The 70,484-nt window shown below is 54.3% G+C and overlaps 1 protein-coding gene across 1 annotated transcript; it reads right to left on the bottom strand.

The window, feature by feature from the left end:
• Positions 1–16,137: 16,137 nt before the first annotated feature.
• On the bottom strand, positions 16,138–58,384 carry HS6ST1 (heparan sulfate 6-O-sulfotransferase 1). Its single transcript, XM_003133399.7, has 2 exons — positions 57,708–58,384; positions 16,138–19,565 (listed from the first exon to the last, which is right to left on the bottom strand). Exons 1-2 carry the CDS (start codon positions 58,232–58,234, stop codon positions 18,857–18,859), a joined length of 1,236 nt encoding a protein of 411 aa, XP_003133447.4. The 5' UTR covers positions 58,235–58,384; the 3' UTR covers positions 16,138–18,856.
• Between the last annotated feature and the right edge of the window lie 12,100 nt (positions 58,385–70,484).

The raw sequence follows: 70,484 nt of genomic DNA, 5'->3' as shown, positions 1-70,484 counted from the left end.
CAAACTAGGACTGTCATGGTGCTTATTCAAATCAGCGGAAGAGCGGTCCTTAAACTCCTGCACTTGGTCAGAAAGGGTAATGACCTGAAAGGCATATCTCCTGCTTTTATTTGTGGTAAGCCTACTTCGATCCGATGGCTTTCTTAAGTGATTATTAACTCACAGTGATCTCCCAAAGTTCCCTAGGTTTCCCTCTCTATCTATGGTACCCTTTTGGGACTTCTACAAACTACCGGAGTAACTATCCTACTCCATCCCTATTAGGGTTGGAGGTCCAAGCTCCTCTTGTCCTCTGGACCACTAATAGGCAGCGTTTCTTCTCTGAGAGCAAAACTCTACAGGGGAATTTGGCTGTGATTTTTTTTTTTATCTACACCCAGCAGTGTTGATCAGCTGATGAAGTTTAGTTGGGCCTGAGAAAAGTCAGAGAAACAATGGGACGTGGTTTTGAGGGAGGCTTTGCACAGATCTATGTGGAACATGTGGGGAGCTGGAGCAAACTGGTCCCTGTGCAGCTGTGAAAGCCCTGCATAAGGGGGACCTCTGTCCACTGCAGAAAAAGAGCACAGTTCTTCCTGGGTTTGGACATTAGGGAAGCAGTTGGGTAGCATCTGTTAAAATACATCAGCCCTCCCCCAACCCCAACCAAAAAACCATCAGGCCCAGCAGATACAACTTGGTTGATTGATTAATCCACTTTAAAACACACACACACACACACACACACACACACGCCTCAATAGCACTTGGCCTTGTGTGGCTGTCCTGAAGCTGGAGTGGGGGTGTGGGGGGGCTTACGACCATGAAGCTGGGGGTGGAGGACAGGGACAAAGGTTGAGTTGGCTGCACTGAAGTGTGACAGGGCAGCTGTGGCTGGAGATGCAATGAGCATCTCCCTCAGGATTGGAGGACAATTCTACCCAAGAGGGAGGTCGGGTGTTTGAGTTGGGAGGAGGGGGCCAGGGGCTAGGCTGCCTGAGCACTGGCCTCCCAGGAAGCTGTCTGCAGCTGCCTGTCAAATGTGTGTACCTAGGAAGTAGGGCTGCCACTTCTGCAAGGACTGGCGGTCAGTGGCCTCCTGAAGGACAGTGGCAGGGCTGTTCAGCTTGGATAGGCCACAACTGGCTGAACCCTGACCCCTGGGTACTGTTGTGTGAAAAAAAAAATGTGGAGACACGTAAATAAAAATGAAGTTGTGGGATTTTTTAATTCAAGCTAGTGATTCATGTTCTGCAATTTGTCGGTCAACATTATGTTTTAAAAAACTGCAGTGCCAGCATTTTTCCCAACTTCTTCTGAAATTTTTCTAACAGTCAAGGAGTTCCCACTGTGATGCAATGGGATCAGCATGTCTCTGGAGTTCTGAGATGTGGTTTGACCCATAGCCTGGCACAGTGGGTTAAGGATCCAGCGTTGCCACAGCTGTGGCATAGGTTGAAACTGTAGCTCGAATCTGATGCCTGGCCTGGGAATTCCATATGCTGCAGGGCGACCAAAAAAGAAAAAATAAATAAATTGAAAAACCAGTTAGAATAACACCCATACACCTACTACCTAGATTCAACACTTAACTTCTGCTCCATTCAAGGCACACCTGAACCTGCCATTCTTTTTTGCAATAAACCTCTCTGACTCCTCTGTCTGCCTTTGAATCTTTACCAAAATGCACATGATGGTGGCTAATTCCACTGGTACACAACCTCTGAATAACTGATCTTTGCTGGTTCTCATTTGGATGGTCTTAATTTCCACTATGAGATTGTGATTTCTTTCTGAGTGAAATTTACTAGGTAAATCTAACTTTCACAACCAGAGAAAAAATGGTGGTCCCTAAAGTGGACCAAGGGGTCTGGAAGACAAGCAGATGTTGTTGGTGGGGGCCTTGATTTGGGCCTGGCAGTGCTGGAGGGACCCGCTCTGCCAGGCCAGCAGGCAGGAGGGCCGGCTTCCCTGGGAGGACTGTGTAGGGTGTGAAAAAGGCTGTGCTGGGTGGACACCTCACTCACCACCACACCAGTCCCCCCAGCTGTCCAGCTGCCCTTGGCTGCATGGGCACTCTCTCAGTCAGCCGGGGCTCCTAACAAAATGCCACAGGCTGGATATGGCTTAAGCAGTTTCTCACCATTTCTCACCATTCTGGAGGCTGAAAGTCCAAGATCAAGGTATCTGCAGGTTTGGTTTCTCCTGAGACTACTCTCCTTGTCTTGTAGTTGGGCATATTTTCCTGTGTCTTCACCTGGATTTTTCCTCTGATGTCTCTTCCTCTTTTTTGTGGTATCTTTTTTTTCCTTTTTAGGGCTGTGTCTGTGTCATCTGGAAGTTCCCTGAGCTAGGGGTGGAATTGGAGCTGCAGCTACTGGCCTATACCACAGCCACAGCAACTCCAGATCCCAACCTCATCTGTGACCTACACCATAGCTTACAGCAATGCTGGATCCTTAACCCACTGAGTGAGGCCAGGGATCGAACCTCCATCCTCATGGATTCTAGTCGGGTTCTTAACCCAGTGAGCCACAACAGGAACTCCTTTTTTAAAAAATGGCTGTACTCTCAGCATTCCTGGGCCAGGGATTGGATCTACAACCACTGTTGCTGTGGCAACCCTGGATCCTTTAAACCACTGTACCAGGCTGAGGATCAAACCTACACCTCTGCAGCAACCTGAGCCACTGCAGTAGATTCTTAACCCACTGGCCACAGTGGGAACTCCTTTTCTTATAAGGACCTCAGTCCTATTAGATGCGGGCTCCACCCATATCACCTCATTTAACCTTTAGTTACCTCCTTAAAGGCCCTATTTTCAAAGTTTGGGGGGGCTGTGGTTTCAACTTATGGAATTTGGGGGAGAGGCACACAATGACAAGTCCCAAGGGTAGCAAGCTGCTGTCTATTAGAGGCGCGTTGGAGGCACTTGTCCCTTTTGGAGAACTTGTCACTCACTGGTTTATTCCCACCACACCCCAGTTAACAAGCTGTCCCAGTACCTGGAGTGGCTGCCTCCTCACTCTGGTCCTGCGTGGAGGTGACACACTGTACCATAGGCATTCTTACATCAGTAAGTTAATGGTGAGCTTCCTGGAGGCAGCAAATCTCTGAGGCTGTGTGCATATTTTGTGGGTATAGGTATCTGGGGGTTTTACATTTTCCAGAGAGATGATCAACAACTTTCACTTGATTCCCTGAGGCATCGGGTGCAAAAGATGATAAAGACTGTTGCTCCAGGCAATGGGGGGTTGGAGGAGGGGGTGGGGCTGGGCCTTGATCTGGGCTCAGTGTGAAGCTTTGAGGCCAGGCTGAGCATGTGGCCCTCAGGACACTGGGGGCAGGACAGAACCTCCACGCTGTACTGCAGGGACACTAGAAACTTGTCTGGATGTGACAGACAAGGCCATTTGAAGTCCACAGTCTTACTTGACCCTCGCAGCAATTTGGGGACCAGGCAGGTGCTATTTCTTTCTTTTGTTTTTTTGTTTTTTTGTTTTGTTTTGTTTTGTCTTTTTGCCTTTTCCAGGGCTGTTCCTGAGGCATATGGAGGTTCCCAGGCTAGGGGTCTAATCAGAACTATAGCTGCCGGCCTACACCAGAGCCACAGCAACACGGGATCTAAGCTGCGTCTGCAACCTACACCACAGCTCACCGCAACGCTGGATCCTTAACCCCTGAGCAGGGGCAGGGATCAAACCTGCAACCTCATGGTTCCTAGTTAATTCGTTAACCACTGAGCCATGACAGGAACTCCAGGCAGGTGTTATTTCTTATAGGATCACATTTCAGAGGAAAAAACAGAGGACCTCAGAGCTTGTAATTGGCTCAGGGTCTTTCTTCTGGAAGTCAGGATCCATGTCCCACAATGCATGTTACCCCAAAGAATCAATCTGTTTTATTGGCTGGCAGGTGTTGACTAGATTTTGAGGCATGACTTAGAACTCATGAGTTCTGGAGTTCCTTTTGTGGCACAGCAAAAATGAATCTGACTAGGAACCATGAAGTTGCAGGTTCGATCCCTGGCCTCACTCAGTGGGTTAAGGATCTGGCGTTACTCTGAGCTGTGGTGTAGGTTGTTGATGTGGCTCGGATCCCACATTGCTGTAGCGATGGTATAGGCTCACAGCCATAGCTCCAAATTGGACCCGTAGCCTGGGAAACTCCATAGGCTGTGGGTGCGGTCCTAAAAACAAAACAAAACAAAACAAAACAAAAAAAGAATTTATGAGTTCAATTCTATTTGTATCTCACAAATCTCTTTGTTTGCTCCATTTCTCACCGGAGGCCAAAGCTCAGCCACCTAGACCATTATGCCCATACTCTCAAGCCAAGAAGAAAGCATTGATTGGAAGCACCAATTCTCAGTCTTGACAGCCCTGGAGGGTCCCCTGGTTGTGGTGGGCGGGGGACTACATCTTATTTGAAGAACAGAGTGCCATATTAAACCCTGGGCATCCCCACTTTTATAAGCCCACTAGGTGAATCTGCTGGCTGATTTGAGAACTTTTTAATTACTTTAACTAATTTATTTTTAAAGTATATTTGATTTACAATTTTGTGCCAATTTCTGCTGTACAGCAAAGTGACCCAGGCCTACATATATATGCATTCTTTTTTTCGTACTATCTCCCATCATATTCTATCCCAAAGAGACTGGATATACAGTGCTGTACAGTAGGAGCTCATTGCTTATCCACTCTAAATGTAATAGTTTGTATCTACCAATCCCAAACTCCCTGTCCGTCCCTCTCCCTCCCCGCTCCCCCTTGGCAACCACAAGTCTGTTCTTGATTTGGAGAACTTTTGAAACTGAATGAAAAACAGAAGGGTGATTAGTGAGTTTGCTCATGGATCTTTTTATATATCAATTAGGATTCAGCGCTGAGGAACAAAGTCCTGAACCACAGAGGCTTATGTAAGATGGAAGTTGATTTCTATTCCATATGGAAGACTGGAGGTAGATTGTCTTAGGGCCAGTACGGTGCCCTCACGATGGCTCAGGGTCCTTTTCTCTGTGGCTTCCATTCCCAAGATCACTTCCTTGTCTGAGATGGTTGCTAGGGTATCAAGCATCACGTTCGTGTTTTAGGCACAAACTTCTCAGAGGAAAGAAAGGTGAAGGACATGCCCTGTCCTTTATGAGGAGGCATCCTGAAGGTCTTACATATAACATTTATGCTTGCATTTTTTTTGGCCAAAAGATGCACAAAAAAACACTAACCACAAAACAAAAATGAATAATTAAGACTTTATTAAAATTGAGAACTTGTTGTCATCAAAAGAGGAAAGAGTCAAGCCAAAGACTGGGAGAAGATATCCCACATTCATACATCTGACAGAGATTCCCATCAAGAAGACATAAATAATCCCTACAAATTAATAAAAAAGACAAACAACCCAATTTTTAAAAAATGAGCAAAAGAGACATTTTACAAAAGATTTCTAAATAACTCATAAGCATATGAAAAGGTACTCCACATCATTACTTGTCTGGGTAGTAAAAATTAAAAACCACATGAGATATCATTATTCAGCTGCTAAAATTACAAAAAATTGAAAAGATTGACAACAACAAAGGTTGGCAAGAATGCAGAGCATCTGGTGCCTGTGGGGGAAATTAGTTCAAACACTTTGAAAAATTGAAAGTTTATCATAAAGTTAAAATGCACTTTTATATGGCTCAGAAATTCCACTCTTTGGTATTACCCAGAGAAATAACAATGTATCTCCACATAAGTAATTTATAGTAACTTATTTATACATAGCTAAAACTTAGAAACAGCCTAATGTCCCACAAGAGAAGAATGAATAAAGAAATTCTGGACATTCATCTGGCACTGATATAAAAAACCACAAAGGTGCCTTGCTCTGGGCCATGCTCTCACGAGGGCCAGCTAGGAGCATGGGCTGCCTCATCCCAGAAACTCTGTGGGTCTGACATGGCATCTTGTGGCAACACCTTGGCTGGCAGAGTTGGGAGTAAAGGGAGCTCAGGATCCAGGAGGGTGCAGCCTGTAGCAGCTAGTGTCCCCTCTCCTGGACTTATGTATATCACGCAGCACATATAACATGTAATACACTGTGTGAAGCATGCATAAGAGCACACACACATATATAACATAATATGTACCATGAAACACATACTATAAACATGCATAGTATGTAATACAGCATGTGTGCATGCATAGCACATGACACAGAACACATAACGCAGTGTCTAACATATAGCACATAATATATAACATGTAACACACAGTGGACAATATTACAGCATGAACCATATATAGCAATAATGTATATATAACATATAACATATACAGCACACAACGCATGACATATAACACAGCATGTAACAACATAATACAGTACATGCTGCACAGTACACACAGTGTATAACATGCCTAGTATGTAACGTGTGGCATGCAACATACTCTACACATAGCATGCAAGAAACATACTGTGGGAGTTCCCATCGTGGCTCAGTGGTTAACGAATCCGACTAGGAACCATGAGGTTGCGGGTTCGGTCCCTGCCCTTGCTCAGTGGGTTAAGGATCCGGCATTGCCGTGAGCTGTGGTGTAGGTTGCAGATGCGGCTCGGATCCTGCATTGCTGTGGCTCTGGTGTAGACTGGTGGCTGCAGCCCCGATTTGACCCCTAGCCTGGAAATTTCCATATGCTGTGGGAGCGGCCCTAGAAAAGGCAAAAAGACAAAAAAAAAAAAAAAAAAGGAAAAGCAAGAAACATATTGTGCACACATGTATAACACATAACACAGAGCATCTAATATGTATAGCACATAACATGTACAGCATGTAACATTTATGACATGAAGCAAACAGCATGTAGAAGACACGGCCTGTAATGCACCTAGCGTGCGCCCTCCTTTTTTCTGGCTGTGGTTTGCCTTCCATGAGGCACATCTCCTGGGGGTCTGCCCTAAGGTGGAAACTGTATTTCTTGTGGGGGTAACTAGGCATGTTTTGCTCCACCCCTCACCTGCTACCCTTTATTTTCTTCTTGGGCCCAGGCCTGTATAAGCTGGGATAAAGGAGGGGGCATTTGTAATGTGGCTATGAGCAGAGAATCACTTGTGGCATGTGGAGCTTCCCAGGCTAGGGTTTGAATCAGAGCTGCAGCTGCTGGCCTACACCACAGCCACAGCAACATGGGATCCAAACCACGTCTGTTACCTACATCACAGCTCATGGCAATTCCAGACCCTTAACCCACTGAGTGAGGCCAGGGATTGAACCTGAGTCCTCTTGGATACTAGTGGGGTTTGTTACCTCTGATCCACAACAGGAACTCCGCCCAGGAGGCTCTTCTGTATTAGTCCCTGGAGCATGGAAGATGAACCCTCTTAGCTGTGCCAGAGACCAGCTGCCTTTCAGGCCCAACCTCCAGGCTGAGTGTGTGAGGGAGGCTGGCTCCCTCTGCCTCATCCCCTTGTGGTGCCATCAAAGGAGAAGCAACATGGAGAAGGCCTTCTGGTGACGGCCCCGGAAGCAGGGTCTCTGAGCTTGTGCTGCCCAGAAGCAGGCCTGAGGCAAGGATTCAGCTGTAAGCAATGTTTTCCAGAGGTGCCCCCAGGAAGCTCCAGCATGTGAATGAGGCTGTGGAGTGGACAGCAGACAGTGCTTATGGAGCAGGGCCCACTGGGCAAGGGGCGTCCAACCCTTAGGACCTCAGAAGACTTATCCTCTCTGTTGCTGTTCATTCTCCAGCTACAAACAGCATCTCACAATCGACTACCTGCCCGCCTCTCAGGTGGAATCTAACACCTCATCTTACAGTAGAAGCACAGGTGCAATAAGAGCAGGCAGTTTGCTGCAAAGCAGGCAGGGGAGCTGGGAGGAGAATGTCCATGCTGGTTCCTAAGCTGCTGAGTTAGGACCAGAATGAAGGTCAAGGGTGGATGTGGAAGGGAACTGTGTGTGTGGCGGGGGGGGGAAGCATACTCACGGGAGCCCCTTCCTTCCTGACCTATAGCATGTGAGCTGAGCTGGAGCTGAGGGGTGAGCCTGTCATGCTCATCTCCTGGCTCAGTGATCCCTTGTCACTTGACCCCGCCCGGTGAGGCCCCGTAAGAGGAACCTGAAGGGAGGCCAAGGCCCATGCAGGGAAGCCAGCCCCACACAGCTCACACAGGCTGCCGAGGGACAGGCTGCCAAACCAGCTGGAAAAAGAGCCAAAGAGGTAATTGCAGTGGAAATGATGGGGCCGGTCCTGTTTCTCACCTGGGTCCTTGGATGGGTGGAGCTGGCCTTGGGAGGGAGTCCAGGCCGAAGTTGCTGCTGGTGAGGTCCTGAGTCAGGAACAGGAAGGACAATATATGGTCATTGTTCTGCTTCATGTCCACTTTCTCAGTGACTGTGTCTGAGGGCCTTCTTGTGGAACCCCTGTTATTATTATTATTATTATTATTATTTTGTCTTTTGTCCTTTCAGGGCTGCTCCCACAGCATATGGAGGTTCCCAGGCTAGGGGTTGAATCGGAGCTGAAGCCACCAGCCTACACCAGAGCCACAGCCAACGCAGGATCCGAGCCGCATCTGCAACCTACACCACAGCTCACGGCAACGCCGGATCCTTAACCCACTGAGCAAGGGCAGGGACCGAACCCGCAACCTCATGGTTCCTAGTCGGATTCGTTAACCAATGAGCCACAAGGGGAACTCCAAAAGGTAGCTTGATTATAACAGAAGCTTCATCTAGATAGGAAGGTTCTGCTCCGGGGAATATGGACTAGACATACTTTTCCCTACTCCTCCTACTAAATAAAACTATATCTCTCCCCATATATCTATGTAGAATAGCTATCTATAACATAAAATCTATAACTTATGTAATCTATCTACCCACTATCCATCATTTATCTATTATATCTAGCATCTTTATCTATCTAGACTCTAATAGGCAAAGAAAAGAAGACTGACCAGCTAGAGACTTTGAGACCCAAGGAATGACATGGTGGTAAGTTCCTGAGTTTTCTTTTTGCCTCGTGTATCCCAGAGTTGGAGCAGAAGCATCCAGGAAACCAGAGATGCCAACTGGCACAGGCAGAAAAGACCCAGGAGAGCCTGCCATCTTAAGCCAAAAGGGGTGGAGAATGGAAAACTAAGAGAATGGAAAACTCTTAGGCAATAACCACCCTCATTCAGCCAATCACCACAGAAAAATCTGTGGCTCTCTCCCCACCCCCACTGGGGATTCCAGTATCCCTTGGGGAGGGGGTGGGGTCTGAAAAGGAAAGGCCAATCGGGAGCCAGGACTTTTATCCCTGATGGCTTGTAATAGGTCTCCACCCCCCGCAGGATGGTCAGTAGTGAGGAGCCCCTACTTCAAGTGAGATGCCAATGAGGAACCTAATTTCTGGAATTCCCATGGTGGCCCAGCAGAAATGAATCCAACTAGCATCCATGAGGACACAGGTTTGATCTCTGGCCTCACTCGGTGGGTTAAGGGTCAGCTGAGTTAGGTCACAGATGCACCTCAGCTCCTGTGTTGCTCTGGCTGTGGTGTAGGCCGGTGGCTACAGCTTGGATTTGACCACTAGCATGGAAACCCCCATAGGCTCCGAGTGCGGCCCTAAAAAAAAAGGAACCTGATTTCTATCCATACTTGGGGCTGCAGGACAGGGGACAGAGGAATGTGTGGGAAGGCTGGGCCCACACTAGGGAAAGTCACAACTGCCCCATGATTCATCCACATGGAGCAAAACCTCTAAACCCCTCATCCCCAAGCCCCATGTGTCTCCTGGGCCTGGCTGTCTTCCTGGGCCCCTTCCTGTACCAGGAGCCTGAAGCCTGAATGGCCTGAGTTTCTGTGCCTGCCTTATGGGCAGGCTTTTCACAATAATGATTTTATTTTGAGAGACCTAAAACCATACAGAAAATTACAAGAATAGCATTACAAGTTAAGTTCCCATTGTGGCTCAGCAGAAACGAATCTGACTAGTATCCATGAGGATTCGGGTTTGATTCCTGGCCACACTCAGTGGGTCAGTGATCCAGCATTGCCATGGGTTGTGGCGTAGGTTGCAGATGCAGTTCGGATCCTGTGTTGCTGTGGCTGTGGTATAGGCCAGCAGCTGTAGCTTCCACTCAACCCCTAGCCTGGGAATTTCCATATGCTGCAGATGTTGCCCTAAAAAGAAAAAGAAAAAAAAAAAAAAACCCAAAACAATAAACAAACCTCCATGTACTCACCACCCAGAAGTGACAGTTGATATTCTTTGATGTGCTTTGCTTTAAAGTTGAAATTCCCTTTTTCCTCCAGCCCACCTTCTCCCCTGCTCACCAATTCTGAGAAAATCACTACTGTGAATTTCTCTTCCATTTCGCTTTTCATTTTCAGCCACTTTGGTTTGAATAAGTAATTCATTCCTATGTTTCAAAATTCAAAAATACAAAAGGGTATACAGGATAAAGCCCCCCTTTGTGCACTGTAACACAGCCACCTGCATGGCCAGGAGCAGCAGGTGGGCAGTCTTGGAATGGCACAGCCCCAGCAGCTGGTGGAGTGGCTATGTTGTCCTTTGGGCTGTAGCCTCTAGCTAGGTTCCCTTTGCAGGAATTCACATTTGGTGGTTGTGCCATGTGGCTCATCTTCATTCATACTAGGTTCAGTAGAGAGCAACAGAACCTGCAGGGAGCAACAGATCACAGTAGGTGCACATTTGTTCTACTCTAAGAGTAAGGTGGTGGAGTGGACAGCTCAGAGCTGGTAGGGTGGTTCTATAATCATCAGGGACCTATCTTGTTGCTCTGCCATTCTCAGCACAGGCTTCTACCTCATGGGCTAAGATGGCTGCTTGACCTCCAGCCATCACATCCTCATCCTCATTTGGTAGGATGAAGGGAGGAAGAAAGGCCAGTGTTTCCTCCAGGATTGTTTTCTGAAGCTGCACGTATCACCTCCTCTTGCACACTGACAGCCAGAATTCATGGTGTAGCCAAGTGTCATTGTGAGCCGCTGGGAAGTGTCTTTTTGATCTTGGCTGGCTGTGCTCCCATGCATAGCGGAGGCTCTATTGCTAAGGAAGGAAAATATCAAGGGAAAACCAGCAGGCTCCGCTGTGATGCCTGAATTTTAAATCTTTTGACATGGACAAATCACTTCCCATGTGGCATGGCAGCTGAAGATGGGCAGAGTCCAGGCCCTATCTCGTGCAGGACCTCTTAACGAGCTCTGGAAGCACAGGGGCACACTGTGCCTTAAACATCTTTCCTGTCCATAGAAGACAATATGTGAGTATACGAGCACACCTCTGCTGCTCTGGAAGCCCCCTGGCAGAGCCCCTTAGAGTACTCCGTGTGAGGTCCCCCCCGAAGATGCCTCTGTGAAAGCAACGAGCTGCTCTATTCAAGCCCCTCGCACACAATACTGTCTGGATCCAGGCCTTGCAGCTTCAGGGGAAGGGCAGGCGTGGCACAGAACAAAGCAGCCCACGGAGCCCCAAGATGCAAGGCTCCTGGCTGGCTCCCTCAAGTCTTGGAGAGGCTGTGTCTTGAATACTTGGCTTTTTGTTCAAGAAAGAAGTGTTTCCACAGTCCCTGGGCTTCCTTTCACAGAAAATCCCGGGGTTCCAGTGAGTCACAGAGTAGGGTAGGGGGATGGGGTTGCAGAGGACAAGTCCTTCAGAGGGAGGGGTTTCTGGGGCCCCAGGGTGAGGGGCCTCTGAGGCAGAGATGAAGGGAGGCACCCTGAGTCTGAGTGCTCCATGCCTGTGCCTTTGCCAGGGCTGGGAACTGGAGCCCGTGTACCTGGGCTGAGAGGGCGGTAGTAGGAAAGGGGACCACATGCAGCCTGTTTGGAACTTCGGGCCGTGTGTTCACAGGGTGGATATGTGGAGTGCCAGAGTTGCTAAGGAAGAGAATTGGCCTCCATGGCTGGTGGGCTGGGGACACCTGTCTGAGGGGAGGTTAAGAACTGCTGGGTGGTAGAGGTAGTTCCTACTGAGGCTCAGAGGGTTAAGAACTGGATTAGTATCCATGAGGATGTGGGTTTGATCCCTGGTCTTGCTCAGTGGGTTAAAGGTCCCTTGTTGCTGCAAGCTGTGGTGTAGGTTGAGAATGTGGCTCGGATCTGATGCTGCTGTGGCTCTGATTCTACCCCTAGCCTGAGAACTTCCATATGCTGCAGGAGTGGCTGTAAAAAGACACACACAGAACTGTGGGGGCGGTGGTGGTGGTAGTGGTGGCAGTTCTGTGGCAGGAGGAGGGGCTGGAGAGAGGGCCAGCCCCCAGGAGAGATCTCTGTGTCTTATCCAAGCCAACCCTGAGTTCCTTCTGCCCTGGACGCCCTGCGGTGGACTCAGTGAGGTTGGCAGTCCTGGCCATGGGCCTGATGTCCTCCTCAAGAAGGTGGTAGGGAGAAGGTGAGGGGGAGGCATGCGTAAACACCCTGTCACCCATCACTGGAGAATAGGAATGGCCCCTGTGCCCAGATGGCCACCCAGAGTGGAGAGGAAGCAGAGGAGGAGCAGGGACCCCTAACACACTGGTTCCATCCAGAAGGGACTGTCAGCTTGAACGGGAAAATTAAAAACATTCAATTATACTTCAGAGGGAATGGAAATTTAGTCAGAATATGAGCAATTTCTTTAAAAGGGGCATGTTTGGGGCAAGTCTGGGCAGTGCTCTGTATTCAGACCCCCCCCTCTGGGCCTTCCAGGAACCCAGAGCCCCCCTGAAGCATGTGCAGATGTCCCAGGACTGGGAGTGCTGGGCTGCGGGTGCAGGGAGGTAGTAGGCCCAGCAGGCGTGGGACCCGGAGGGTCTTGTCTTTGGTGGAGAGAGAAGGCGGTAGTGGGTCACCCTACTCCTGGGGGCAGGAAACCAGATGGCACTGGCCAGGTGGGGGTGGATGGGGCTGGTGGGTGATGTTCCTGGAAATTCATGCGGGTCCTTTGAGGGAAAGAAAGGAAGAGGACAATTGTCAGGTGTTTCCACAGGAGAGGCTGCATCCACATGGCTGTGCTCTGTGTGGGCAGTGCAGTGGCTGAGACTGAGTCGATGGTGGGGAGGGTTAGGACTCTGTGCTTGCAGCCAGCCCCCTCCTCAGCAGCTGGTGGGTGGTCAGGGCTGGAGTGGAGATGATGGCGTGGTTCGGGGTGGCTGGTGTGGCCGGCCCCGGTCCTGCTCCTTCTTCTCCTCTGGGAGCAGGGGCAGGGCACCAGTGGGAATCCACCTGACCTGACAACAGGCTGTACTCCCGGAGGGCTCTTCTGCTGCTGCGGCCTCTGGGTCTTGGAGGTCCCCGAGACGAGGTGGGTGCTCTGCAAGGGGACTTTGGGCTCCTGTCCTCTCAGGTTTGGCAATGTCCCTAGGGATCCCCCATGCTCTGGGCTGGGAGCATGGTTCTTTCTGTGCCCTTGCAAAGGGTACCTGCCTGGGCGGGTGAGTCACGACTGCCTTCCCCAGGAGAAACCCAGTGAGCGTGTGCGGAGCCCTGTGAGGTGTAGCGTGTGCCTGGAGGATGGAGCTGAGGATCCAGGGAAAGCACAGAGGTAGCAGGCCTGCCCCAGGAAGTGGCAGCCAAACTGTGCATAGCTGGAGTGAAGGGGAAACAGCAAGGGGTGCAGGGGTGGGAGTGGGGGCTGAGTTGGAGGGCAGCTGGCCATGGGGGTCAAGGGAGATGGAGGAGCAAGGTCAGACAGAGGGCCGGGGGACCACAGAGAAGTGGGTGGGCTGACAGGCTGGGCTGACACAGGGGTGGCCACCACCAGTGCAGGAGGATCTAGAAGTGACCTTCAACCTTTGGAGAAGGAAGATGAAAACTCCCATCTTTGCGGGAAGGTGTTTTCAGAACTAACTTGGCCTGTCTTTTCACATGGGCCCACAGGGCTGAACAGAGCCACGGCTGCGGGAGCTAGGCGCAGACTGAGCTCCACAGGCATGTCCAGGAGGGGCCTCCCTCCGCCCTGGGCTTCTTCTCAGGGTCTGGTGGGGTCTGGCTCTGCCCCTCCTTGCGAGACTCTGCTTCGCTGTGAAAGAGGACGCTCCCTCGAAGACTCCGATGGTGAAGAACACACTCTGTGCTTGGACCTCAGTGGACAACTGTGTCTGCCTCCCACTCTGCCTCTTCCACGGGGGAGAGAAAGCTCTGGTGACCTGGGAGCGGCCACCTCTGCCCCCTGGTGTGACCGCACGTCCTGGGCCTCTGGTTCCTGCTGTGACCGCATGTCTTGGGCTTCTGCCTCGCCCTTTCTCCTCTCTGCAGGCAGGGGTGGGTGTGGAGGGAGCCTGGGCCACCCTGTCCTGTCCTTCCTCTTCTTCTTTTTTTTTGTCTTTTTGCCTTTTGTAGGGCTACTTCCGTGGCATATGGAGGTTCCCAGGCTGGGGTCAAAGCGGAGCTATAGCCAAGGGCCTACCAGAGCCACAGCAACACTGGATCAGATCCTCATCTGCAACCTACAGCATCACTCACGGCAAGGCCGAATCCTTAACCCACTGAGTGAGGCCAGGGATCGAACCGGCAACCTCATGGTTCCTAGTCGGATTCGTTAACCACCACGCCACGATGGGAACTCCTTCTTCTTCTTTCTACCACAGGTCCAAGGATGAGGTATCCAGATACAGACTGGGAGGGGAGGAAAAGGAGGCCCCACTGGCCTGGGGCTCTGAACACCGTCTTCCTAGAGTCTTGCACGTGACAGCACCTGCCGGGGAAGGTGCAGGGGCCAGTACCCGAGGCCCCCAGCCCTCACCCCATGCAGCAACTACCAGCCCCACCTGCTGGCACAGCGGATCCATTTCCATGAAGAAAAAGCAGTGAGCCCTGTGGTGATCACATCACGACCTAGAGAGCAAGCCAGGGCCTCCCTCTCCATTCCATGGGACAGAGGACTAAAATTCATCGCTGCTAGCAGCCAGAGAACCGCCTTCCTGCAGCATGGGTGCCCAAAACGTTTAACTGAATCATGAGAAAACAGACCTGTGTGGAGACAACCAGCCTATGTTACAGTGTCCACGATAAGAGAGGTGAAGAAGAGGGTGAAGCGGGACTCTGCGGGGTTAAAGAAGGTGGAAGAGGGAGTTCCCGTCGTGGCTCAGTGGTAACAAACCCGATTAGTATCCATGAAGACACGGGTTCGATCCCTAGCCTCACTCAGTGAATTAAGGATCTGGAGTTGCCATGACCTGTGGTGTAGGTCGCAGATCCGACTCAGATCTGGTGTGGCTGTGGCATAGGCTGGTGGCTACAGCTCCGATTCAAGCTCTATGTGCCATACGTGTGGCCCTAAAGAGCAAAAAAGAAGAAAAAAAGTGGGAGGTGACAGCTGAGCACTGCAAGTATCACAAAATTATTCTGAAGACACTGTGGGGACAACTGCATGTCCAAATTGAGATGGGGACTGTACACCAGCTAATATGTTAAATTTTAGGAATAGGATAGTGGTTTGCGTGTGTGTGTGTGTGTGTGTGTATGGCAGAATGTCATTTTTAGGAGGTATTGCTGAAGTATTTAGTAAGTATTCTGGGGCTTGCAACTTATTTTCAATGTTTTGGGAAAAGGTGCGTGTGTCCATGTGTGAACATGCACGATGTGTGTGTCCAGAAGCAGAAAGCGAGTGGGAATGCAGGATAAAAAAAGGGACCCGACGCTAATCCAGGTGAACTTGGCAAAGGGTTTATGGTGTCCATGAACTACTCTTTCAACCTGTCACTAGCAATCTTTCGTAATTAAAAGTTTAGGTGTTCCCTGGCAGCCTAGAGGTTAAGGTAATTTGTCGTAGTCACTGCTGTGGCTCAGGTTCAACTCCTGGCCTGGGAACTCCTGCATGCTGTGGGTGTGGCCAAAACAAAAAAACAAAAAAGTGGGGGGGAAGAAGCTCACTGAGAAAATAAGCACACGGGGCCCACGTTGCTCTTAGCCTTCTTTTAAGCTGGGCTCATCCTTTCAAATCCTCTAATTAACGACTGACACGTTACCCTTTGAGGTGAGGACAGTCGCATCTCTTACTTTCGCAAGGTCTGACTTAGTGACAGCATGTTAACTCCTCTCTTACTGGGCTGCCCACCCCCAAGGAAGCCTGCCTGCTCCTGTGTGATTCCTGCGCTCACAGATGCTCTTTTCGAAACCAAAGCAGGACGGCGCCTCACCAGGCGGGTTGCTATGTGACCACAGACCACACACACCAGCGTTCCTTTTCAGGGTTTATTTCATCTGCTAACATTCATCTTGACCTAGACAAAAACAATTAGATGATTATGACTTGCTTTTCCATCATTGACTCATTTTTTTGTATGAGTAACCAAAAGGTTTCTTCTCAACACTTTTTTTTTTTTAATAAGAAGCTATAAATAAATAAAGCTTTAAACGCTCCTGGGTTCAAGTTAAACACTTCCAGTTCCCAAAAAAGTTCACAGACTCGTTGTTCGGACAGTTCTGTCGTCTCTGGCTCTTCCTCCAAGAGAGGATGTTGCAGGCCTGTGTGGCGGGGAGCTGCTGGCTCACTGCATGTTTGCTTCTTCTGTCTCTCCATCCTGGGAAGAGCCCGGGGGTGGGGGCCACCCCTCCCCTGGAGCCCCAGCCCCGTGGCATTGGAGGAGATGCTGCGGGCACAAGATGCCTCCACCGCAAAGCAGGCAGCCTGGGTGGGCAGTGCTGTATGGGAGACCCAGGCCGTCGAGGGGCACTGCCAGCAGGCGCTGTCACTGGCACCTCCCCCTGCGTGCAGGGATCCCCTTCCAGGTACAGCAGAGAAACCAAGGAGACTGTGTTTCCATGTGACTTGGGACAACGGGCCGTAAATGAAAACATTCCATTACGTACAAAACAGATCCTCCACTCAGGTCCACCTGTTCAGGAGCCCACCTGGAGGAGGGCTGCTTGAGCCAGACCACTGCCCAGGAGCCCAGGCAGAACAGGGCTGAGCTTTCCTCCTGGAGTGGGGGTGGAGGGAAGCCAGGGCAAGCCCCCAGCACCTCAGGCGCTTGTGTGAAACCCCAGTGCTCTCGGGAACATGCCCCGCCCTCCTCCCTGGGGCACACCATGTGGGTATCAGAGCAGCACCCCCCCCCCCGCCCTGGCCCCATGCTGACCTTTGCATCACTTTAAAAGAACCACTGAATCACCTGGATGCTCCCCTCCCCAGCACAATGTCCACTCTGGGAGGTGCTCCTGGGTTGGACTGACATGGTGCCCACCCGGCCTGCTGACGGCTCTGCCCCTGGGCTGCGAGGCAAAGTGGCCAGTGGAGGAAGCTGGAAGGGGGGCCATTATGCTAGATGAGCAGAATAAAGACTCAGCCACTTGGATGGCCACTTTCCAGGACACCTTAACTTTCCTGGTGCCACAGCAAGTTCTCTGCTCCCATGCCTTCACTCCACAGTAGGGCAGCTAGGGTGGCAGAGGGGCAAATGGGGCAGGGGATCCCGGCAGGATCTGCCCACCTGTCTGCCGGTGGCCAGCAGCTCTCACTGCAGCCTCTGGGCACACGTCCGCCTCAGATGCAGGCCTCACACTCAGCTCCCCACAACCCAGGTCTCATGCCTGATGGGGGAGGACATGAGCAGAGGAGATGCTGGCCGGACCCCTGGAGCACAGGAGAGAAGGGCGTGGGGAGAGAGTTTACAGTGAGTTGAACATGGCTTCTCCAATCTGCAGGGCCTCAGGGAACAGGCCTGACCAGCTGGCAAGGCAAGAGTGCAGGAAAATGTGGGGAGAGCCCAGGGTGGGGGGCTGGGTATCTGGGTACTAGGAAGCCACCCAGAGCTGTTTCTTCCAGCCCCAGATGAGGATCTGAAAGCCTGAGTACCTTTTCCTGGCCATCCTGAACCACAATGGCCCCAAAGTATGGCTCATGGGCAGTGGCTGTGCTCTGCAGTGTTCTAGCCAATGGCAGCCTGCTTGCACTTTACACATGGGATTCTTGGGGACACTGGGGCATGAGCCCCTAAAAAATGTCCAAGTGATGGGCTTGCCGGGGGTAGTCTACTAATAAAGCCCAGAGGTTGGGAAAGGAGAGCAGGACAGGGGATAGCTCTCGGCTTCTACGGCCTTCCCATCTGAGCTGGTCTGGCTGGGTGGTCACCCCTAAAGGCCAGCTGGGGGTTGCTGCTCAGACACAGGTGGCAGCCCCCTAAACCACGGCCTTCCCGCTCCTGGGAGACACTCTGCTGGGCAAGGGAAGAGTGGTGTGCGGCCCACCTCCCCAAGGGTCCCCTCAGTCTGAGGACTGTGGAAAATGGGGTGGGGGACCCCAGGTGATGTGCTCTGATCTCCTGACCCAAAGCATGAAGCCAGCCTGTGGGTTTTGACCTTGGGTCAGAGAGGGGAATGGGCTTCCCAACTAGAGTCTTGTTGGCTTCAGAAGGGGTAGGCCTTGACCTTGAGGATGGACAAACAGGCTCCATTCCTGAGGCTACCTCAGAGGGCTGCCCATGTCCCCAGGGAGGGGATGTCATGCAGGTCCTGGGGTAAGGGGGTCCCTGGAGGCTGAGGGGCGACCGGGTGGCCCAAGCCCGGGGGGAGGGGGTGTGCGCCTGGTGTGACCATGCTTCTGGCCTGGCAGGTCCACCCTCTACTGCCCTGGCTCTTTCTAGTCTTCAAACCTGCGATTGTTGTGACCATGAGGTGGGGGCTTTGGAGAACAAGGCCACACCTGCTCCCAGCCCTGCAGGCCTGGTGCGGCGTCCTTTATGCATGCTTTCCTCTAACCCAGTAGGTCCCCAGGTTGATTTCTCAGACCCCAGCCTGGGAGGGCAGCAAGAGCCAACCCGCTCAGCCCACCCAGCCCACCCCTTCCTGTCCCCTTGAAGGCTCAGGGCGCATCTGCCTTCTGGCGAGCGGATGGGGGCTCTTCCCAGAGTCCTGGGACCATGTGTTGGTCTGTGTGGTCCCACCTCCCCCCGCCAGCCACCACTACCACTTCTCGATGATGTGGCTCATGTAGTCCTCAGTGGGCACTCGGCCCGGCTCCTCGGTGTCCCCCCGAGGTGGCGCCTCCTTGGCCCGGTGCAGCAGGCGCTCCTCGCGGCTCCGGAGGCGCTGCTGCCGGCGCTCCAGCTGCCGCTTGTACTGATAGCGCTGCTGGAAGAGGTCCCTGGCGTAGTCGTACAGCTGCATGTCCAGGTCGTTGAGCTCCTCAATGCGCCGGATGGTGTCCTCACCCACCTCCACGCCACCCGCTCGCGTGCTGTTGTACTGCATGAAAGGCCGGATGAACTTGAGGTTGAACGTCCGCTCGAACAGGTACTGCGTCTTGCGCTGGAACTCGGTCAGGCCGAAGAAGGCCATGCCCCGCAGGTTCTTCTTGGCGCTTTCCAGCAGCAGTTGGGACCGCTTGCCCTCGGGGATGAAGGACAGGTTGTAGCAGCCCACCAGGCTCAGGTCGGCCAGCATTCGCACCTGGCGGTTATTGGCCAGGTTGTAGGGGCAGTCCATGAACTCCTGCAGTGTGCAGCCCGACCAGTCCGTGCCCTCGTAGCAGGGTGGCAGCTCCTCAGGGGTGGGCGTGCGCCCGTCACACATGTGCAGCGACGTCTTCCATGTGGCCCCCCGCTGTACATGCCGCCACTCACTCAGGTAGCGGGACACGGGGTCTCGCAGCAGGGTGATGTAGTAGAACTTCCTGCAACGAGAGGGGAAGGCAGAGGTGAGGCCAGGGCACCAGGCGGGGGCGGGACATGTGGGGGCAGGACATCAGGGACTGTGTTGGGGTGAAGGTGGGGCTGACTGCTTGGTATCCACACCATGGGAGCCAGGCAAGTGACTTCACCTGATGCCAGACATCACATCTCAGTTCTCTGAATGGCCACTGCTGAAGGTCTGAGATGTGATGTAACCTGCAAAGGTCACAGGCCACCACTGTGGATGCTGAGTGTTACTATCACAGTGTCCTGCACAGCCCAGCCTTGAGGCCCTCCCAAACCCTGGCCCAGGGTCTCCTCTGGGGTCTTCTCTCATGGCCCAGGTCTGCCCTCCTGCCAGCTTGCTCCTTGGGAGGGACAACCTGACTTTGCCCTGCAGCGGGGTGGAGAAGTGTGGCTCCAGAGCCCACACCACGGGGACTGAGCAGTTTAAAGAGCTGTTCACAGTGGCAGGCTTGGTGCCACCCAAGGGGCCACTCAACAGACGTCATTTACAGTCCCAGGCCTCCCACTGGGTCCAATCCATCCTGGGCTCCTGCAGAGGTCCACTGGGGGAGCGGCACCAAGAGACCACCTGGCCCAGGACCCTCCAGATGAACCGTAACTCATAATTTATATTGTCTCCCAGGAACTGTCCCAACCACCACGAAGTCATCTGTCAAGATGGCATCCCTCTAGATGCCACCTCCCCACGCTGCAGGGGGCACCTGTCAGTGACTTAGAAGAGATGGCTCAAGGAAGGCTCTTGCTCCTTCTCCCCCCCTCCCTTTGGGGGACAGGCCTGGCAGGTGAGGGGAGCCTCAGGGGGGTCTCTAGACCTTCTTGGAGGCTCCTCCTCCAGGGCTGTGTGCAGTGGGGCAGGTCCCAGGTCAAGGAGAAGCAGGGACCAGGGCAGGACACCTTGAAAGAGGGCAGCAGGAGTCTACCGGGCTCCACACACCACTCTTGGGGGATCCACTCCCCCCCACCCCCACTTGCCCCATAGAAGCTGTACCCACACTGCCCCACAGAAAGCCATGGGGGCACAAGGCACCTGGCAGGCCCTGATCTAACTATACCAATGGGGGACAAGGGGACCCTGGGGTGCAGGCATGGTAAGCAGCAAGGGCAAAGGGGGTGGGGTACTACTGGGAGTCACCCCGGCCTAAGGGGACACATCCAGAAAACTGCAGGGGTGGTAGGCAGTGGGGAGAGGGCCAGGGCAGAGGGAACTCCAGGGGCTGGGGGAGGGAGTTGGCAGGGAGTGGAGAATAGGGCCGGTGTTTTGACTCTGGGCTAGCCCCGGAGCCTGGGTGCTCCTGTTCGTGCACTCTGCCTCAGCCCCCAACACCCCAATCAGCTCTACAAACATTCTTCCCATGTGCCCAGCCACAGCCCAGGCACTGACAGCTTGCTCCTGGCCTCTGCAGGCAGCTCCCATTCCAGCCCCTCCAGTAGTGGTGGTGAGGGGGCGGCAGCCAGAATCCAACCCTCTCCCCCAGCTTCTGTGGAACACTCTTTGGTGGCTTTTGGGAGAAGAACAAAGGCTCACCCATGCTCTCCCAGCTCCCCTGGGATCATGGACCCCACTCCCAACCCCTGCCAACTCTCACGCTGGCTCCTGCAGGAAACACTCCAGGGCCTTTGCATGAGCTGTGCCCCCCTCTCTCTCTACTTCATTGGCTGACTCTGACTCACACTCTAGACCTCGGCCAGGCCACCTCCCAGGCAAAGAAACCTTGGGCTGCAGCCCATGCCTTGCTCTTGGGCCTCTGCCACCACAGTAATTTTACACTGACCTCTTAGTTCATCCTGGGGGAGGGAGGAGGCAGGGGGTGGGGGGGAAGACCTGGTTTGTGTGTGTGGGAGAAGGAAGGCCACGCCACCTCCCTGGGGACAAGGGAGAGGCCACTTGGTCCCAGACAAAAGGTGCCTTGGAGTGGGCCACTCATACCTTCAGCCCCCACGGGCTTTGGTGCTGGGGTGGGAGGGTGGCAGAACCTGGTTAGGTGAACCTGGGCTGGTGAGAAGGCCCTTAAATGTGGCCAGAATGAGGAGGGCAGTTCATCCCAGGGCCAGCTTTCTAGAGATTGAGTGTAAGACATTTAAAATATCCTGACCATGACAACTGCTTCTGCAGAAGCCACAACAGACAGGCAGACACAGTGACACACCCAGAAACGTGTGGGGAAATGCAGTGTTTCATGAAGCTTGCTGGCACACACTGTGTCCACCACTGCACCCAGCTGGGTCCCCCATCCTGCCCTCCGCTCTCCCCCAACCCTGTGTGTACAAGGGCTGGTGTGGTGGCCTCTCCAGATCACAGAAAATCAGAGTATGACATGTCAATGGACATAGATTTGTTTACGTGGCCTAGGCCACTCAGGGTTCAATGTGGTTGCAAGGTGACCTCTGAGGATAAGGACATGGTGCATCTGGCAGGGCCCTAGCTCCCCACCCAGCATCTTTGCCCTGCACGCCTTTGCAGTCACTTCAGTCCGAGGTTCTGTGTTGGGTTAGGGTTAGGGTTAACAGAACATGAGGGGCAGGCCTGGAGGAGCCCAGCTGTCCCCAGACCCTTATGGATCTCATCCTTGATGGGGGACAGGGCTGCTAACCCTCCCACTTACATTGCCCCCCGCGGCTCCCTGAGCACCACATGGGTGCTGGCCAGGCCGGACAGAAGAAGGGGCTCGTCCATGGCTGCAGTGACTGGCGGGGTGGGGTGTCAGGATGGGGCATGCTGGGCATCTTGCCAGGCCCTGGGCCTCCAATTCTGTCCCCCCACCCCCCGACATGACCTGTGGTGGAGACAAAGGGTGCAGGCAGACTGGAACCTGTGTGTGGGCCAGCAGCTTCTGGTCACTGCCCAGCCCTTGCCCTGCTCCTGCCTGGATGGTGCGGCACTGCCCATGGGCACAGTCCTGTACTTTGTTGGCTTCCTTGGGAGTGCATGCCCCCTACCTCCCCTTCCTTGTCCACAGGCCCGAGCCCTGGCCATCCTCTGCCCAGAGCCCCACTCCAGTCTCCCTCGCTCTGCCCATCACACACATCAGCAGACATGTCAGCTTCAGGTTCCAGTTTACCGTCTATTGAAAGGGAGAGCAAGGGCACTGATTAAAAGTGAGCAGAGAGGAGGTGTGGTGTGGGGCAGAAGAGACTCAGATGGCCGACCCCCCACATCCAGGCACCCCCTGCCCAGGATGAGATTGGACGTGTGTTCTCTGGAAACTCAGAGACATGAGACACTGGGCAGGGGAGCCTGGACAGTCTAAGGCTTGCAGGGGCCCTAGCCTTGCCCCAGAGGAAACTTTGAGGTCTCTGCCCAGAGTGAAGTTCTTCCTGCACTCACATCTGGGTCCCCCCCTAAACAGGAGGCCTTCTGCCTGTCACCTCCCAGTGGGAGCCCTCTGTCCAAGCTGTCCAAGGGTTCCAGAAGGAGGGGAGAGAGGACTAGGGGTAGGATATGGTGGAAGAAAGCCATGAGAAAGAGAGCACATAATTGGTTTAGTGAAATGGCTCACCCACTGCTCAGCAAATGACTCTGGAGACCAAGCCCAGGACTTCAGCGGTGACCCCCTGAGCACGTGGACAGAACACATAAAGAGGACTGGGTGTCACAATGAGCCTCGGCTTCTCTATGAAACAACATACCCTAAGAATCAACAGAGCAAAGGCTTCAAAACGCTGAGGGAAGACGACCAGCTGGGTGGCTCACTCAGCCAAGCCAGGACCAAGTGTGAGGGGCGAGGAGGGACACCTTCAGACACATAAGGCCTGTGCGGTTTACTTTCTGTGAATCCTGCTTTACGAAGATACTGGTTCCTTAACCTGCTGCCCCACAGAAGTCCAAAAGGAGATCAGATATTGAAGGACCAAAAGCTGGATTTCTGTAAAAAGGCTTACTCTCCTGAGCACTGCACTAAGGGCAGCAGATGCGGCAGTGCGCCCAGCTCAGCGTCAGAAGATGCAGCCAGACGCCATGGTGGCCCAGCACGATCGGCTCCGTGAACCCCGAATGTGTATGGCCCCCAGACCGCTCCTCCTCTGGTCTGCCCAGCCGGGTGCCCCTCAGACCTGGCACAGTCTGTGCTTGCCCCCTCCCTTTCATCTCCCCATCCCCAAGCTTGCTGCCCTGGACCCTACCGCTGCCACCAGAGAGACCCCTTGCTGAAACTCCAACAGCGTAACACGTGTGTGCCCAGCATTCCAACTTACCTCATCAAGCCCCAAAACAAAGCAAGTAAAAAGTGGGGCAGTCGTTAATTCCAGGAAAAATAAGAAGTTACATAAAAAATGAAGTATACTGCCAAGCTCAGAAAACACTGGTTTCAGAGACATTGTGATGTAAATGGTGGTTAGTGTTAGTAAAAACTTGATCTTTGACTCTATTTGGAGGATGGGGGTGGTGTGTGGTGAAGGATGCAGGCATAAGAACACTTCATCTACCAAGACTGAAGGTACGCAGGTAATGCTTAAACCAACCAATCAAGACCCAGCACGCGACATTACTTAGAAACATGGAGGCAGATACATGAGGACTATTGAGAAGAGCTGCAAGAGGTTCTTTGGGGGAGGTCAGAAAGGAAACGCAGATCTGTTGGTTTTTATCATAAGCCTCTTGGAGCTGTCTTTACGCATGGGTGTGAATTCTCACATCTCAAAACATTAAAAGTCAAACAATGAGGAAGCTGGCTAAAAAAAACATATGGAGAGACGCTTGCCCTCATTAGTCACTGAGGAAATGGCACACACAGACACACTGTGATACCCACTGGGACGGCAACACAGAAGTGGGGCCATGCCAATTTCTGACCACTCTTCCGGGATGTGAGTGGGGGACAGTTGTTAAGGAGCGTCTTTGAGGGAAGGCTGCCCACTCACTCCTTGGCCCTCAAGCCCTCTCCTCGGCATACATCCTGGGGAAGCCTCGCCCGAGTGCACTGAGAGGTGTGGACAAGACTGTCTGCCTCACGCTGCTGGTGACAGCCGCAAACGTACACGCACAGGGTATATTCTTCCAACAGAATGCCGCTCAGCAACAAAAGTGAACAAACTCCAGCTACTCACAGCAACTCGAGTAAATCTGACAAATGTGTTGCAGGAAAAAAAAAGCAAACTAAGAAAATTTAATAGAGTACAATGATATGGTTTATCAAGTTTCCAAAAATAAAACCAAAGAAAATACTATTTAGTGGCACCTACATATATACTGCAAATACTACAAAGAAAAAGGGGATGAGGTGACACACAGGAACATTTGGTTAGCTTCAGGAGCGGGAGTGGGGGTGGGGGCAGGGGGATGGCACCAGTTCACAGTGGCTTCCATGGCACTCATCATGTCCTTATGCTTAAGGCAGTGAGGGTGCAAATGTTGATCTTTATGCTTTATTTCTTAGGTACCTTTATGCAAACCCCTCTCCCCCTCATTTTTTGCTTTTTAGGGCGGCACCCGTGGCACATGGAAGTTTCCAGGCCAGGGGGAGAACCTGAGCTGCAGCTGCTGGCCCAAGCCACAGCCACAGCAATGCTAGGTTCCAAGCTGCGTCTGTGACCTACACTACAGCTCACAGCAATGCTGGATCCTTAAGCCACTGAAAGAGGCCAGGGATAGAACCCGCAACCTCATGGATATTAGAATTCTTAACCCACTGAGCCACAATGGGAACTCCCAGAAAGCAGTTTTAAAACCAAGATTCCCTAGGGTGGTCTGTGAGGCCCCAGCATTCCTGCCAAGCCTGGAGCCTTGGTTCCCCAAACTGAACTTTGCTCCAATACCCCCTCACACCTCTGTACCAGCCAATTCCAGGTGTCTGCAACCCTTCTCTCATCCACCCACCCTGCCATGGGAGAGGGTCCACGGGAGATGGGAGGATCCCCTAAGGGTGGCCAGTCGTCTGGGTCAGCTGGGGCTGCCCTGTGGCTTGTGAATTAACCACACAATAATGAGCCTGCTGCTCTGGCCTCTGGGAAGGAACCACAGCTCCTTCCAAGCCAGAGCTTCTGGCTGGTGGCCAGCTTCCCATCCAGGAGGACCTTGGGGGTTGCAAACAGGGTGCTCCACCCTGGAGCTCCCCTTCCCTGCTGCCAATCCCAACGTAAGAGACCAGGGACCCTGTGCAGTGACTTGCCTGACAAACTCTGCTCTTTCAAGGTGGGAAGCTTTTTGGTACCTTCTGGCCTAAGTGTGTGTACCCACTGCACTCTGACATCTGCGGCAGGTCTCTGTGGCGCATGCCTGCCAGCCACATGCGAGGACAGGCCGAGGAAACTGCAGAGCATGTCTCAGCCCAGACCGTTCTGGAGAGCAGTGAGCAGGACTCACAGCATTGTCACCTGCAAGGGGCACACACTGGGACCAGAGGAATGATGAGGAGGTCCTGCCCACACCTCTTCCTCTGAAGCCTTCCACCACTGGCTGCTCGCTACCAGCCAGCCAGTGTCCCACACAGTGGTGATGGAGGCAGGATGTGGCTTGAGGCCCTCCCCCTGCAGCCCTCACCCAATGGGCTGGAAGGCTGGCAGGCACACTAGGGCCATTGCAGGGTCCTGCTCAGTGCTGAGATGGCCCATGTTGTCCAGGGCTACAGAGACAGCTGAGACGGTTCCTCTGCTGTCCCGTGGTGAGCTGGATCATGCCCAGTGCCCAGACTCGGCCAAGGGTGCACGTGGGGCCTGTGTGACCCGCCTGGGCCGCGACGTGCCTACAGGGAAAGGGCCTTGCACATAGCCCCTCTGCCTCCAGCACCAGAGCTGGCACAAACTCACAGGCAGGGGGCTGTCACCCAGAAACTGGGAGGATCCACAGTGGGGATGACTGCAGCTGGGGCTGGGGGGGTGAGGAAGGAGGTGGGAGCCAGCCATGGCCCTTGGAAGCCTCAAGGCACTCCATGAGTATGCAGCAGAGGACACTAACAGGCAATGCCCCCAGGCTCGCAGCAGGCCAGGCACAGCCCAAGACCCTGGTGCTTCTCCCTCCTCACAGAGGAGGAGCCCGGGCTCAGAGGCGGTAGGGCCCTCAGTGGTCCAGTTTCCGAGGGCTCTGGGTTGGGTGAGATGTGACCAACAAGGATGGCAGGAGGTGATGGATGGTACCACTCACCCACAAGGCAGGTCAGGAAGGCTTCTCAGAGGCAGTGGGACACAGCCTTTAGTGACTTGAGGAGGGTCTTGTTCTTTTTGCAGGAAAACAAGCTTCGATGGGAAATGGCAGAGGGCAAAAATTCACGTGGATTTCAACAATCGAACATGGGGCTTCAAAGGAACGTCAGGCTGTGAAAAGATTCTAGCCTGCACGGGCCGCCACCACTCCCAACAGCCCACAAGAAACCGCCTGTATCATGCTTCCTCGCATTTAATTACACTCAGTTTAATGCTTTCTGCGATGTCGGCTGTTGTGACATTTTTGCGTGCCCTGGTTCGGTGCACCCCACAATCACATAAGATCCTAGTGGACAAGGAATGTGTTCTTGGGTGTGAACACTGCTGTCAAGAGAGGCCAGCTCTAACATGAAGAGTCTGAGCGCTTACAGGACCAGTGGCCTGGGAGCCCTGCTCTACTGATGACAAACACACAGAAAATTGTGCAAGGTGCAGCTCTGCGTTCCTTCCTTGGAAGGTGATAGCTGGAAGGTGGCTGAGTGGCAAGGTGCTGGAGGGCCTGCCCTGCAGCAGCGCTAAGGTCAGGGAAAAGGTACTTCTCACTCTGTCCTCAGAAGCCCCTCTCCTTCCTGCTCCCTGTGGTGGGCACCAGGCAAGCCGGAGCCCATGGCCTGAACTGGAAGGTCCACTCTGTACCACTCACGCTTCATCTGTGACGAGGAAACTGGGCTCATGGAGGCAGGTGGCTGATGCAAGGCCAGAGCCGGCTGGCACCTGTGCTCTGAAGCAAAGGTCACACTGGTGGCCAAAGGGGCTTCCTCTCCTCTGCCCTAAGAATGTGAGTTTGAGCCAAACCCCACTCCTGATCCTCCTTCTGGGAGCCCAGAGTCAGGGTGGGTGCTCAATTCTGCGGCTTGATCAGCAATTCCATTTCCAGGAAGGAGTCTGCCCTAAAGAAAAGGGCTGTGACATGGCCAGGCTGCTGCAGGATGTTGGTGGTACGTTGGCTGTCACAGGCACATGGATACAGAGGAGGAACTGGATAGCAGTCGCACATGGCCAAGGGCACAGACGCGCATAATGCTACTGGTACAGAAGGTGACCCCTGCCTTCCATGATCCCCACCCAGGACGAGGAGGCATTGTTAAGTGGCTCTCAGGATGCCAAAACAATGGATTTCCTCTAACATTTTATCACAAAAAATTTCGCACTTAGGGAAAGTTGAAAGTTCAGTGAACAAGGAGTGATGTTAACTTTTTTTCCTTTCTTTTTAGGGCCATACTTGCAGCACATAGAGGTTCCCAGGCTAGGGGCTGAATTGGAGCTGCAGCTGCCAGCCTACAACACAGCCACAGCACACCGGATCCTTAGCCCACTGAGCGGGGCCAGGGGCTGAACCTACATCCTCATGGATACCAGCTGGGTTTGTTACAGCTGAGCCACAACAGGAACTCCCAATATTTTCTTTTTTATATACTCCTGCATTGCATGCAGTGAGCTCACATTATCTAAGTTAACTGAGACAAAGTAATGAAGGTTATGAAGCATCCCTGTCGTCTGGAGTGAGGTGCTATGGTGCAAAGAGGCCATCAGAAAGGCCAGCTTTGCAAGCTGTGTTCAAGCTGGCTGACATCCTAAAGGGTTGCTGCCCCCTCCCCTCCCCTCCCGAGCTGCAGGCTCCCAGGGCAGGGGTTTTCCAAACAAGGGTCTAACTCACAGGAATGAACCCAGACCCTGAAACAAAGGTGCATTTTTCTACCGGTGCTAACAGAGCTATAGCTCCCTAATTGTGGGTGAGGACACTGTTATTTGGGATTAGAATGACATTTTTTTTTTTTTTTCTTTCTGAAAGAAATGCTGTTGTACTACTTCCAGATATACAGCTAAAAAAAAGTTAATGTGGGGGGACTGGCTTCACAGATACTTTTTTCCCCTCAGAACGAGCTTTGGGATCCCAGTACAGCAAGGGAAACCCTGTGAGGGGTGCTGGAGCCCCCTCCACCCCAACTATGTACTGTGGTCTTCCAGGGCCCAGGAGTCCCTTCAAGAGGACAGGGCCACACCATGAAGCCAGGATCCAGATGGGAAGTTTTTTAAAACCATACACTGAGAGGTCCCTGGAACTTCCAAAGGGGGACCTGGGACAGAGCTCACCACTGCACGGCTTGCTCATGTGTGTGGGAGCAGGCTGCTCTGATGACTGTCCCACCCCAGGGCCCATGGGCATCCCAAATGGGGGAGCCAGCTCCCTCACCTGAGTCTGGGTACCCCTCTCAGTAAGAAAATGACAACTTTAGGGGGTGATGGTGGGAACCCCCTTGGCTGTTAGCTCACTGAGCAGAGTCCCTGTCAGCACTGTGTGTTGCTGACCTCAGGCTGGGGGCCCCCCAAAGCCCATGGCCTGGCAGCACCTGCTGCCTCTGAGGTTCCCCTGGCCCTGGGAAGTGCCACATGGGGGTCAGGCCTGCATAAACAACACAGCACGGAATCCAGATGAGCAATTTGGTGCCTCAGGAAAGACACAAGCCTGACTGAGCTCAGATTCCCATGGTGAGGGGGAAGCTGCTGAGTGCCGTGTGGGGCTGGCCGCCTCCTTCCCTTCCTGTCACAGGAAGGGGCCGCAGGCACGGCTCCTCAGGACAGGGCCCGGCTTCTGTCAACGTGTCACCTGCCTCTCCTCACCCCAAGTGAGAGGAGCCTGATGGGAGGAGAGGCGGGCCCTGCTCTGAGAGACCTGGACTTTCTGGGGGAGCACCTGAAGGAGTAGACTGTCTTCACTGGCTCTGGCCGGCACTCCCCTCCTGGCACAGGAGCACGGTGCCCATCCCGGGTACCTGCAGGGAAAACCCAAGTGCTGAGCTGGCAGTGCAGGCTGGGCAGCCCCTCTCCAAATGCAGGGAGGAAATGCTGGCCTAAGGCATTCTCCCTGGGCAACATGTCCACAGAGCAGCTGTGAACTCACAGCCGATATTTTTGTTGATGTACTCACTGCTTCCCAGAATACCTGGGTTAAGAGCAGCCCCAGAACGTCAGTAACCAGGTACTATGTGCCTACAGGCAGGCCAGTTCCTGCCCTTCTCCCAGAGCCCCTGCGCCGTGGGACACCCAGGGCAGGCAGAGCTTAAAGCTGACACAGTCCTTGGCAGAACCAGAATGCAAGCCCTGGGGAGGGCACAGGCCCTATCAATCATCCCAACTGGATGGGGAGGAGGGTGACGGCCCGAGGCCACTCGCGCACAGGAACCCTGTCATCCTCCAGCAGGGGACACATAGCCTCCTATAGGCTGGTGCCCAGCTGGCTTCACAACTCACGGCTGGCCCTGCACACCTCCAGCAAAGTGGGGAGGCCCTCCTTGGCTGACCTGTGAGCTGAGTTCTTACAGACAGGGGGAAGAAAATTCAGGTATAGGGGGTAGTGCTCCCAAAGGGTTAGGAACAGCATGAAAATCCCTAAGGAGGAAGAAGCCCTGGAAATGTCTTATAGCCAGGTGTGGCTGTGTGACTAACCTGGCTATCAGGATGTCCTTAGAGACACCTCCTCTCTGTTCTCCTCCTGCTGACTGGAACATGGGTGTGACTGCAGAGTGTCAGCAGTCATCCTGGACCATGAGGGAGAAGCCTTGCTTTCTGGGCATGGTAGGGCAAGAAAAAGAGCCTGGGTTCCTGGTACTTCCTGCACCTACACTTCCTGCCTGGCCTGCCTACTCTATTGCCACCATATCTTGGTCTCTGAATTTAATTTATCTACCAGGACCTGTGCATGAAGGACCCAGGCATGAACAGAGGTGAGGCCAGGTGTATCAGGGGATCAGTAATGACTGAATTAATTAATTTGGTTTTAAAGCTTTACTCTGGTCATCGTGGACACTCCCAGACTCTCTACAGGAAGGAAGTACTCCCATTTTGCAGATGAGGAAACTGAGGTCCAGAGAAGTTAATTAGCAAAAACCAGCCCAATAGCTGGCTGGTGGCAGCACTGGGGTTGGAGCTCAGGCTCCTAGATACTATAATGTCTGATGAGAAGTGTTCACTTGCTGAGCCACAGTCCCTAGAAGGCACATAAACATGTCACCTGGCAAGGCAGGCTCTGGCCACCTGCTGACTGCTTGCCAAACAAGAGTCAGGAGTGGTGGCATTTTAACTCAACTATGGACACAATTTACAATCCATTTCATTTAAAGGAGACTGAGTTAATTTAGAATCAGAGCAGTCTGCATAAAGAAAAAAACGCATCCTGATCTGGAGTGAGGACAAACCAACCCTGAGCTGAACCGCTTTACCCAGCAGTGTGACGGTCTTCCTGACAGCCATCCTGGGAGGGGAAGAGCCAAAGTCCTGGACTTTGCCCGACCCTGGACTTGGGCACCTTGCTGTGGGACGCTGGGCAGGCCTTCTGGACAGTCTCTCCTCTGGTCCCAGCCCCACCCCGGCCCTGCCTCCTTCTGGCTGATGACATGGCTGCAGATACAGACTCTCAAGGGGCTGGCGTGTCCCTGCCAAGGCAGGAGCAGCAGGGCTGAGCCAGACCAGGTGACTGCACCCTTCCACCTCCAGGCCCAGCACCCTGTCTGGGATCCATGGTCCCCTCTGGCTGGACTCATCCTTTCCTCCATCACTGGACTGAGGCAGCCCTGCCCTCGTGTAGCATCTGAAGGGCTGGACATGTGACCGTGAGACATGCAGATGAGCAAGTGCCAAGAGGTTAGGTGCCACGTGGGGGCAGGGTCAGGCAGGGACTGGGGTGACAGCATTCCTGATGACCCCCCGAGGACAGAGGACAAAGAGGAGGGGTCCAGGTCGGGTGGGAGGTAGGTGGGGCGGGCACGGACTAGTTCTAAGTTCCCAGGGTGGGTGAGAGGTGGAAAGGAGGTCGTGGTTTTAACAAGGAAAAGACATTGTTATCAAACAGTGGGAAAGAAGGAAATGTCTGTCCTTGTTTCAAAATTCCAAGCTGTTGCAAAAATATGTATGAAAAACACAAGTCTTCCTGGTTTAGGCTTAGGAAATACCTCAGCAGACCCTCCTCTGCCCACAACAACATCCAGAGTTACGGGGGTGGGGGTGGGAGTGGTGCAGATGAAAATCTTTTCTCGGGTGATAAACAAGGTTAGCAAAGTTTCAGGAGAACAGAGCTGGCTACTTTAGCCCCTGGCTCTGCGGCACAGAGAATCTGAGGCACTGCCGGTTGGCCAGGGGATGGCAAGGGGGTCCCCAAGGCAGGTGGGCCTGTTGAGTGCATTCTAGGGGCCTAGAGCCCCCACTTTCCCCTCGAGGCAAATGACCAGGAAGTGGGACCTCACGTCTGCAGGAAGCCTGAGCTTTTCCTCCCCAGCCCCCTGACCTTCAGAATCCCATTGGACACTCATAAGCCCTCCAGGAGACCCATGGGGAGGGAGACTTAACTGCCAGGCTGAAAGGCACTGGGGGTACTGTGCAGGCCACAGCTCTGAATGGGCACAGATGGGAGGAAAGGCCCAAAGCCAGGGCTGGGTGCCATGAAGGGCAGAGCTGGGCCTCCAGCCATGTCCCCAGCACAAATCTGCCCTCTTGGCTCCAGCCTGTGTGCTGGTCCCCACTCTTGACCAGGGATGAGGTGCAGGTGAGGCCACCTCCCAGATACATGGAGGGACAGATGCCACAGTGCCTGGCAAGGTCACAGAGGCCCACCACAAGCCTCCCACTGGGGAGCCACTTCTGATAGCACTGACGTGGTGGGGGGCGGAGAGGGGGACCCAGGATGGATGTCAGGCCCCTGACCACCCCTCCCGGCAGGTGACCAGAAAGGACATGGCTACTGGGGGTTCTGGCAGCCCTACCTAGGGTTGGGGCCGAAGGAGGCTGAAGCAGCAATGTCCTCCCAGCTGAGGCCAGGCTTGGGGTTACTCTGCACCCACTCAAGCACAGGCCTCTCCCGAGGTGCCCTCTCTGATGAGTGAAGGTCAGACCTTCCCCACCATGGCTAGGGTCAGCCCCAGACCTGGACTCTTGACTTGGCACTGGTGCTCTGGCTGGGGCCTTCCTGAGGCACTGGGGAGCCCCCCTCCGCCCTTCCACTCTACTGGGCTCATGCCAGCTGCTTGGGAGGTGACCCTGCCTGGCTGCTGGGGCCTCAAAGGGCTGCTGCTGACGTTTCACGCCCACCGATCTGGTGCTGTCTGGCTTCTGACATCAGCAAGGAGACTCCACCTCTGCCGGAACACACAGGCTCCCAGCTCGGGGTGAAGGGAGCGTGACCAAGCCCTCTGGTCCCCTGGGTGGTCCGTGCACTCGCTGACTCAGCCTGAGACCTGCCTCCAGAGCTTTCACCTCCTCGTCATCAGCTTGAGTGTCGGCCAGGACCTCACTGGTACACTCTTCCTGCTTCCAGGCCTTTGCTAGTCCCCCATGTCCCCATAGCCTGTACCACGGAGGGCCCAAGGAAGATGACGCACGGGAGACCCATAAACACAGCTGGGGACAGTGTCAGGCCTGCTGGGGCACGCAGCACACAGCCTGCCCCTCCCCCGCCATCTGCCAGCCAACATCAGCCTCTGGGTCTTGGCGCCAGGGACACATCCAACCGCAGCCAAGACCCAGCACAGGAGGCCCACGCGGCATGGCATAGCTCAGCAGACGCTGTCCCTGCCAGGTCGCTAACAGTTCAGGGCCTAGCATGCTCGGGGGGCTTGAAACCTATGTCTGATGGCTCCACGGCAACGGCCCTTCTGGGGACTCAGCAGTGACACAGGAGCACACACGATGAGCAAAATCTCCACATCAAAGCTCGATGTTACAACCTGACACCAGGTTTGGAAAACGCATAAACCAGGCACGGAGGAGACACAACACATACCAAATGTGGGGACGGGGGTGGGGGTGGGGGGGGCTTGTGTGTGTGGGGGGGTGCTGTTCCCAGGCCTGGTGCTCTGGGCAACTTTTTCTTCTGCTTTCAATTTTTTTTGGTATTTTTCCAATTTTACATAACCAAGCATGCATTATAAAACAAACAGATGAAAAGATTAAGGGGCTTTTTTATGTACCTAAGCCAACCTGATCTTCTCACTACAGGTACAGAGTTGGGGGCATGGGAGGCCTGGACCCCCCAATGGCTGTGCAAATTTCTCCACAACCAGGAGACCAACTACCTGCCTGTATGGAGTCAAGAGGCCAGAGCTGGTCTGGGGACCCTGGGCCCTTCCTCAGGGCACAACCTGCTGACCCCACAGCTGGTGGGTGGCTCTACTCCCCACAGCACCCCTTGTCCCAGGATCTCAGGGGAATCCTCCTGGTCCCCTTCCTCATGGCCCCACCCTTAGAATAGAGAGGAGGCGGCTCTGCGCATACAGTTGCCCACATGAGCAAGAAGTGGGCCAGTGAAGCACGGCCTCACGTGCTCTCTGGACAGAAACTGTTTTTTCTAGAGGGGGGAATTCAGAGCCTAAATAGCACACTCCAGACAGAAGCCATCTGATGTCCAAATTAACTGCAGTGTCCCTCTTTTTCTTCAGTGGTCCCTGCTCTCCCAGAGGGACAACTGCCTGATGCACTGGGAAGGCAGTCATCTCAGCTGTGACCCTTGATCTTGGGGGCTGGAGAAACGGATGTTTCCAGAACAAGCACCCCCAACCCCCACCACTTCAGGGGCCCCTCCATCGAGTGCTTCTGTGGTTGGGGTGGGGGCGGGAGCCGGCACTCACTTGGTTTATTCCTACAACCTCTGGGGCAGATGCCCTCTGCAGACAGGCCAACTGAGGTTCAGAAGACCCTGGGCCAGTCTCCTAGTTATCAGGGGGTCCACACCTGGTACGTGTGTCTGCCTCTGACTGACCCCAGATGCAGGGTCTCCTGGAGGAGTTGGGGCAGGACACACCAGGAACGGGTCTCCCTACCTGCCATGAGCTCAGCCATGTGGCAGCTGTGTGGCCCTGACAGGTAACCTGAGGAAATGCATCTGTGTCCTCACATGAGGGAGGCTGTCCCAGGGACCCCCAGACCAGCCATGTGGGAAGGAGATGAGGGTCATGGTGGGGGCAGGGTGGCGGAAGGGAGAGAAGCCATCAGTCAGTCAGAAAAATCATGGAGTTCCCATTGTGGCCCAGCAGAAACGAATTTATCCATAAGGATTCAGATTTGATCCCTAGCCTCATCAGCGGGTTAAGGGTCTGGCGTTGCCATGAGCTGTGATGTGGGTTGCAGATGTGACTCAGATCCCACATTGCTGTGGTTGTGGTGTAGGCCAGCAGTTGCAGCTCCGATTTGACCTCTAGCCTGGGAACTTCCATATGCCACAAGTTCAACCCTAAAAAGAAAGAAAAAAAAAAAAAAATCACAAGGAGCCCCATAAACTTAAAAAAAAAAACAACCCAAAAAACAAAAAACTAAGCAGTAGTTAAAAACCTTTCTATAAGTTTTCAAGTACTGGGGAATGTCTGCACCCTAATTTCACATAGTTCCACCAAAAAGCAACAAAACAAAAACAGGTACACATGCACACAGGTACATATATACACACAGAGAACAAGACACGTACATGCAAGGGCACGTATGCCAAAATGACAGATGTTAACAATCAGTGTGTCTAGGTGAAAGGTCTAGGGTTTTACTGCTATTCCAACTACTGTGTAGGTCTGACATTTTTCAAAATAAAAAGTGGAGGGACATTTCCTACAAAGAAAATTTCTACCAAATTTTGAAAGAACAGATTATCCAACTTTATGAAAACTCTTCTAGATAATAGTAAAGAAATGCATACCACCCTCCCAACGCCCAACTCATCCTCTGAGGCCAACACAACCCCGATACCAAAATCAGACAAACACACGAGAAGAACGGAAAATTATGGCTCTTTTCATTCTCAATATAGATGTACAAAACCGCAGACAAAAATAAGACAAAATCTTATGAAATCAAATCCAGTAGAGCATACAAAAGCTATGATGCTATGACCAAGTTAGGTAATCCAGGTAGGCAAGGATGGCTTAATAAGAGAAAATCCATTTCTACAACTCATCACATCAACAGATTACAGATGTCAACAGGTGTACAAGAAGAACACGCTAAAATTAGGTAATTATGCATGATTAGAATAGAATTCCCTTAAGCTGCTAAACTATCCTAAAGAACCTAGAACCAACAGGGTCTTTGTAGGGAAGAGTCGCATACTTTCCTCTGAGACAACGAATGGGGGCAAAGGTACCCCCTCTCCTGGTTGTGACCCTTTGCTCTTATGATAAGATGGCAAGGAGGCCGTCTGCCTACCTGTCTCTGGTGAGCACCTGTGTACAGACATGGGGCTGGGGCCTCACCCGCAGAACCTGGCTGCAGGAGGGGGCCGCTTAGCACATCTGCTGCTCTCCGATGGATCCCACGGCTAAGGGTGCGGATTGCTTTTGGAGGGCAGAGGGTCCTGGAGGTTTGGGGCAGCCATGCAACCAGGAAAGCAATGGCCTCATCGGTCTGCATCCTCCCTGTGCTGGGCCTCTTGAGGCTTGAGCCTTGGGCAGGGAGGGCCCCAGGCCCCAGGTGAGCTCAGCAGGTACGTCAGCCAGAGTGCCCGCTTCCGAGTGAGCTCAGTGGGCTGGCCTCCGACCCTGAGGAAGAACCCCTGGCTGCATGATCAGGTCTCCAGAGGCCGATGCCCCATCTGTAGCAAGTGGAGAGAGAGTGTGCACATGCAGCCGAGGGTGGGCCCAGGCCTCTCCAAGTCTGTTTCCTGTTTTGTGGCGCCAGCCCTTGCAGCCTTACATCAGCTGGCCCCTTCTCCATCTGTGGGAGGTGTGGGTGCTTAGGAAGCAGAGGCAGCAACAGGATCTGAGGAGGATGGACAGCCTGTAGAAAAACAATTCCTGCAAGGATGCATTCTAACAGCTCTGCCTGGGGCCCCCGGGGCCCTGCCCAAGCACACAGACCTCCTGGTACATGATTCTAGGCCCTTCCTTTCTTCCATCCAGCACCCCCACAGCTCAGGATCATCTGAACATATGCTCTCCCTGGGCCGACCCAGGCAAACCCGTCAAGCCTGAGCCCAGGGTGGCCTTGGGAGAGGGTCTTTCTTGGAAGGCCCTGCACGCCTGGCAGAGGAGCCCAGGCCTGCTTGGGGGTGAAGGGGGCCAGCTGGGAGCAGCTGTACTAGGAAGCAGTGAGTGTTAAAGTCTGGACGGGGAGAGTTGGGCAGGTGGCCAGTGGGCCAGGGGCTTGCTCAGCCCAGGCCCTCCCACCATCACAGGGACCAGCTTGGGTGAAAAGGGTGAGACCTGAGAAGGGCCATCCTCAGCTACAATGCCCATCCTGTCTCTGGCAGGATACTGGCTTGGACAGGCTCCCAGCCCACCCAGCACCACACCCAGGCCCAGCATTCGAGGCAGGGACACCCATACCACATGAAGACAAGGAGGCAGCGGGCCCAGACTCATAGCAGTCTGGACACAGAAACACCCAGGGCTTAAGCCTTGTATGAAAGGGGAAAGTATGTTCAGTGCCCAGGACCTCACGTGCTGCTTCCCAGGAGCAGCAGTCAGAAGTGTCCGTCAGCAGGGCCCTCAGGCCTGGGGGTCTAGCTCCCCATGGGAGGGCTGACAGTCTAACTGGGAACCCCAGGTATGATGCCTATGTGAACGGGCAGCGGCAGCACATGGCCAGAGCTCTCTGGGCTGTGGGCACTGAGCAGAAGCCCGGCTGTCCTGCAGGGCATGGGGCTGGTGCTTAGGAGGGGACAGTGGAGCCCTGGAGCAAAGGGAGAAGTGTCTGAGGAAGTGAGCGAGGGCCCCAGGTTCAGGGCGCTCTGAGGCTTCAGGCCAGGAGGTGTGACTCACCAGGTGCATGGGGAGGAGGCTGGGGGTGGGGACGGACTTGGGGGGCAGGCAGGCTATAGTCAGCTGACAAGCCCAGCTGGAAAAGTGGAAAAGACGGCTTGACTCACCGGAGAGAATGCCGGAGGTGCAGGAGATCCCGGAAAAGGCTGTAGAAGGCAGGGAGGGAGGCAGCCTCCCAGTGGGGCTGTGGCCAGGCCTCTGCCTGGTCACACCAACGCCTCTGGTCACCTGCACCCTTTTCCTGGGACAGAGGACACGCCCCCAGTACTGATACGCTGCCCATCATCCTGTTGCAGCAGCAGACAACCCGGGGGGCCTCCCTCCTGGCTCAGAGATGGGGCATGGTTAGCGTGGTGGAACCTGGGAGGGAGGGCCCGGGGCCCAGGCCTGGAGATCAGGGCACTGAGGGTGCAGGCTCTGACTGTTGAGTGTCAACCTCTCAGGGCGTCTCCAAGCAGCACAGGGTTATCCCCCCACTGGAGGGCGGGCCCCCTTATGTCTTTCCCCCAGACATACACAGTCATGCTTCAGGGCTGGTAAAGCTCACGGCCAAGGCCTACTGGTGGGGTTCCTGGTAGGCCTGGCCCGCTGTGGCTCAGGGAGGGTCTATGGTGAGCCACCTGATTGCTGCTGACCCTTGCACCTGGCACTGCTGATCCTGGGCCCACCCCAGGCCCGGTCTTCTCAGCACTGCCAAGGGACTCTGGGGCCACTTTGTGTTATCTGGAGACACACGTCCTTTTCAGGACTGAGGTCCCTGTGCCGAAGGAGCCCATTCAGCACCAATCACCACCTTGGGAGCAAGGGCTGACCCCACACCTGCCCTGACCAGGTGTGGTCAACAGCTGCTCTCTGCATGACAGGGCCCCAGGGGAGGGGACTCGCTTAGGGATCTGAGTCTAGTCTGGCTTCTTTCCTGTCTGGTCCCATGGCTCTCCAGGCACCACACCAATGCCTGCACCTCCCAACTTTGATCCCACTACTGCCGCAAATGGGTCCCCAGGCCCAAGTCTGGGGTCCTCTGTGTGGCTGCAGGCCCCTCAGCTGTGCATGGTCTGAAGTTTTCTGTCACAGAGGCCCCAGGGGACCTGCTCCCCTGCTCAACCCTTCAGGATGTGTTCTACCACCCCCACACCAAGTGCTCTGTGTGCAGTGGGGCCCTCAAAAGGGCCAGGCACCCCAGTGCCCAACCACATACCCATCTCCTTGTCAAGCAGTGCTGCCACCCAGATCTGCTCTGGGGACCCTCCTTCTCCCCTCGGACCCTCCCTGCCCTGGCCCACCTCTCAACCATGGGCACATCATACAGTACAGACCTGTCTCCCACTAGCCTGGCCCGTCAGCCCAAGTACCCAGGGCCAGCATAGGGCCTTGGCAGAACAAGGACTCACAGCACGACTTAGGCTCTGAGGCTGGAATGAAACTGACCAGGGGCACGACCATCAGCCCCTAAAACCCAGAGCAGAAGCAGTCAGTGGTGGTGCCTCCATCACCCACCTGTCAGGCGACTTCCTGGCACAGAACAGGGCGGTCAGGAGAGTGGACTTTCTGTGGCACCTCCACCCCCAGAGGAGGGGGCCCTCCTGTCCAGGGTGAAGGTGCAGCAGCAGCAGCAGCAGACCATGGGCCCCAGTAGACCTGGGGATGGACTCCCTGCTGGCAGAGGCCACAGCCTCAGTGGGTGAGCAGCTTACGTGGAGCAGCAGCATGGGCCTGGGTACGGATGGCACCTCTGGGACCCAGAGGAGGAAGGCGCTGACAGGTAGGGTCTACACAGCCCTCTGGCACCCATATCTTTGTACCCCATGGCCAATCCAACCTGGGCTCTGGAGTCAGGGGAGGGGACACAAAGAACCAAGCTTGCCAGGCCCTAGAGGACTCACAAGTGGGGACCCACACACGTCTAAAACCTCACTAGGAAGAATAAACACGTGGCCCAAACTGTGTCAGTAGGGTTTGCTAAAGGCCTATGTCTCCAGCCCTGTAGGGCGCTGCCATGGCCTTCCTGCCAGATGAGAAGATGCCCCTGTGTGTCCAGGGCCTCGGCTGCTGAGTGATGGCTTCAGAGGCAAAGGCCCTTGCACTGTCCCTGACACCACACCAACCTTGGCAGGGGTCAGGAAATAGGATAAAGGCTGCAAGTGGCACCAGCTGGGCCATAAACATTCTGCCTGTTGCCCAGAGCCCTGTGCCCAAGAGGGGAGCACCAAGCCCACTGCAGTCCAAGGCCTGGGAGCCTCCAGAACCAAAAACTACCCAGTGTAGGGGTCCCTCATGAACCCAGGGTCCCCAAGGCTGTGAGAGCTTGGCACATGTTGCTAGTTCCCTCCAGCCTGGCTGGTGTGGGGCCTCTGGGGACAGATAGCAGAGGGGACAGTGGAGTGGCATGGCCACTGGGGAAGAAGGCAGGTCTTACACCTAAGACCAGACACAGCTGCTTCCCAGCTGCCCAGAAGGGCTGAGGAATTAACACCCAGCCCAGGAGGTGGGAAGTTACAGGGATTCCCGTGGCCTATAGGGCATGGTCTGTGGTCACAATGGGACCCAGCCGGTCTCCCAGTTGCTTCAGACCACGAAGTGGCCTTGCTGAACCAGGCAGGCCTAGCTCAAGTCATGGGTCCACACCGAGACCACTGCAGAGCTAAGCATAGCATGCAGCTGCCTCGCCTCCTGGGCAGGGGACCTCCTACCCATCCCTCCATCCACTAAGACCCTCTGCTAGATGCCTGACCCCAATTCCACACAGTGCTGTCCCACACCTCAGCTTCTCCCAACTTCTGGGCCTACGAGTCTGAACTTGGCCTTGCCAGACTCCTCCTGAGACCCCAGGGAACTCCTGCTGCAGCACTTGTGCACTGCATTCTGGATCTTCCTGACCTAGGCCACGACCAGCCATTAGCCAGAAAAGAAGATATGCTGGTAAGGGTATGGAGAAATTGGAAGCCTTATGTACTTTTTTTTTTTTTTCTTTTTAGGGCTATACCTGCAGCATATGGAAGTCCATACGCTACGGGTTGAATCAGAGCCGCAGCTGCTGACCTATGCCACAGCCAATGCTGGATCTGAGCCAGATCTGTGACCTGCACTGCAGCTTGCATCAATGCCTGATCCTTAACCCATTGAGGGAGGCCAGGGATTGAACCCACATCCTCATGGACAATAGGTTGGGTTCTTAACCTGCTGAGCTACAACGGACACTCCACTTAGGTGCATTCTTGATGGGAAGGTAGAATGGTGGTTCTCTAAAAAAATTAGACATATAATTACCACAAGATCCACCAATTCCATCTTTTTTTAAAAAATCATTTAGGGCCGCATTTGTGGCATATGGTGGTTCCCAGACCAGGGGTCAAAACAGAGCTGTAGCTGCTGGCCTACACCACAGCCACAGCAATGCCAGATCTGAGCCACACCTGTGACCTACACCATAGCTCGGGGCAATGTTGGAGCCTTAACCCACTGAGCGAGGCCAGGGATTGAACCTGCATCCTAATGGATACTAGTCATATTCGTTTCCGCTGAGCCATGATAGGAACTCCCACCAGCAATTCCATCTTAAGGTACACAGCAAAAGAACTGAAAGCAGGGACATGAAGAGATATTTGTGTGCCCATTCACAGCAACGTTATTCATAGGAATAAGAGGTAGGAAGCAACCCCTCAAGTGTCCGTGGAAGGATCAACAGAAAAGCAATACAGAGCATATACATACAAGGTCATGTTCAGCCTTAAAAAGGACATTCTGCCACCTGCTGTGACATGAAGCTTGAGGACATTATGCTCAGTGAAATAAGCCTGTCACAAAAAGAGAAATGCCATTATGACTCCACTTATATGGGGTCCCTAGAGGAATCATATTCAGAGAAATAGAGTAGTAGAATGGAGATTGTTATGGGCTGGGGGAGGAGAGGGAGTTGTTTAATGGGGACAGTTTCAGTTGGGGGAGATGGAAAGTTCTGGAGATGGACGGTGGTGACGGTTGCACAACAATGTGAATGGACTTAATGCCCTTGAGCTGTACACTTAAAAATGGTTAAAATAGTAAATTGCATGTTATGTATATATTGCCCTCCCTCCCCCTGGCTCTCCTTCAATGGAGCATCTGCAGCCAGCCCTGGGCTGACAAGTCTCGGAGAAAACCACAGAGGCCCTTCAAGGAAAGAGGACCGTCCTCTGGGTACAGCCCCTCAGTGAGGGGGTAACAAATGGAGCCCGCCGAGTCTAAACGTGGCCCCACTGCAATGGAGGGGGGTACTTCCTCAGTTCTCTAGAGTGATGACAGGACTGAAGATGAGGCTGAAGGCACCAGCCTCAGGCCTGGCCAAGAGCCCCACTTTTGTCCTTTGGCTGACAGAACAAAAAGAACCTGCCCCCCTCCCACCCTGCACCCCACATCGATGTTGGTGACCCCAGCCTTGACCCCCGTGAGGTGGTGCCCTGCCACCCAACCTCCAATCAGCACCCTGGGGCTCCAAGAGGCTGGCCAGCAGGAGCTGGCCCCCTGCCCACCAGACCCCAGTGCCCTCAGCAAACCACGAAACCAACATTAACACTGGGGGTTCAGCCCAGGGTGACAGGGAAATGACTGGTGGCCCTTTTAGGAGAGAACTCAGGAAGCTTGAGCTAGGCTCTGTCTCTAAAGGTCACAAGCTACTCTGTGCCAGATCCGCAGCAAAGAGCTGGGACCCACAGGCGAGTCACAGTGGCCCAAGACTGTCTTGAGGATTCCTGGCTGCTCATGGGACAGAGGCTGACAGGGTAGGGGTTGTGGTAGAGAAGCTCACAGCCCTCACCTGCACCCTGCCCTGAAAATGTTGCCCATCTGTCAGGCAGAGGCTGGTGGCTCCCAGGCTGCACCCCACCCAGGGCTAGGGGTCCTGCTGGCCTCTTATGTCACATCTGACAGCTAGGCTCCCCCTTTGGGGCCCAGGCTGGGGCAGCACAGCATATCAGACTGGGCCAGGTGAGCCATGCCTGGCTCTGCCTGGCAAACAGACTCCAGGGCTCCCTCTTTCTGCCCCAATGGGGGACTCCTCCGGGGACCGCCCCCCTCCCCAGCCCCAGCAGGTTTTAACCCAGAGTTCCTGCAGCTAATTCACTGCTACTGCCACGTGCACCCCACCCGCCATGCCTGCCTGAGAAACCAGGGCCTCTGTCATTGCTGTTGGCCAAACTCCCTCTTCTTGCGGGTGGGGAGGGAGGCAGGGAGCCCCAAGGACCAGCTGTCTGAGGGGTCTGGCCTTTCACACCATGACGGCTGCCTGCAAAGTCTGGAGCCTTTTGGGTGGGCAGGGGGCTGAGGGCTTGGCTCCAGCTGCCCCTCTTCCCTTCCTGCAACGACAGCCAATTTTCCACAAACACACATTTCCCTCATGTCCTGGCCTGGGAGGGAAGTGGCAGGGATGAAGGGGTGGCCGGGCCCTGGAGTGGAAAAATCACTCAGCTCCTGAAGGGGGCTGGCGGGAAGGAATTTCAAACGGGAGGAAATGTCTCAAAGTGCCAAGCACTTGTAAGGGAAAAAGGGCTTCTTGTTCCAGGATATTTGAGTCACCGCTGCACAAGCTGCAGCCAGGAGTGTGTGTGGCCATCAGAGCCTGGGTGCCTTGTGCAGCCCAGGGTCAGCCCTGGGAGTGGGCCCGTGTCCCTGAGGTCCAGCCCCAGCCCGAGGCCGCTACTCTGTGAGTTGGGGGATAGCCTGTGGCTGGCATGACATGGAACAGGTGTCACAGAGAAGGCCTCCAAACCAGAGATGGAGCCATGCCATGCTCCCAGTCAGCTCTGCCCCTGGTGGTGGGTGGACATGGCAGGCGTGGGGGTGGGAGGAGCTGGGAGCTGGGTGGAGACCCAGTGGTCATCCGACCCAGCTGTGTGTACCATCTGTGTCCAGGACACTGGTAGAGATGCTTATCCTAACTTGGGGGACATGTATGTGCTGGTTCAAGGCCGTGGCCCTGACTGCCAGAGCCTGGTCCCCATGGGATCCCCTACGTGGAAACTATGGCTGAGTGTGTCCCTGGGGCATGGCTGGCCTGTGTGTCCCCAGCCAGGACCCTTCAGAGGCCCCACCTGGGCCTGGGGGCAGAGTGCCAGCCCCTCCACATGCCCACTATCCTCTCCCTGGAGAAGTCAAGGCTCTGTCAATCAGAAAACACTTCCGCCTGACCCTCCAAGTCAATCCTGTCTCTTGGGCACACCTATTGGCACCTGGAACCTGGAAACCCAGAGGGCCGCCAGCTGGCCCGATCCCTCGCCGAGTGGTGCAGCTGCAGCGAGGAGGTTTCAGCCAGGCCCTGCCCACAGCTCCCTGGCCAGCTCCTGGGCCACATAAGTATTACAGTTTTATGGAGAAAGAATGGAAGGAAGGTAAATATTTTAAAAAGTTTTCAAGCCTAGCACTAAATTTTCCACAATCCCAAGCCTCCTTTTTGCTGCCTGTGGGACTGAGGAGCTGGCTCTAGGCGACCTCTGGCTCTGCCAGGATGCTGCCTGTGTCCTGGGGCAGGGCCGGCAGCCCATCCTGTACACTGTCCTTTGCTGGAATGATAACTGCTGGGCAGATGCAGCCAGGGGTAAGTGCGGGACAAACGGGGCTCCAGGGCGATCGGGTCTGCTGCCTGAGCCCAGTGACCCTCGGCAAGTCCCTTGACCTCTCTGGGCTTCTGCTTCCCCAAGGGAATCAGAACAGTGGAGGCACCTCATGGTGTACCTGGGGTGGTGCCTGTCCCAGGCCCACTGGTCCTTGCCAAGCCCAGGGCCAGCAGAGTGACTGGGTGTACCCGAACTGGGGCATGTGTGGAGGGACCCTGACCTGATGTCACCTGGAGAAAACCCAAATGTGGCCTGTCCCATGGATGGCAGTCACCATCCTGGGGGCCAAGGCCCTCATGTTGCCCCCATGAACTCGAGGCAGGCTGCCAGTGCTGCCTGAGGGAGGTGCCAGATGCCAAGACCCCTGGGTCCTCCCACACCTGGGCTGCTGTCAGGTATGGCTGGGTGGCCGGGCAGGGAGGGCCAGGGGCTGGGATCCCACGCTAGTGCCCTGCAGACTGCACAGAGTGAGGGCTCAGTTAAAACCTACTAAACAGATACAAACTGTTACATTTGGAATGGATGGGAAGTGGGCCCCTACTGTACAGCCAAGGAAACTGTTATGTGATTGAGTCACTCTGCTGTACAACACAAATTGAAGAAATACTGTAAATCAACTACACTCTAATAAAAAATTTAATTAAAAAAAACCCTCTGCTAACCGAGTTTACAAACACTCAAAGGGGGTCCCTGCACAGAGCCTGGGCTGGTCAAGGTGGGGGTTTTCTGTGAGACATCAGCAGGCAACAGCTGCTGGCCCACAAGGGCTGGGCTCCCAGGCCAGCTGACTGTGCGGTCAGGAGCTCACAGCTGGGGCGGGTAGGGGGAGACCAGTGACCAATTGCCACACAGGCCACCCACCCCCAGGCTCTGTGCTAACACAATGACCCTCTGAAGGGCATTTCCTCTGCAAATGACCCGGAACAGCTCATGTGGTGTGCTGGCTGCACTGGGGCGCTGTTCTGTACAAGGCCCGCTGATCCAGCGAGCCACACCACCCCATCTCTGACCCATGATGGAGACTGTGCTAGGTTGGCTCCCTTGCAACTCTGACATGGCCCCTCTGCAGCTGCAACCACCTCAGGCTGCCTCTGATCTGGCCAGCAGATAGACAAGTGACCAAAGCCAGCAAGGCTCAGGCTGGGGGAGGGTGAAAGGGATGGAAGGGGCTCACTCAGCATGAGTGAGCACAAACACTCCCCCCACCCCCCCGCCTCCGAGTGAGGTCCCCTGGCCTGTGGGGGCAGGTACTGCACTGTGAGGGGCCTCGGTCACTGGCTGTCAGCCTCTGCTTCTCAAATCTTCTGTGCCTCTGATGGGCAAAGAGGGGCCCAGGAGGTTAGAGGGGCCCATGCAGCCCAGGCGCCCTAACAGTCACACTCTGGGCCTCAGCTGGCCTGGTATGCATTCCGTCCCTGGGCTGAGCCCTGCCTGATGCCCACTGGGCCCCCTTTCAACCTGATGCTTGAGGTTGGGGTCTGCTCCTGCTGGGGCCCAGCAACCCCCCGCCCCCAATCTCCCGGCCGGCCTCTGACCCACTTGGCTGAAATGTGACCGCCTCCGACTTGATAAAAAGGTGTTTTCCTCTGGGCACTTTGCCAGCGGAGCTTCCAGGAAAGCGGAGTGAACCTCTCCTTACAGGCCTGGGATTCCGAACTGCAGGCGATGGACAGTTTCAGAGCAGGACCTGGTAGGCCCTGAACTTCGGCAGGGTTCAGCCAGTGGGCCAACCAGTAGCCTCCTGTCTGGACTTGTCTAAGCAAAACGAAGTGCCCAGACCTGCTTGCCAAGGGAACAGGGCGAGGCCCTGGAGGGGGAGGAGCACCATGACTGGGGATCAAGGCTGCGGTGCCCCAGGCAGGGGGGAGCCCATCTGCTCCCCAGCTTTGTGCCTGCCTGGGCCCCTCCTCACAGGTGACATCAGAAACCACTAAGCCCCTGGGAGACCATCTGCCCTGCCTCTGCCGACCCTCTCCTCCGTGGAGAGCGAAACATCAGACCCAATGGCTTGGCTGTTTCTGGTGGGCAGTCACTCACCCAGCTGGGCCCTGAGGAGGGAGGGTAGGTGGTCACTTGGGGCCTCCTCTGGGACCCTGTACCACTTCGGGCTGCTGCGAAAGCCCGTCCCTTAAGAAGCCGCATTACCCTCCAGCCAGGGCAGGCAGTGTTGCGAGTGCAAACCTTACACCCGGGTGATGCCTGGCTCTCCCTTCCTAGGGGACCCTGCCTGCTCCCTGTCACTGGGGAGGGGTCAACAGGAAACTCTGGAGCCACAGGCTGAGTATGAATCCCAGCCCTGCCACATGTGACCCTGCATGACAAGTTACTTAGGCTCTCGGAACCTTTGTATCCGCATCTGCAAAGTGGGGCCCTAACATTGAGGTGGGAATGAGGAAGGCCTGGTGCCAAGTATGGCTGTCGGTCTCAGAGTGTGTCCTCTGGGTGAGGACACCTGCTCATTCCGCCCCCAGTGTGGCACACATCCTGCAAGTGGGGCGCACAGGGGACAGAGCCTTACCCAGCCCCTCCCCCCACCCCCAGGTCTCCTACCCCCCAACAGGGACGGGGAACTGGGACTCAGAGAAGACTCTTAACTTACTGCTCAGAGACAACACCAACCCCACCTCCTGCTGTGGTGATGCAAACACAAAACCTCCACATTGCAATCCCTCATCTTCCAAGGACACCAGTGCTCCAGGGAGGTCAATTATCACATGGGAGCCTTTACAGCTCTCAACTTAGAGATGCTCACCCACTGCCCAGGGGCCGAAAATCCGTGCTGGTGTTGGTTCAAGAGGCCCAGTGAGCCCTGTGGTGGCAGCAGCTAACTCTCAGATGGACAGTGATTTACAGGCCACCCCTCCTGGGCCAAGTGGGGGTGTGTGTGGCGGGGTGGTCAGTGGCCTAAGGAGCAAATAGGGGCTAGGGCCAAGTGTGGGGGGGGTGGTTCATTCCAAAACTGCGCCCCCCCCGCCCCTTTCCAGGAGGATGTGGGAAGGTCTATCCCAGAGGCAGGCCATGCAGAGTCCAGCCCTGAGGGGTGGCTGCTGCAGATGGGGGACCAGGCATCTGGCTGGAGGTACAGGACTGGGCTGGGGGTTGTGGGGCAGGTGACACAGGCAGGCCTCACTCTAGAAAAGCCTAGATTTCCATCAGGAGGTGAAGGAGAGTCCTATGACCTCAGAGAAGTGGGCTCCAGACTCTGGTTTTGGCTGCAGGATCCTTTCCGACAACCCAAGCTCACAGGGACCCCAACGAGCCAGGGGTGATGGGTATGAGTCACGGCAGTGGGGCTGCTGACCTGTCTGGCTTTCTGGGCTTGTGCAGCTGCTGCCCCAGGCCCTGCTGAGGACTTTGGAGGGAGGTCCTGGGGGCGTGCCTACTGTAGGGAGGATGACTGGTCAGCCAGCCCCCTAGCTACCCACCCAACCTTCCGGTCCTCTAGCTGATTCCCCACCTCAAGAGGTCCGAGAGGGGTTCAGAGGTCAGCGGATATTCTCACATGCACTCAGTGCTGTTGGCTGGAGGGCAAGGGTACAACCAGCCCACCCAGCCTCTACTGGTACAGGTGCCAGGGAATCAAATGCCTGGACCTGAAGGCAGTGGAAGGACAGTCAGGAGGAGCTCACCATTCACAGAACTTGTACCAGGATACAAGCCACCTCTCGGGAAGAAAGAGCCCAAAGATGTGAACAGGTTAGAGGCCGGGAGGAAATCTCAGTGGCCAGTAGCCACACAAAAGGAGGCCTGTCTCACCCCCGAGAGATCTCAGCATACCATCTCATGGCTGCTGGCTTGGTAGAAATGGCAACACCTAACAGGTCAAATGATGGGGACCTCAGGCATGGCTGGGGTGGGGATGGGTGGCTAGTGGAGCCCATCTGGATAGTGCTGGCCACGTCCGGCAGAGCCAAGGATGGACTCTCCCCACCCCTCGATCTGCTCCAAGCGACATGTTGGGAGGATGGGCAAGTCTGGTTACTGTCACCTGTCTGTGAAACATGCCTCCCGTCTGGTCTCAGAACAAAGCACAGGAAAAAAAAGGGATATGTCTAGACAATCCCAGCAGTCAATAAATTAAATATGCACATCATGGACCAACACGGATAGGTCTCAACAACAAGGTTGAGTGAAGGGAACAAGGTCCACAAGGCCAGGTACAGCCTGACGCAGGGTCTAGAAAGTGTGCAACAGCTAACAGTGCTACGTGCTGTTTAAGGGATGCATGTGTCTGCAGTGAGGGAAGGTATAAAAAAGGGTACAGGGGAAACAGGAGATGTGGGCGGTGGGGTGGGGGTGGCAAGGAGGGGCAGAGGTACTAGCAGCATGGACCACAGCGATCACTGAGTGAATGGGAGCCCACCACTCCACTCCTGGCCATGTCTGTGGGTGGGTGACCTTGGCCCCAAGCCAGGGCAGACGGGGGCCCTGGGAGGGGAAAGGACTACCACGTGCCTAGGTTTCTGGGGGGCGGGGAGGGGAAAGAACTAGGCCACCTGGCATTTCTTCCCCCACCCCCCACCACTGAGTTCTCAGTTGGGTCTCCAGGGTTCTCAGAGGGAAAGATGGGCTGTTGCCAACACAGACCAGACACCAGGACTGACTTGCACTGGTACCCACAGGCCAAGATTACAATGACATCTGGGCTGCTGGCCAGGTAGGCAAGGACTTTTGGATAAGGCCTTTTTGTCAAGTGGGCACAGGCAGGAGTACCCAATGCTACAGCCTGGGGTGAGCAGGAGACCCCCTTGGCCGAAGCATGGCACATCCCTGGTCACCATGTTGGAAGGCCATTGATACATCCCTGGTAACTGCCCAGACGCCAGCTGCTGTCAGGGAAATGCCTTGCTGACCCCTGAGCTGAACAATTCAGAGTGACTGGCTCTGAAGGGCTTGTCCCTGTTCCCAGAGAAAGGGGTGCATTGTAGCCTCTTGTGCAAAAAGAATCCCCAGCAATAGGCGTACTTCCAAGTACCAACCTGAGAGGCAGGCACTGCCAGTGCGCCCATGTTACAGGTGGGAAAACCAAGGTGGAAGTCAGAGCTTGCAGTTGCTAGAATCACTATTCAACCCAGCAGGTATGCTCCAAGCCTGGGCGCCCACCCTTGCTCTGCTGCCACTCCTTCTGCGGACCTGGGTTCCCTGGCCCTGAGGCAGGGCCTGGCCGCCTGCTGCTCCTGCTCCCTCACTGCGCTCGCTGGGCGGCCCATGGAGGATCGCTGACTTTTCTTGTTGTGGAGGGCAGAAGCTGATGGAACTAAACAGCACTCCCTCCACCCCCGCTAGTGGCCAGGACATCCTTATGGAGTCCTACCACTGCTCCACAAGGCAGGCCAAGAAGATGATGCTCCCAGTCCCATGGTCTCCAGGTAGGAGCAGAGCTGGATCCCTGGGCTAGTGACTCAGGAACTCCAATGTCCACCACGGTGCATCAGGGCGAGCGTGACTTGTGTGGGGGGACCTGGCCTGCAGAGACAGGGGTCCCAGGTCCTGCCTGTGACCAACTGGGGCCAGTCTCCCACAGCTACTGACTCCCTTTGATTCCACAGCTTCATAAACAATTAACTCCAGGGTTTTCATCTCTCTAGGTACTATCTTTCCAGACAATTAGTGATTTGCTCTGATCCCCCGTCCCTACCCCCTGGGCCTTTACATTCCCCATTTAAACAGAAAAATGGATTAAGAAGATGCGGTTCATATACACAATCGAATGCAACTCAGCCATAAGAAAGAATGAAATAACAGCATTTGCAGCAACATGGAAACAACTAGATATTCTCACACGAAGTGAAATTAAGTCAGAAGGAGAAAGACAAACACTATAGGATTTCACTTCTATCTGGAATCTATCTACAGAGAACAGAATCAGACTCATGGACATGGAGAACAGACTTGCGACTGCCAAGGGAGAAGGGGAGGGACTGGGATGAACTGGGAGTTTGGGGTTAGTAGATATAAACAAACTATTGCGTTTAGAGCGGATAAACAATGAGGTGCTGCTGTACAGCACAGGGAACTATATCCAATCTCCTGGTACAGACCACGATGGAAAATAATATAAGAAACGGAATGTATATATATGTATGACTGAGTCACTCTGCTGTATAGCAGAAATTAGCACAACATTGTAAATCAGCTATGTGTTAATTAAAAAAAAATTATAAAAGACAAAAAAAACCCCAAACCCCCAAACTGAGGTGCTCACAGACTGCCGGACACTTGCAGGCTGCCCCAGCCCCACCCCCTTCCCTTACATTGCTGTGGGAAGCTGCCTACAGCCTGATGGCAGAGGACGTGGATCCCACTCCCAGCAGTGAGACCCATGCTCATTCCTGGATTGCAGAATTATACGGGGTTATGAGTGGCCATGGCTCCAACAAGACTCAGACACAATCTGGGGCTGGAAGGCCCTCAGTCACAGGAGATCATGGGCAACAGGCCACGGGTTCCAGTACAGAACCAAATGACAAGTTCTCTATCCCATTTTAGAGGTGGGGAAACAGGCTCAGATGGCTGTTTCCTCTGTGGCCATGAGACCCCCTGGCTGCAGATACAAGGTGAGAGGCTGCCTGGGGGCTCCCCTCTCCTGCTCTGGTTCCCAGTTGGGCTTCTTGGGGCCTAGAGTTGTGGCCTGGGCTTCCCAGAAGGAACCCTAGTGCCGAGTCCCCACACGCCTCTGTCCTGCCCCGGGGTCTCAGAGCCCCTGTGAACTCCTTGCGGGATGTGGGGTGCAGCAAGCCCCGCAGGCAGCCCTTGGAGTCCAGGCCCCGGACCCAGGATGCTGGGTGGAGTGAGCGAACAGACGCACAGCCAGGGTGGGGATGGGGCCCTGGAGGAACCTAGAGAAGGAAAGGCCAACTGGAGGGCTGCGTATCCTTAGCCAAACTCCTGGCAACCCCAGAGCTGGTTGGGAGCCTGACCAGGGCCGTCGGTGGCTGTGGGCGAGTAGGGCAGCCCACATTTCTGCTGGTTTCTGCTCCCCATTAAGGGAAACAGGCCTGGGACCCACCCCAGGCTGGGGTAGGGTGTGTGTGGTACCTCGAGACTAGACAGCCTCCTCCCTCGGCCCAGCCTGATGACCCTGATGTCTCCTGTCCACCTGGGAGCCGCATTAATGCTCTGGTATATGGGTACGTCCACATGATGCTTTTCCAAAACAACAGGCCCTGTAAGCTGGGGACCTGGGACAATGCCACACCAGGAAGGAGACATTTTACCCACAGAGAAACAGAAACTGGGCCACAAATCCTATAGCCAGAAAGTGACAGGCCTGCCTTTGGGGACGGATTGTACACTGGCACCTGGGTCTCTGGGAGGGTGCGTCCCCACTGCCCTCCTTTGTCACCATTTGTCTGTGTGACTGGCTGTGGCTCCAGGGCACTGCTTCCTGCCTATACTCCTAGTGATCCTGCAAAACCCCACGTGGAAGCGCCTCCTCCAAGTCCCTCAGATAGCCCTGCTGTCACCACTCACGTGCCTGCCTATTTTTGTGGCTGGAGCAGCATCTCAACCCCTGGGGCCCCTGCCAAGCATAGGACCTTCTTTCTGCATAATGTCCCTCCCTCAAAAAAAAAAAAAACAAAAAAAAACCCAAAAAACCATAAACACCTCAAACCAAACAGCAAAAAGTGCAATAGGAAGAGAAAGAGCCAGCTGAGTTCTGGGAATGCCAGGAGTAAGGCTGTTGAGAGATGGAGACCCTGCAAACACACCTCTCCACCTTCGAGTGCTGGCCAGTGAGGCAGAGTAAGGCTGCCGGCAGAGATGGCTGGCAATGAGACACCTCCACGTGGCTAGAAACCACTGTGAGAGTGGGACATTCAGAAACCATCCGGTCAGGAGCCCTTGCCCCTTCCCATCCTGCCTCCTCTCTGCAGACCTGCTGAATGGCATCTGGCCTGAATTCCACAACCCTTCTAGCAAGGCTAGCGGCTGCAGGCCCAGGACTATCCAAGAAGGACCCCATCCCTCGGGGGAGGTGATGGGAGCCACTGGCCTTGCTGCAGAGCCAGGAGGACATGGCCTCATTCCTGTCTTGCTACTGCATCATGAGGGCTGCCTGATGTTCTGCTGTAAACCCACCACCCAGGTCTGTGTGTGAAAAGACCTGCCTCCACCCAGGGTCTCAGGTACCCGTGTTGAGCCCAACCTGATGGCTGGCTTTGGTTCTCGCCTGCCAGTCCTCCCAGCTGGGGGTACTGACGGAACAGACAGACATCAGGATGGCAGCTCCCTAACTTTTCTGAGCCTTGACTTCCTTGTAGGGAAAACGGGGACAATTGTCACATTTGCTTTGCGGGGGTGGGGGGGACCAAAGGAGACGACCCATTCCAAGAGCTGCCCCCCGCCCCCCCGTCTGCACCCTTCCCTCTGCAGACCCTGGCTCCTCATCACCTCTCTTTCAGCCCCAGATGGCAGAGAACTGCACCCTCGCACTAAGCAGGGGTCACAGGCAGACATCTGTGACCAGATGGGCAGACATGTGGGGTGGCTGGGCACAGCCAAAGTGATGGGCCACCCAAGGGTGCCACTCGTCACACGGGACTTCATAAACCACAGATAGAGACAGTCCGCTCACATGTGACAGCAAACCCTTTAAACCCAATATTTAACACAAACACTCAAAGACCACGCCTGACTACAGAGTCAGGGGAAGACTTTCTGAAAAGTAACTTAACATTTACATGGAGAGCATTTAAACATTCAGACCAGTCTCAACAAAGAAATGCCACTCCTAGGAATTTCTGAAGGAAATCAGGGCTATGCCAAATGTTTGATGTACAAGGATGTCCACTGTGGCCTTAGGTACAGAAGCAGAAATGGGAAAGCTGCATATTCAACGACAGAGGAGAACTGACTATGGTGCACCCAGGGGTGCGTCACCTGCAGCCACCCAATTATTAATGTTTCATGACATGGAGAAGCATCTGCAGAGAGTTTACATGATGGCTTCAATTACAATAAAAAGAAAACCTGGAGTTTCCTAGTGGCCCAGCAGTGAAGGATCAGGGATTGTCATTGCTGTGGTGTGGTTCAATCCATGCCCTGGAAACTTTTGCATGCCTTGGACACAGCCAAAAAACTAAAAATAAATAAGTAAAATTTTTTAAGAAGAAAATGTATGTGTAAAGAATGTGGTGACTTTCCTTTTTCATACTTTTCTCCCAATTCTCTCCACAATCACTACTTTATAACAATAACGAAAAAAAGGAGCAGAGAATGTAAAAGAAAAAGGCGCGGGGTCCTTTGAGGATGACAAGGCCAGGCCCCCACTGACTGCCTGTCACTTTCCAAGGGTGGCAGCCAAACCTCTCAGTCCAGCCACTGAGAAAGAAACCCTGGCTTCACTGGCCCCCAGGTCCCGGGGCTGGGAGCTACACCCACCGGGAAGGCCCTCTGACCCCCGGGAACAGACAAGTCCAGCCCACTCGGCACCACCCTCGTGTTTACAAGGGAAGTGCCCAGGGAACAGAAAGCCCTGGTCTTGCCAGTTCTATGGTGCTTTAAAGACAACATGAGCTGTGGAGCCTGATGATTTCACAAGCCAGGGTGTCACTGAAAGGGGCTGCCCAAAAGTCATTTGAAAGTTTTGTCTTTTTTTTTTTTTTTTTAAGAGCTGCACCTGTGGCATATGGAAGTTCCCAGGTTAGCGGTCTAACAGCCACAGCAACGTGGGATCTGAGCCACATCTGTAACCTACACCACACCTCGTGGCAACGCTGGATCCTTTAACCCACTGAGTGACGCCAGGTGGCGAACCCCTGTCCTCATGGACGTTAGTCAGGTTTGTTACTGCTGAGCCACAATGGGAACTCCGAAAGTTTGTCTTATTAGGCATCTGCTTACCAGGAAGAATTTTTGTTGTTTTTGTTTTTAAAGAAGATCGCTCTAAACTTCTTGACCTTAGATTCCTTTCATTTCAACCCAGGATCTCTCTGCATGATTCAGGCCATGGTGTCACCACAACCATGTCCCTCAGGTGGCCGGGCCCTGTTCATTGGTCCCCGTAACCAGCTCTGGGTAAGACCTGCCCCCACTGCAGGCAAATGCAGGGTCTGTCCCTTGATTGCATGTAAAATTGTGCTTGCAAGGGCAAGGTGGAAATTGTTGAGTGCCCCAGAAATGCTCCTATCTAACTAGGATGGGCCCAGTGAGAAACCCCCAAGGTTTTCTGGGACCAGCAAGTGAATGTTCTCAGTGGTGCCACATGTCAGCAGCACCCGTTCTGCCTCCGGCCAGTGTCAATATGCTGTGGACATGCCAGGATAGCAGCTGCAGAGTGGCCAGGGGCACCTAAGGCAACAGGCACTGCCAGGGAAGGCTTCCTGGAGGAAGGGGCAGCAGAGCAGAGGCTGAAGAGGGAGGAGGAGCCAGCAGAGCAGTGGTAGGTGAGGAGGGTGTACTGGGCAGAGGACAGCACCAGAGGGCACTTTGCGAAGGTGGAGGGAGGAGGGAGGATGTGACTAGAGCGAGGCTGCAGGACCTGAGAAGGCACATGCCAATGATGCCAGGGCTCCTCCTCCTGCAAGGAAGCACAGCCTCTGCTGGGTAACAATATGATGCTGGGAGCTACCAGGGGCTCCTGCTGCAGAGAGGACCCCATGAGGGGGGCCCAGAAGCCATGCTTGGGGCCCAGATGACCTCTGCGGCTCCAAATGAAGCCTCCATGATTATAGGGACATTTCTAGGGCAATCCAGGCAAGACCTTGACTGTGTCTCATCTCCTTCAGGCCGATGGACAAGGAAGGAGGAACGTTGTGATCCTTAGAAGCAACAGCTCAACCCTATGGGGTGACGTGGGAGCAGGGGGTGCTGAGGCACTCTAACCAAAGAGGCCCCTGGCAACAGTTAGTCCCCTGCCTGCTGCCATGGACAGCCACACCTCTCTGAGGCCCATCCTTGCAGGGGGCCATACAAGTACTCCTGGCAGATGCCAGCAGGTATGGCAGCTCCCTTGGCAGACACAGGATGAATGAGTGACCTGCCAATGCTTTGCTCACACACCTGTTCCTTTTTTCCAAGCCTGAAAGCACCAAGAGATGCCAGAAGTTCCACACCACATTCCAGCAAGGTGCTGGAAACCCGTCAGTCTCTGTTTGTCACCTTGACGCATGCCCAGCCCAGAACCACCTGGGCTCACGCTGCGTGGCACAGAGGTACGGGAGCTGTGAAAACCCTTACTTTTCTGTGTGCAAGGTCCCAGAGCACTGCAAACTTTGGCACAGAGAGCCTGGAGAGGCACGGTGGGGATTCTAGAAGCAGGGAGGCATTTGTCCTACACACACCAGGTGCCTGATCCTAGGGACCAGAAAGGAGGAAGAGAGCACCCTGTCACCCCTCAGTTTGCCAGCCAGGTGGTCACTCTGCCACCACAGGGCCATGGGGAGGAGGCTGAGTGTGACATCTGAGACTTCTGACACCAGGCATCCCATGGAGGCTGGGCACTGCCTCCGTTCCTCTGGGTGCTGGGTCCTGGGCCAATGGGGAGTTGCAACCTGACCCCCCAGACCAGGAGAGCACTCAGCAGATGAACCTCCATGCATTGGGCTTGTAAATTAAATGCACAAAGCCAAGGTTACCCCCCTCCTCTCCAGGAGGCTCTTTAAAGACGCAATCTACCTAGCGCCGCGGGGGACAGAATGGAAGGGGGGAGCATGACATGGCAGGACAGCAAGGCTGTCACCTGCCTGGTAACACAACCCACTCCCCAAGCAGACGGCAGAGGGCAGGCCACAGGAGGACCCTGGAAACCCCTCCTCCGTGGTCGGCATGCTGCTGAGCTCAGCAACTTCCCAGCGGGCGGGCAGGTTGGCGGCCCACCACAGCAGGAGGCAGCTGGCCTCAGCTGACCACGCACGGAGTCTTCCATTCCTGCTCCACATGCCCACCTGGAGGAAGGAGTGCTGACCTCCCTTGTGCAGCACTTGGTGGCCCCCTTCTGTGGGGTGGCTGGGCCTCTTGTTCTGGTGGACAAACTCTGGAAAACGGAGGCCAGGGTCCCTTCATCCTGGTGACCCAGAGGGAAAAACAGCCTCAAGAAGTGGGGCTGCAGGACAAGTGTCCTGGTCGCAAACTAGAGCCCAGGACTGCTTGGCAAGCTTGACTTGGGTCTCCAGTAGTCCTGGAATGAGGTCTGCACACTGTCCCCTCCAGGGCTCTGGAGGGGCCAGTGTGGCTGCCAGCCCCCAGGTCCAACCTGGTCTGGCACAGAGTGGTTGGACTCTGGGGAGTAGCGGGGTGAGGGTGGGTGGCTACCAGCCCCCAGGTCCAACCTGGTCTGGCACAGAGTGTTGGACTCTGGGGAGTAGTGGGGTGAGGGTTGGTACAAGGCCAGGAAAGTACATCTACGTGGTGCAGCCCAAATGCTGGGTAGGAAGCAAGGCTTCAAGGGCCTAGATGGGCAGACTGAGAACCGACATAGCCTTAAGGGACCAAAACATTACCCCTCAGGCTGGGAGCTGCTGCTAGTGGGGGGGACAGCCAAGGGAAAGTGGTGAGCCACACCCTCCCCCCAGCTCTAGGGCCCCAGTGGCTGACAGTCTGGGAAAGACCATGAGGGAAGGACTGAAGGCTGAGCAAGGACAGTTCCAAGCTGGCTGGATACCAAACCTTCATTCTCCAAATGGACCAAGATTCTGCACCTGCAAGCTAGGAAAGCTGAGGAACACAGCTCCCCAATGGCCAGGCTGGCCGAGAGAGAACTCGGTCTTAAGACAAATGTGGAAGAGAAACAAAAGGCAGGCAAGAAGACCTTCCTCCTGGCCCTTCCCAGCCCCAACGTCCTGGGGAAAAGACCCCATAGGGCACCATCACAAACAGAAGAAAAAGAACCCCAACTTTAACCCTTGGAAATCCAGTATCCTGGGGAGAGAGGAGGGTCTTTCTGCATACAAAGTGCTTCCCAAAAGAGCTCCCCGCCCCCCAGATCAATCTTCACAGCAGTGGGGGCCCCCAGCGAAGGCGTCTGGCTGCACAGGTGCCCCTGGCCAGCTCAGCTCCCCACAGCCTGCTGCTGGCCTGCTTCTGCTCCTCTTTGCCCTCGTTTTGGCCCACCTCTTAGGGGCAGGCAGTCCTGCCTCCTCCCCGCCCCCAGCCCCAGGTGACACTAGGGCCTTTGTTCTACCTGCCACTTGGGCAAGGCTGAGCCAACCCCCTCCTCTGGCAGCTCCTCCCCAGCCCTCTCAAGATAGACTGGCTGGGGGGGGGCGTGGAAGGGGGGCGCTTCACTTCTCTCACTTCCGATGTGGACTGGAGCGGAACAGTGAGGGTGGCACACCAGGTGGCCTTCACACACAGAGGAACGCGTGTTCCCATCCGAGGATAGGCCAGCCTGGACTGCCAGCGCGGTCTTGGGGCGGGGGCCCCGGGAAGCCCGGGCGCTGTGCAGCTCTGCGAGCGGTGGGGAAAAGTAAAGAGGCACGGAGGAGGAGGTGAGAGCGGAATCAGAGCGCAGGGACCACAACGGGCCGCAGCAGACCAACTGGGGCACCCCGAGGTCAGGAAGGGGTCCAGAGGGGCTGCGGCGAATGGGGGCCCCCGAGAGGGCAGGAGAGAGGGGCACGGTGGGAAGGGCCGGCCCAGGACCGCCCGGCGGGGGTCCGGGCCCGGCCGCCAGCTGGCACTCCGCCGCCCTGGCCCGACGGCGGGATCGGTGGCAGGCGCTCACCTGGGCGTGCGCAGCGCGGCGGGGTCGCGGCGGTCCAGCACGCCGGGCACGCAGTTGGTGAGCTCGGTCCAGTCGGCGTGCAGTCCGCAGCTCCAGCCCGTGGAGAAGCGGGAGAAGAGCCAGGTCTCGCGGCGGTTGGGCCGGTAGCAGGTGCACTTCTTCTGGCCGGGCCGGCAGTCGCAGGGCACCTCGAGGCGCACGTTCTGCACGAGGTGACGGCCGAAGGTGGTGCCGCCCGTTTTCTGGATGTGCAAGAAGACTATCACGTCGTCGCCCTTCATGTCGAAGTGCAGCGAGCGCTCCAGCTCGCGCACCGGGAAGTAGTACTTCTTCTCGTAGTGCGGGTCGGGCGTGGGGAAGAGGTCCAGGTCGTCGGGCGGCGCGCGGCCGCCGGGCGCGCCCAGGCTCAGCCCCGGGCCCGCGTACTGGTAGAGGATGAGCATGAAGCACGCCGAGCCCGCCACGACCAGCACGAACTTGCTGGCGCGCTCAACCATGGTCCTGCTGCCAGCGCGCCGCCGCCGCATGTGTCACCATTGCCGGCAGCCCGGGCGCGGGGCGCGGGGCCTGGAGGGCGGGGGGCGCGGGAGCAGTTGCCTCTGCCGCCGCCGCCCGCGCTCCGGCCCGGCCCGGCTACTCGGCGCCCAGGCCGCCCGCAGCGGCGCGGGCCGCGGCCCTGCGTGGCGCCATGGCTGTTCTCCACCCGGCCCCCGATCCCCAGTCCGACCCCAGTTTGGCTCCGGCTCGGCTCCGGCCCGGCCCCGGCCCGCGCCCCCCGCGGCCCCGCACCGGCCACTCAGCTCCGCGCCGCGCCGCGCCGAGAACGCTCTGCGCCGCCCAGCGCGCCGCCGCGTCTCCGCAGTCCGCCGCCGCCCCGCCCCTGCCCGCCCCCGGCCCGCCCCCGCCGCTCCTCTTGCCGTCGCCGCCCGCGCCGAACCTGGGCCCCGCCCCCAGAGCTCAGAGCTGCAGGCCGGCACCCAGCTCCGCGACGCGGGTCTCCGGCCTCGGCTAGGCAGCTCCGAGGCGGGCAGCGGGGTCTGTCTTTCCGTTCACAGAGGCGTGGAGAACGGCTGGGGAAACGTGTAGCGGGACGCGCACTGACCTTCTGGGCTGGAGGGGGCCCCGTGGCGGCCGGTGCTTTGGGGCCTGGGTCCCTGTCCCTGCTTCAGTGGAGGGAAAACCTTGACTTTGCACACTGGATGTTCTGAAGTTCCAAAAGCGGGGGTGGGGGGGGGGAATAGATTTGATGGGATGTGAGGCTGGGGGAGCGGGTCTAGGAGAAAAAGGGACGGTAGGGGGCCTGGGTCTAAGGGCAGTGGTCAGACTCTCTTCCCCCTCCCCCCACCGTGGCTGTGGGACAATGACCCAGAGGCCTTCTTGGAGAGATGCCGAAGGGTCCGTGGAAGCCTTTGGGAGCTTTATGCAGTCCCTCATTCTTTCAAAGGGCTTTTAACCAATGTGCATTTTTTCCCTCCAGGTTTATTCAGATCCCAAGGAAGAAGTTAGAAAAAGTTGAGCCAATATTTAAAATTGTGAGGGTCCACAAAAACACCCCAACCTCTGGCTTTGGAAGGTGGGTCAGTGGATCTGGCGGCCTGTCCCGTCCGCGTTGGGACCGAATGTCCCTGTCTGCTTTAGCCCAGCTTGCCCTCCACCTCCTTCCATCTTGGGCCCTGGGCCAGAACCTCTGGAACCCACACTGCCAGGAATTGCACAGAACAGGAGGTGGGTCGGGGTATAAAATGACCTGCTGAGACTCTCAGCGCCCCTGGGTCTCTGGGCTGGTCCCTCGTTTTTGAACTCAGGCCAAGTGGTCTCCATCGAACCTGGGCTGCCTGGCCTGGGATCAGATGCCCACATCACCCCCTTTTTGGGGCTCCCAGTGGTTTCCATTCTGTTGTAGGTCCTGAAAGCATGGGGGAGAAGGGGTTGTGAGGTTTTATTGTGTCCATTATATTTCAGTAAAGCTCTTGAAAATATATTGAATCACACCAGAAATCTCTTCTGGAAGCAAACCTGGAGAACTGGAAAAACAACCAATGACACCCCAAAATCCAGCTCAGGAGGGAGCATGCAATTGTCAGAAGTGGCTGAAGGCATACCCACTGAGCACAATACACAGTGACCAAGGGCCTGTTGCAGGTGGGTGGGGTGGGGTGACCAGTCCCTGGTGTGACCTGGGGCCCCAAAGTCCCCTCCCATCCTGTGGCTGCTTTAAAGTTGTACCTGGCCCAGGAAGCCTTGTGGGTGGTTGGGTCAGACTTCTCCAGCAAGGACTCATTCTTGTCAGGAGTGGGGGCTGGGCTGGCACAGTGGCGAGCCTGGAGTCACCTGCTTCTGTCTGTTGTCACTTGACCTTGTTTTGGCCGGAGAAGTCTTCCTTCACCGCCCAGCAGGCAGCAGCTCAAGCCTGGAGGGCACAGCTGCCCTGGGTCAACTCAGTGGGCGTCCTTCCCCAGAGGACAATCCTCTACCAAGTGTTGAATCATAACTGACATTTTTTTTTTTTTTTTTGGTCTCTTTAGGCCGCACCCACAGCATATGGAAGTTCCCAGGCTAGAGGTCAAATCAGAGAAGCAGCTGCTGGCCCACGCCACAGCCACAGCAATGCCAGATCCTTAACCCACTGAGTGAGGCCAGGGATCGAACCCTCGTCCTTGTGTATACTAGTCTAATTCATTTCTACTAGACCACAAGAGGAACTCCCATAACTGAGGGGTGTTCTATATCCAGAGATATGGGGCACCATTCACTGCAGATGTGTCATTTCTGATCCCATCAGTGAGTCTCCAGAGTAGAGTCTGACACCCATTTTTTTTTTTTTTTTTTTTTTTTTTTTTGCTGTTAGGGCCAAACTCCTGGCATATTGAGGTTCCCAGGCTAGGGGTCTAATCGGAGCTGTAGCCACTGGCCTACACCACAGCTCATGGCAAAGCCAGATCCTTAACCCACTGAGTGAGGCCAGGGATTAAACCTGCAACCTCATGGTTTCTAGTGGGATTCGTTTCCACTGCGCTACAACGGGAACTCCTGCCACCCATTTTACAGAAGAGAAAACTGAGGTTCAGAAGAGTGAAGACACTGGCCAAAGTCACATGGCTGGCTGGTGGTCTCCTCTCTCTGATGCTTCCTCCTCCTGACCCATGAGAGCAGGGCAGACAAAGCCTGAGCAAAAGCCTCTCCCTTGGCCACCCTGTCCTCTCATCCCTGGATGTCTGGGCCTGGACGTGGAGACCCTAGGTATCCTCCTGGCCTAGTTGAGCTCCAGTCACTCTTGTGAGAGTCAGCAGAGCTGGGATTCTGATCCTGCCCTGCCTGGCCCTTACTCACCCTCGAAGTCCCATCTGCTCCCTTGGCGGGGGGCGGGGGGCGGGGGGGTGCGGGCAGGGGACTGGGGCACAATGCGACCACTTCTCACGGTCTTCTGCTGCCAGATGGGAATGTGGGTCCAGAATGTTCAAGAGAAACCTGGAGTGTTACTGAAAAGCCACCCAGACTATCCCAAACTGTCAGTGTTTGGTCTCTGGCCCCATCTTGTAACAATCTTATTGTCCCAATGGGGAAACTGAGACCCAGAGAAGGTAGAGGGCCTAGTATAGGGTCCCTGGTGGGTAGCTGCTCCTCCCATGAGTCAAGACGGGAGCCAGAGCAACCTGACTCATGGCTTAACTGCTACTCCCAGGGAAGCTGTTTAATCCAGCTTTGCACCTGCCAGAATGGCTCAGAGGGAACCCCTTATTTAGTTTAGAAGCCCTTTCTTCCTAGAATTCTCTTGGGGGAAGAAAATCTTCCTAGATGGTGGGATTTTATTGTTATCCCTTTTGATTTAAGTGCTGCACAGATACTGTGAGACTCCCCAAGGCTGTAGGTGGGTTTTTCCATATCAAAGTCAAGTAAGAGGAGCCACAGGAATTCCCTATGTGGCTCAGTGGTTAACGAGCCCAACTAGGATCCATGAGGCTGAGGGTTCAATCCCTACCCTTGCTCACTGGGTTAAGTATCCAGCGTTGCGTTGTGTTGCGGTGTATCAGATCCTGTGTTACGGTGGCTGTGGTGTAGGTGGGTGGCTCTAGCTCTGATTCTACCCCTAGCCTGGGAACTTCCATATGCTCAGGTGCAGCCCAAACAAACAAACAAACAAACAAAAAACGAACAAAAAAAGAGAAGCCACAAATCCTGAGGCCATTTGCTTTAGGGGAATCAGTCGACCTTTGGAAGCAGGATGGTATGCAGACTCCCCTGCCCCCATTGCCCACTGGCGGCCACATCGACCTACTTTGAGCTCAGTGTCACCCCTTGACAAACCAGCAGAAACTCCACCAAAGGGCACATCAAAGGGCAGTGTTGATTTCAAGTGCCAAGCTCCTGGTGCTCCTCATCCGCTGTTTCCTTTCCCTTCCCACTCGATCGTCCTGTTAGCCAAGGTTCCCCACAGTCCTAAGACTGTGTATAAGGCAGGCGGACGGTTTGCTGGAGCCAGTGGCCAGCCTTGAGGGTGTTCATAGTTCGGGAAAATCAATCTCCACACTTTGGCTCCGTAACTGTTTTTGTCCCCTAAATATCCACTTCACAAACGCTTTAATGTAGGATCTCTGGCTTAATGACCAAGAAAAAGAAAAGAACATGGCTAGTGGTAGGATGTGATGATCAAAAAAACCCCAAGTCATTGTATTCTGCTTCGGGAAAATGCAAGCAGTGAGACGATTTCGGCTTTAGAAATGAAATGTAATTTCCTGTGAACCTAAAATAGCCTCAAGAACGCAAACTTGAGCTTTCCCTTCCCCCCTGCCAAGCGCCTCAGAGTCTGAGAACCAGGAGATCAACCCGTGCCGCCCCTCCCTCCAGGTCTGCAGTCCCGAGGAAGGGCGCGTGGGGGCAGCACCGCAGCCGCCTGTCACCGCACCGTGCGCCCAGCCTTGACATTGCAGGATTGGGGGATTTTCCACCCTTGATTCACTTGTTCTCTTTCGGCCGCTCGCCCATTGTTGTTTCCAAGGGGGTGGAAGAGGGCAACCGCGTCTGTCCTCGAAGCCTCCTCCGGAGATGACCCCGCTTCCCAAGTGAGAAAGAGCGGTTTACTTGGGGACTAACTTTTAAAGGGATTCAGAGTCGCGGGGGAATCCGCGTCGTTGCGATTGGACCCGCCTGGGGGGTGGCAGGCGGCGGGAGCTGACCCCAGGGACTGGCCCAGTAGGATCTGGGAGGGTAGAAGCTCCAGGGGGCTGAGCCGGGCGACTCAGGGCCACTCTGGTTTAACCAGCGCGTCCTTCCTTGTATAGAGGCCTATCTCTCCTGGGGTCCTCACGCTTGCCCCCTCGTGCCTCCTGACTTTGCTCCCATTTACCGTCTGCCTTGGTCTCCTGGGGAGCCCACCCGCCTATCTAAGGCCACCTCCTCCAGGGAGCCCTCTCACCTCTCCCTTCCCACCGCAGAGCTGTCCCCCTATCCAGGGATCGCTTGCTCTGCAGGCTCTGAGAGGTACCCGATTCCTTCCACCCCAGCCCGGCACCAACGCTGCCCAGCGTCTTCCCAGGGCTCCGTCTTGTTGAAGGGCTGTCCCCATCCCCCACCTGAACTTTGGAAGGGCCGGGACCTACCAGGCTTGGGGGAGGGGCTCCCCAGCAGCAGTCCTAACCCTTCCCACCTGTCCCGACCGCTGAGTGGCCGACCGCTGAGTGGCCAGTGGCTGGACGGCAGAGCAGAGCTGGCCTGAGCAGGACCCCGCAGGTGCTTTTCCGAGCAGTCTTGTGAGCCTTCTTTTCATTTCTCCTCAGTTTTTTGGTGTTCTCTCCTGCTGTATTTTAAGGCATCCTTACATCTTCTTCGGAAGAAGGTGGAAGTATAAATAGATTGAGAATCTGAGTGGAGTTCCCGTTGTGGCTCAGCAGATTACTAACAGACTAGGATCCATGAGGATGAGAGTTCCACCCCTGGCCTCTTGTTCAGTGGGTTAAGGATTCAGGGTTGCCTTGAGCTGCAGTGTGGGTCGCAGCCTGGGCTGGGATCCACCTTGCTGTGGCTGTGGGGTAGGCCTGCAGCTGTAGCTCTGATTTGACCCCTAGCTTGGGAACTTCATATGCTGCAGGGGTGGCCCTAAAAAGCCAAAATAAATAAATAAATAAATAAATAAAAAAGAATTGAAAATCTGAGCAATTCAAATGGATACAACTGTGGTTCACACCCTCTATGCACCGTCGGAAGCACAGGTTTGTGACCTAGGGGTGGCCCAGGGGGGAAACTGGTGTGGGTGGCTCTTCTGCAGCCCCTCCTCAGCCCGACCCAGGTGACTATCCACCCTGGTAACTGCTCACATCTGGAACTTGGCCCTGCCCTCTCTTGGCTCCTGTTTAGAGAGAACTTATGGTGGGTGGTAAGGCAGGGGCTGGACCCCCCGTACAGCACAGGAGGCCCTGTTCTGGGTCTCACTGCCTACCCTCCACACAGGGTGCATCCCTGCTGATGGGGTTGTTGACAGGACAGTGCCTGAGCCAGGCGGGGTCCATTTCTGCCAGCTTGCTGAGGCGTGGAAGGGCATGATGTGACCCCGAGGGCATTCTCATATTTGGAAGTGTCTCAGAAACGGACACGCCTTTGGAAATTCCAGGGCAAAGGAAGGGGTGGGGAGAAAGGTGTCTGTTGGCCTCTCTGGCTCCCAGCGGGACCTTGTCCCAGGTTTAATATTGAGCTTTATTATTATTTTTTCTTTCTTTTTAGGGCTGCACCTGTGGCATATGAAAGTTCCCAGGCTAGGGATCAAATTGGAGCTGTAGCTGCTGGCCTATGCCACAGCCACAGCAACACCAGATCTGAACCGTGTCTGTGATCACGACAACACCGGATCCTTAACCCTCAGAGTGAGGCCAGGGATCAAACCTGCATTCTCATGGATACTAGTCAGGTTCTTAACCCACTAAGCCACAGTAGAAACTCTTCTTTCCCCCCTTTTGTCATAGCTACAGGTTAATGGCTGACCCCTCCCTTATCTGCTTGGCTCTTTTTAACAGATTCTTCCGTTATTTTAGACCAGTAGGGTTTACCCTCCTGATAGATCCCAGTTGGTATAACAGTTGATTTTTCTGGTGGAAGCTTCTTTCCTGGCAGGTCACAGGTCCTTTAGTGGACCCTGGGCCCTGGGTGGGTGCACAGAGTTGGGAAGACTGGTGTCTATGGAGAAGGTCCCTAGGTCACTTCCTGTGTGGCCTGCCTGACCCTGTGGCCCTGTGGGGAAGGGGCTCATCTGTCCTGTCCATGGCCCCTCTGTCCCCCAGAGCTAGCAGCTGTGACCTGGTTGGCCATGGCATTTCCTTCTAGCTCTGCAGTGACCACCAGTCTCTGTAAATGGGCATTTTCATACTGTTGTTCATTTTCTCCCTTCACCTCTGTAACCTCCCCTCCTTTTGTGGTAATAGACACAGGCCCAGCAGGACCCTTGCCAGGGGATTCAGAGCAGTCAGCAGGAGGAGGGTGGCATCTGATCTGGGCACCACGAGAGGGATGGGGGCTCTCGGGGGGGCTAGCCCACAGCTACAGCATATATTTCAGTTCCACAGTTGCTGGGGGCAGGGGTCACACCATTGTGGGGTCAGGGGGGAGGGCAGATGAGTCAGGACACCCACCTGGCTGTGGCTTGGGTGGGGACAAGGCCCTGTGGTGGCTCCACGTGGTAGTCAGGAAGCAGGTCTGCTTTCGGCTCAAGTGTCTCAAGGAGGCCAGGTGACCTGCCAAGGCCATAGGCCCAGATAAAGGAGGAGACGGTCAGGGAATGGAGACCTCTGCTTCCATAGCTGAGACCTGTGAGGCAGATGAGGAGGCCTGGGGGAGGGGCCTGCTTTCCCTGGCCACCCCAGGGCTCCATGAGAGCCTCCTTATGGGACTTTGGCTTTGGGGTGACTAAGGCTTTGGACGCTCCTTCCCTCCTCAGGCCGGTCCCTTGAGGCCCCATGGAGAAGGGCGTCAGCCTCATAAGAACAAAGTCAAGTGGGGCTGTTTGGAATAAGGGTGCTGTGTTCACTTCCCATCTCTGTCTAACCATCTCTGTGACCCAGAGCAAGTTGCTTAGCCTCTCTGAGCCTCAGTTTCCTCATCTGCAAAATGAGAATAGACTACTTCATAGGATCTTTGTAAGGAATAAGTGAGCCAACATACATCAGGGGCTAAAGATCCATAGTAAGCCACTGTGTTGAATACAGATGACCAGCTCCTTCTGAGGGCCTAGCCCTGGGCTTTTCTCCTCTGTACATTATTTTATTCAGTTCTCTCAGCTGCCATATGGACACCATTCCCCCGTTGCACAGATGGGGAAATTGAGGCTAAACAAATGTGAAATGACTTGGCCAGGGTTACGCTGTCCCCTGCTTGGTGAGAACCATGGCTGGGGGTTCTCTCACTTTCTCATTTCTGGGCTGCCCAGCCCTGAAGGAATCTAAAAACTGGGTTCTGGGGCGGGGTCTAGGCCTCCCATCTCCCCCTGGGATGGCCCAATTCTCCTCAGCTTGGAAGGATTCAGAACCATGTTCCCACTTTGGGACCCTACTGAATGTGCCCCTGGGCCCTTGTTTCCCTCACACAGCCTTCCTCGCTTTTTTATGGGAATAATATGTTTTGAATATGTTCATATGCCCATCTCATTTGCAGCTCCTGGTCTGGGCACTGTGGGCATTCAAGAACAACATTCAGCTTCGGGACTCCAGAATGAGGCTTTCTGAGTTTGCACCTGGCCAGTAGGCTTGAAAGGCTGACTTTGTTTGAGGGACAAAGATTTCTAAATCTTTTATCTCTTAACACTTCAAGAGGAAAGGTGTTTGGGAACACAGGGTGTCTGTCGTGTTGGAGCTGCGCAGGGTAGTCTGCTCTGCGGGTGGCCCGTGCCAAAAGCGGGAGGCCCCAGAGGGATGAGCATGGTAGGCTATGTGGTCTAGAGGGTGGGCGGCCTGAATTTGTTCTCCCAAGGAGCCCCCAGTTTCTATGTGGCTGAAATGGGATCCAGAGGCTTCAGATGGCCCAAATGGGGAGACAGAACTTGGCTGTGTCCTGGGGCAAGGCGTCTTCCCGTGGGCCACCTGGCCCAGGCTGCTCCTGACAGCCAGGTCTGGGGGCTGTGGCCAGGCTGGTGCCCATGCGTGTGGGCAGGCTCTCCCAGTCTCCCCACTGAGGACAGTGGCCAGATAAGTGCAGCAGCCCGCCCACTTTCCATGAATCTCACCTGCCTTCTTGCTCTGGGGCCATCTTGGACTCCCAAAGAATACAGAATTCTGAAAGATTGTATATTGACCTGAGCCAAGCAAGTAGAGACCAGGCTGTCCAGAGAGTGATCCATCTGAAGACCATTCTTAGAGACACAATCTGAAGCGCTTATGGACTTTGCTTTAACAGGTTCCCATGGGTAGGGGCTGCCTGTGGAACCTGATGGCCAGGGCCACTAACCAGAGATGCTGGGGAAGGGCAGGTGCAGATTCACTATGCTGCCCTCTCTGCTTCTGTGTGAATTTCAATTCATCGTACACAAAAACTAAGGAAGAAAATATAGCCTTAACAGTGATCTGATCAGACTAGAATGACCGGATCGGGTCAAGTCAGATTCTCTACTGTTGCACTGGGATGGGGCTGTCAGGCAGATTAGAGCAGATTGGAGAAATCAAAAACAATGTTTCAACTTCTTGTCTGGACAAAGTGCCTTGGTCCTGTCTCTGGCTACACTTTTAAGTACAGTCACAAACCCTGGAAGTGGCAAGAGAGGCAACACCAGGGGGACTCTGGAAGGTGGACAAGGAGGGCAAGCTGGCTTGAGACCCCAGGACAGGAGGAAGAGCACAGACCCCACCTGGCAGAAGAAGGCACCCAGGCCTGACATTTCCTGCCCTTCCCCAGCTGGAAACATAAGGGACCTGGATGGCTCATTCCTCCCCCCAGTGGGAGGAATGAAATCACAGCTGAGCCAGGCAGTACCAACAGTGGAACTCAGTGGGGGATTCATGACAATGAGTGGCCAGGTAAGGTGCTTCCTGTGGGCCTCAACTCCCCTCCCCAATGATGGTAACAGCAAAGGGCAACTGTACCCCGACAAGTGGTCCCACCCAGGAAGCCTGTTCATCCCTGTGGGCTTGGAGAATTCACCCTATGCAGAGGTCCCCAGATGGCTGGGCCTGGGGAAACCCCATCTAGCACCCTGGCACCAGCAGGGACAAGTGAGAGCTCCAGCAGTAGGAGTTCAACCAACAGACCAAAATAGTGCTGTAAGGTTCTGAAAATTAGATTCTTGTTGGAAACCCAGTCCATAAAGGGAGTCCAGAACCTTGCAGTCTACACCTAAACTGGTGACTGACTGCTAAAATGAAATGTGGGATGGTACACACAGTCTCCAAGTGTGGGAAAATGTTAAGAATACCATAAAAAAATGAGCTGTCCTACAATCAACCAGGAAAATCACAACTTGAATATGAAAAAAAAAAAAAAATCAATGAATGGCAACCCAGAGAAGAATCAGATGTTGGAATTATCTGGCAAGGATTTTAAAGTAGCCACCCTAAGAATGCTTCAACAAGCAATTAGAAATTCTCTTGAAACAAATTTAAAGCATAGAAAATCTCAGCAAAAAAATAGGTTATGAAAACTATACCTGAAATGTGCAAGTATGGAAATTTTAAAAAAGCCCACTGGATGTGCTCAGTAGTAGAATTAATGACAGAGGATAGAAAATCAGTGAACCTGAGGACAGAACAATATAATCCATCCGATCTGAGCAAAAGAGGGAAAATAGGCTAAAAACACTCTCCCCTTCCCCAAACAAAAAGCCTCTGGGATCTGTGGAGCAATATCAAAACATCAACCTTTGTATGATGTATCGTTGGTGCCCAGTTGGAGAAGGAGAGTGGGCTGAAAGAGTACTTGGAGAAATAATGACTGAAAACATTTCATATTTGGCAAAGCACATAAACCTACAGACTCACAAAGCTAGGTGAGCCCAAATAGGGTAAGTTCAAAGAAATTCATGTCAAGGCACATCATAATTAAACTTGTTAAAATGAAAAAGTAAAAATTTTATAGCAGGCAAAGAGAACCTTGCCTTCTTTTTCTGAGACTCATCTTTTAAAAACACTTTCCCTTAGCATTTGTTATGTTGTTGCATTTTGAAACCTTACTTCCAGGTTACATAAGTAAAACATGGTGATTTCAAGAAAATTAAGGGCATTATTTATGAAAGAGATAAAAATCTGAGCATCTCACCACTCAGCAGACACTACCATTGATGCTTTGATATTTGTATTTCCAGACTTTTTCCTGTGTACACAAATGTATAGGAATAAACATTTTAGCTCAAATGGAATTATAAAATATATATCATTCTATAATCTGCTTTTCCACTTTAAAAACATATTGTGAGCATCTTTCCTTGTCAAGAAATATTGCAACTATATCATTCTTCTTCTTTTTTTTATGGCCACACCTGTGGTCTATGGAAGTTTCCAGGTTAGGGGTTGAATTAGAGGTTCAGGGAGTTCTTAATGACAATATAGAATGCCATTGTATGAATATATGCAGTTTCAGTAACTACAAATGTTGAAAGTTTAGGTTACCCTGTTTGTTTTCAATAGTAAATAATACAGTGATGAATGTTTTTCTATGCATACCCTTGTGCACTTATCTGATTATTGCCTCAGGATAAATTCAGAAAATTTGAACTTGGAGTCAAAGGATATATGTAATTTAAGGTTATTGATAACTATTGTCAAGTTGTCCTTCAAAGGAGAAGTTGCCAATGAATATTTCTGCCAAGAGTGTATGAGAAAACTAGTTCCCAGGAATTCAAGGTCTCTGACTCCATCATTTTTTTTAGGGTCACATTCGTGGCATATGGAGGTTCCCAGGCTAGGAGTCTAATCAGAGCTACAGCTGTCGGCCTACGTATGCCACAGCCACAGCAACGCCAGATCCGAGCCTCATCTGCGACCTACACCACAGCTCACGGCAACGCCTGATCCTTAACCCACTGAGTGAGGCCAGAGATCAAACCTGCAACCTCATGGTTCCTAGTCAGATTCAGTTCCGCTGCACCAGGATGGGAACTCCTCTAACTCCTTTTGTTCTGGATAGGATGGCCTCCCCACTGTTATCTTCAGTGTCCCTCACATGTCCTACCCTCTGGGCCCGTTGACTTGCTGATCCCTCTGCCTGGAATATTTTTCCCCAGACATCCAAATGGTCCTCAGTTTCTTCAGGTCTCTGCTCAGATACTCTTTGATTAGAACTGCCTTCCACATTCATCTTATGTGAAAGAGCCACCCCTTCTCCCCCATTAGTTCTTAGCCCCCTTTTTCTTCCTTACCTTTCTCTCTTAGGCTTATCACTTTGTCTTGTCCACAGTAGGTCCTAAGTGCAGAGACTGTCAGTTCACTTCTGGATTCCAGCTCCCAGGGATACATACAGGTTCTGCATGTAAAAGATGCTGAACAGATATTTATTGAATGAAGGACTCTTACTATTTTCAAACTAAAGTAGGTTGAGAGGTGAAAAATGGTATCTCACTGTTGGTTTAATTGTACTTATTCAATTATTAATTACAATGAACTGTTTTCATTCTTTTTTGGTCATTTACTTTTTTCTTTTGCAAATTATTCATTTTTTTGTTATTCTATTGAAGTCTTTATTTTTAATTATTGTTTTTTTTTTTTTGTCTTTTGTCTTTTGTCTTTTTAGGGCTGCACGCATGGCATATGGAGGTTCCCACGCTCGTATCAGAGCTGTAGCTGCTGGCCTATGCCACAGCCACAGCAACGCAGG

This window comes from Sus scrofa, chromosome 15, assembly GCF_054392235.1.
Source record: "Sus scrofa isolate SSC_HxYL_T2T_F1_AM1 chromosome 15, Sscrofa_HxYL_maternal_Yorkshire_Landrace_v2.0, whole genome shotgun sequence".
Taxonomy (NCBI): Eukaryota; Metazoa; Chordata; class Mammalia; order Artiodactyla; family Suidae; genus Sus; species Sus scrofa.
The sequence above is the reverse complement of the archived record's forward strand: the minus strand, read 5'-3'. Positions and strand labels throughout refer to the sequence as shown.

Bases quoted from the DNA above. Each gene is read 5' to 3' on its own strand.
- HS6ST1 (XM_003133399.7), bottom strand. From the start codon at position 58,234: ATGCGGCGGCGGCGCGCTGGCAGCAGGACCATGGTTGAGCGCGCCAGC. The intron at 19,566-57,707 runs GTGAGCGCCTGC...CTCTCGTTGCAG, and splicing joins GCCGCGCTGCGCACGCCCAG to GAAGTTCTACTACATCACCC.